This window comes from Vipera berus, assembly GCF_964194415.1.
Source record: "Vipera berus genome assembly, chromosome: 3".
Lineage (NCBI taxonomy): Eukaryota > Metazoa > Chordata > Lepidosauria > Squamata > Viperidae > Vipera > Vipera berus.
The window spans coordinates 159,203,737-159,275,825 of NC_138204.1; positions in this window are offsets into that span (position 1 = coordinate 159,203,737).

Genomic DNA, 72,089 nt, shown 5'->3' on the forward strand with positions numbered 1-72,089 from the left:
AAGAACTCTATAATAGAAGCAAAGGTATTAGAAAATGAAAATATAAGGGATAAAATGGACGGAGAATTGAGCCTTGTTCAGTATCATCAGATGCAGTATGCTATTAGAATCAGGGGTTTAAAGGAGAATTGTAAAGAAGATTTAAAGCAGCTGATTTCTGAGGCTCTGGAAGGGGTATTGGGCCAGCCAGCATCTGAAATTGAGGGAAATATGGATAAAATTTTTCGTGTAAATTCATGGATTGCAAGACAGAGGAAGTTACCCAGAGATGTGGTGGTCTATTTTACAAAGAGAGTAATTAGAGATGAAGTCATTCAAGCTGCTTATGATACTAAATTGGTAGTGGCTGAGCAAGAAGTCTTGGTTTTAAAAGAGATTCCTCCGAAGATTTTAAGGAGAAGGAAAGATTTTGCATTTCTTGTACAGGAATTTAAGAAACGTGATATTAAGTTTAGATGGGAGATTCCAGTTGGACTGGTGGTGACGCATGAAGGTAAAAGACATCGTCTGGTTACTGTGGCCCAGGCACGTGATTTTTATAGCAATGTGTTAAAAGCAACCCCCCTATCATTTTTGGAAGCTGTAAAGGGATACGGCGAGGGAAAGCTTCAAGATGTTGCAGACAGACAGATAGAGGACAATGGTGTTGGAGGGGATCAAGATACAGTTTCATCGGATGTTGCAGGAGGCCAGAGGATGACGCGTGCCGCCCTAAGAAGAGCGAGACGAGAGCAAGAGCAAGACCAGCAGAAAGTTATGGAATCTCCAAAGTGTACTTACAGTGAAGCTGTGGGAGGGGCGCGGTCCAAAGAAGTTTTGGGGGTCATGACAGACGTGCTCCAAAAGCTTTGGGGCGTTAAGATTGCTGATTAAATTTTTAAATTAGAATGTTAATGGATTAAATTTATCATAGAGGAGAAAGAAAGTTTTTTTAATATTTTACACAATTTAAGATTGATGTTATTTGCTTGTTAGAAAAGTATATTAGGGTTATGGACCAAAAGTATGTGTTGAACTAAGAATGGGTATGTAAGCTCCTAATTAACAACAAGTTGTCTTACAGACTGCTTAAACCTTTTTTTTTACTCTTTTTATTTGAACTCAAGGATGATTTGAAACTGCGAGACATTTGGCGTGATACATGCAAGAATTATTTTTGATTATGGTTTAGTTTGGTTGGAGATTATTAAGGTTAATGGAGATAGGCGCTTTTGGCGCGTAACTGAGAATTTGTTTAGAAATTAGAGAAAGGTTGGAGAATGTAAATAGTAGGTGAAAGTTTTTTTCTTTTCTTTTTTTTTAAATTAATATGAATAAGGACTGGGATTAAGAAAATCTATTCTGAGTAAAGCTCTTTTTCTGTTTTCCTCTTTTTCTTTTTTACTTTATTTGTAATATTAATATTGTTTGTATTCATTTTATATGAGCTAGAGGAAGATATAATTAATAGTTTATTGCTGATAACATAGGGGTGCTTATGTTTGTTTTTTGATTTTATACCCTGTATTTAGCTCTGGGAAGTCGGGGGGGGGAGGAGGGAATGGGGGAAAGGATAGGGAGGGTTGGGTGGGGGTGGGGGAGGGGGGGATTAAAGTCAAAATGTATTGTAAAACTTTTTAAATAAAAAAAAAATATCTCTCTTTTGGATTTTCTAAGTGTAAAGTCTTTAGCTTAAAATACCAATATGGAAGAAGACCAGGAACTAAATTTATTTATGAATGAAGATCAACAAACTCTCGCTATTTTGAAGGCACTAGCCATCATTCTTGTAAAACTGTTTTTTCAAAGATATTAGAAATGCTATTTTACTTGATATCTTGGTTAGGAGCATTTTCAGAAGATAATAAGATCTGCAAGTTCTAGAATCTAGGTGAACTAATATCAACCAATCTAATGCAGTAAATCAAATAGAAATATTGTTGATATAGATAGGCAATATCTATAATCAGACTGTCTAGCATTGAAGCTTGTTGATATACCAACCTGTCAATTGTTTTTTAATCTAATTACTTTCCAGGGGTACAATAAGGACAATAGAAAATCTGGAAGAACTTGTAAAGTCAGAAAGTAGAATGGGAAAGGAAGAAAGGGAAAGTACATGAGAGCAGAGTATATAATGTTGGAATTCTCCTACAACCTACAGATTTCCAGCTTTGCAACAAAATACCTTCTACATCTGAATGGTTTCAGGGTTGTTGGAAAATTGAAAACACTAATCTAATAGATCCCAGAAATTAATGTCCTAGGCCTTTGACAGAACTTACCTTGCAGATTGCAATATACTGGAAATGTACACCTTTTCAAAAGGAGTTTATATGTATGTATGTATGTATGTATGTATGTATGTATGTATGTATGTATATATATATATATATATATATATATATATATATATATATATATATATATATATATATATATATATATATATATATATATATGTCAAATGTTAACTATTTAGATTACCTTGCTAGGCCCCAAACATGGGGCAAATCTTTATTTCCTGTTTTCAGCCTATCTTGAAGGCCATCGAACAGGCAGTAGTCACACCGGACAGCTCATATATTTGTGTAAATTACTAACAAAGAATTAATTCTTTGTTAGTAATTTACACACACACACACACACACACACACACACACACACACACACACACACATATATATATATATATATATATATATATATATATATATATATATATATATATATATGGATATTTGGTTATTCGGGTTTTTCCCCGCGTAGAACTAAAGGTGTAGGCGCAACGTTTCGACGGAATCCCATCCGTCATCATCAGGCTGGTGGCTTTAGCTTCCTTCTTCTGGGAGAAGCATGTGGCTGTTTGTTACTCTTTTTTAAACTGCCAGAGGGGGTGTGTTCTGTGGGTGGAGGTGTGCTCTGATTGGGTGGGGGACCAAGTGTGTTCTGATTGGGTGGGAGTGTGTTTTGAATGGTGGGTGTGTTCTGATTGAAGGGTGTGTTCTGACTTTGAAGCCACGGGACATGAAATTGATTTAAAAAAAAAACAAATCTATCACCAAAATTGAACATTTTAACAACAGAATAATCAGAGAAGCCATTGAGATGAATTGTCCGGTGTGACTACTGCCTGTTTGATAGCCTTCAAGATAGGCTGAAAACAGGAAATAAAGATTTGCCCCATGTTTGGGGCCTAGCAAGGTAATCTAAATAGTTAACATTTGAAACACACACACACACACACACACACACACACACACACACACACACACACACACACACATATATATATATATATATATATATATATATATATATATATATATATATATATATATATATATATGGATATTTGGTTATTCGGGTTTTTCCCCGCGTAGAACTAAAGGTGTAGGTGCAACGTTTCGACGGAATCCCATCCGTCATCATCAGGCTGGTGGCTTTAGCTTCCTTCTTCTGGGAGAAGCATGTGGCTGTTTGTTCCTCTTTTTTAAACTGCCAGAGGGGGTGTGTTCTGTGGGTGGAGGTGTGCTCTGATTGGGTGGGGGACCAAGTGTGTTCTGATTGGGTGGGAGTGTGTTTTGAATGGTGGGTGTGTTCTGATTGGGTGGGGGTGTGTTCTGAGTGGATGGGCTGGTCTCAGCTGCCAGCTCCAGACCTGAGCTGGTGAGTTGTGCTGCTTTTGTTCGGCTTCGTGTTTGTGGTGGTGCCATGTTTTTATAGTGGGTGTCAGTTTGCTTATTGTGTGGTTTGGAGGGGTTTAAAGTGGCTGATGTTGCAGCTGTAGTTAGGTTTCTGTTTTGTGGTTGTGCCTCGTTATCATTGTGGGTTCGGATTTGCTTTTTGAATGGTTGTGTGGTGGTGATGTCATGTGATGTTATCATGAGTTTGGATCTGGTATCATTCTTGGTGGTTGGGCCTCGTCTGTCAATCAAGGCGGGTTTCCAAATGGCTGGTAGGCGAGAGGTATCATCTCGTTTATTCATGCTGTGGGGGCCTAGCAAGGTAATCTAAATAGTTAACATTTGAAACATATCTTCCCTTGCAGAAAAAAGCTAACAGAGCGAGAGGGACCTTGTGGCTTAGAGGCAAATAACACTGCCTTGTATGCAATCAGCCCAGGTTCGAATCTCAGAAGGGTATAGCTGACTGAGGATGACTAAGGAGTCAGAAATGCATCTCAGTTTCCCTTTAATTCTTTGTTAGTAATTTACACAAATATATGAATTGTCCGGTGTGACTACTGCCTGTTTGATAGCCTTCAAGATAGGCTGAAAACAGGAAATAAAGATTTGCCCCATGTTTGGGGCCTAGCAAGGTAATCTAAATAGTTAACATTTGAAACATATCTTCCCTTGCAGAAAAAAGCTAACAGAGCGAGAGGGACCTTGTGGCTTAGAGGCAAATAACACTGCCTTGTATGCAATCAGCCCAGGTTCGAATCTCAGAAGGGTATAGCTGACTGAGGACGACTAAGGAGTCAGAAATGCATCTCAGTTTCCCTTTAATTCTTTGTTAGTAATTTACACAAATATATGAATTGTCCGGTGTGACTACTGCCTGTTTGATAGCCTTCAAGATAGGCTGAAAACAGGAAATAAAGATTTGCCCCATGTTTGGGGCCTAGCAAGGTAATCTAGGGGGACGTGGTGGCTCAGTGGGTTAGGACGCTGAGCTTGTCGATCAGAAGGTCGGCAGTTTGGCGGGTCAAATCCCGAGTGCCGCGTAACAGAGTGAGCGCCTGTTACTCGTCCCAGCTTCTGCCAACCTAGCAGTTCGAAAGCACGTAAAAATGCAAGTAGAAAAATAGGGACCACTCCGGTGGGAAGGTAACAGCGTTCCGTGCGCCTTTGGCGTGTAGTCATGCCGGCCACATGACCACGGAGACGTCCTCGGACAAACGCTGGCTCTTCGGCTTTGAAACGGAGATGAGCACCGGCCCCTAGAGTCGGAAACGACTAGCACGCATGTGCGGGGGAACCTTTACCTTTACCTTTAAGGTAATCTAAATAGTTAACATTTGAAACATATCTTCCCTTGCAGAAAAAAGCTAACAGAGCGAGAGGGACCTTGTGGCTTAGAGGCAAATAACACTGCCTTGTATGCAATCAGCCCAGGTTCGAATCTCAGAAGGGTATAGCTGACTGAGGACGACTAAGGAGTCAGAAATGCATCTCAGTTTCCCTTTAATTCTTTGTTAGTAATTTACACAAATATATATATATATATATATATATATATATATATATATATATATATATATTAGTATACAATTGAATATCAAAATCTTTGTTACATTTTTCTAATAATATCAATAATGTCAGTTTAAGATATCTTTTCTAACCAAAACATATCTTAATTGCATTTACACTTAGCATCCATATGTTCAGTCAGTATCCTGTTTTCGCTTTTTATTTAATTTTAATTTCCCATCAGTGTTCAAAATGTCTCTATTGTTTATAATTCCAAAGTAAGTTATATTTGGGTAACCAAAGGCTTCCCTTATTCAAACTTCTTAGCATTTTCCTGTTTCCCTTCTCATACCAAAATCTAATATTCTAATTGCAAATCTTATCTTTCTAGTTATAATAATATTTCTATTTCTAGCAATTATCTATTCTCCACCATATTCAAACATTTAATTAATAGTATAATATCCCATCTAATAAGTCAAAACCTGTATTTTCTTCAGTCTTACTCTAGCTTTCTTCTTTTTCTAACTAACTTTTCCAAGGAGTTTTGAAGGATTATTAGAAATTTGGGGAAATATGTTTTAGAGAAAAGAGATAAACATTTTCATGACTTTTTCTGATAATTGTCTCTTACTGCCATAGCCACTTTCAAGTTCCAGACTGTGAATACTCCTAGATTCCAATTCTTTCCCCTATTTTCTGAAAACACACTCACACATCATTTCAAAGGACAGTAAGTGTTGTCTGAGTACTGATTTGACTTAGTGATGACAGACATTGTCACAAAGCATTACAAAAGAAGCCCACAGAAGATGAACCTTGCTATTAAAATTGAGCTTATGAGGGAAAATGCCAATGGGTACAAGGAACTATAACTGTAATCACCATTAAGCAATGAGATTTCTTCAGAGGCTTTCTGCATTCCATAAAGCAAATGTCCTTCAAACTTTATATCCTTTGAAAATTTAAGGGGGAGAAATCTTTGTTCAGGGAAAAATTGCTGGAGGAACATTTCAGCATGAAAAAAAGAATAATGTTATAACTAGTAGCTCTTTTTCTAGTTTCCTGTCCTGGAAAAGTAAAATATCTGGTGTCTGACTTGTTATGTATATAGGAGACGTTACACAGATATAAGCCACTGACACCACCAGGTGGCAGGGTGCCCTGTCCAGATTGGCAGGGTAGTCTTTGGCGGGAAATCCAGATAATGGGATTGGTTCCAAGTATACCTGGCTAGGTATATACTGTAAGCGGGGCAGTTGCCCCTTTGTTTGCTCAGTCTGTGAGACATCAATAAAGAGTTGGAATGCTGAACCCTGGTGTCCTGAGTCATCCATCTTGGCCATGTGGTCCAGAGCCCACTATCTAACATGACTTGTTTAAAATATTTTTAAATGGTCTTCTGCAAAAACAGCTATATGCATTTAATTTAATTAAATTCTTAGTTGAAGGCATGGAAGAGATGGGAAGTCAATCCACTAGAGCAAGCATAGGGAATTTAGAAACATCCTTAAGTTGCTGAACAACAGCCTCCAGTGGTCCTAGATGACCAGTGCAGGGGGGAATATAAGGCAACCATGTTCCATTCCTGCTTTAGAGTGTTTGTACTGGTAAGATATCATTAATTCTGATCTGCTTGTGATCTAGAAACTATTTGATTTGAAAAAAAACATCAATGAAAAATGAAAATCAATATTTTAGAACCTTGGCATACATATAATCTTTTCTCAGTTTTGTGTTTCTAGTATTATTCAACCTTAAGGTAAAGGTAAAGTTTCCCCCGCACGTATGTGCTAGTCGTTTCCAACTCTAGGGGCTGGTGCTCATCTCCGTTTCAAGCCGAAGAGCCAGCGCTTGTCCGAGGACGTCTCCGTGGTCATGTGGCCAGCATGACTAGATGCCAAAGGCGCACGGAACACTGTTACCTTCCCACCGTAGTGGTCCCTACTTTTCTACTTGCGTTTTTACGTGCTTTCGAACTGCTAGGTTGGCAGAAGCTGGGACGAGTAACAGGCGCTCACTCTGTTACGTGGCACTCGGGATTCGACCCGCCAAACTGCCGACCTTCTGATCGACAAGCTCAGCATCCTAACCCACTGAGCCACCGCATCCCTTATTATTCAACCTTACTGGAAGTAAATAACTATTTTTAGTCATTTTTTCGATAAAACCGTTGTAAAATATATACAGAACCTGTAAATCCTTCTTATTAGCTGAGTGAATAAAAATAAAAACAATAGTCCATCACAAACCAGTCTCTCACAGTCCATATTGCTTGTACTATACAATCTTTAACTAAATTCTAGCTCTTTATTATTAAAAAAATGCTGTTTCAGTTAGAGATTCAGTCAGGTCTAAGGCATTCAGTCAGACCTTGGGCCTCTAACAGGAAGTAATTATCTACCTTCTTGCCCTTTATGTTATTCTGCTTAATTTGGTGGACAGGTGTGAGATTTGGGATTTGCCAACATTCACCACCAGGAGATATACATGAAATGGGTAATTGTGTCTTGTGGACCATTATGGAATAATTATTCACAGGCTACTTAAGGCCCATTCTTACTTAGAGGGTGAATTATCTCTTTACTCACTAATTGTTTTATGACCAAATGTCAGATCGTCCACATGGTCTACATTCTTGGGCCTATTGCATTATTTTTTCCCCCAAGGTGATGGTGGGATTTGTTAGAATGTGTCCGTTTCAACATGAGAAAAAGTAATTTCTGATGCGGATCAGAAGTTGAATAGTAAATAGTTACTAAAGCAATAAACAAAGGAGACAAACTTCTTCCCCCTTTGTAACTAAAAAGGCATTCCACCTTCCATTGCCTATCCACAGTATAGGTTTCTTCTTTGGATGAAGAATACTCACTGGAATTTGTGTGTTGCAATGTCAAATTCTGTTCTAATTAATATTACTAATAACCCTTGTCCTTTGAATAACTGTTTTCATTCCAGACTGTAAGCAAGAAAGTCCGACAATACAGATGGGGAAATAGAAAAATAAGCTGTCCCTTGCTTCATTATTGCATTCAGAGTAAGAATTCCCTCTCTATCAACATTCTAATTAATTTAATAAAAAAGGTGTAGCTATATGCAGTATAATAATATTCTCCCCAAGCTGGAAGGAATTAGAACTGCTGTTTGGAATATGTAAGAAGACTTCAGGAAAAAAAAGTAATGAGTAGGATATGAATAAAGGTTGGACAGACAATGACTCCAAGACATGACATCTCTTTCAAAGCTTAAAATTAAAGGTCATTCTGGGAAAAGGATTTGGGAAGGGAAAAAATATAGAAAAAAAAGTAGAACAAGATATTTTAAAGAGTTCAGAGGAACATAAGACTTTGGGACTCTTGTCTTTCCTTCTTCATTTGTCCAATGCTATTTTGTGAGCAGGCTGCACATACCGGTACCTTTGACCTATAATACATTCCAGTTTTAACATTGACACAAACACAGTATGACCCATTAGCAATTCATTCTGGATCGACTTCTAATATTTATTGTGATTCAGATCGCAGTTGAGGCTGCTTCAAATTTTATTTATCTATTTAGAGTTCAGTTAGTCCTAAAGGAAAAAAAAAAAACTTCAATACACTTGCACTTTTCTAGAATTGCACCGAACTTTGCTCAGTTACAACTAACAGATTTATATTGCCATTTCAGAATACTCAGGTGTTATTGAGATGTTTTGAGCCCACATACTTTTTCAATCACTATTAATTTTCCTTCTTTTCTATTTCTGATAGAACTATTAACGTAGTTTTAGTTCTCTCTCTCTCTCCCACACACAGACACACAGACACACAGACACACACACAGACACACACAGAGAGAGACAGAGAGAGGAGGGAGGGAGGGAGGGAGGGAGGAGAGAGAGAGAGAGAGAGAGAGAGAGAGAGAGAGAGAGAGAGAGAGAGAGAGAGAGAGAGAGAGAGAGAGAGAGAGAGAGAGAGAGAGAGTATGATTTCTGATCCCATACATCATATTTCAATTGCTCAGGATTTCATGGATGCTCAAGGGAAGATTTTCAAATTTGTTTAGTGTAGTTTTTCAGTATTACCCTTAAGGGATATATATTCAGGCCTTCAATGACAAATCAGTCTTTAGGCAAATGTATATTTAGTAATACTCATGTTTAGAGGGAATATATTGCAATTTAGCTAAGAGGCAACTAGCAAAGTCTCTTTCTAATATAGTATCCATCAGATGTGTTTTTAATAAGTTTATGAAAAAAGTTATAGGAAATGAGATGAATCATGCTGCCTTGTTATATCATTTCCAAAGGAATAAAGAAAACAAATGTATTTAAAAATAAACAAATGTTGAAAAATTGCTTTATTTGTAATGTTGATTACAGTGGAATGGAAACAAAAATTGGGCTTTATATTACTTTAACACATAATGTTATTAATATAAATCCATGCTATCATTGTAACAACAATAAGAAGAAGAAATCACTGTTTTATCTAATCCAATCAAGGCCAGAATTTAAAAATCATCAAATGATTTAAGGTGCAGATTGTACAAAGAAGTAGAAGAAACAGTTGATCATATATTCAGCTCATGCAAGAAGATTGCACAAACTGATTATAAACAATGACATAACACAGTTACCAAAATGATTCACTGGAATATGTATAAAAATTACCGGTATGTGCCAATAATGAAAATTTGTGAGAATCTAGAGTTGAAAAGTAGTTGAAATTAGACAAGTTAAAATATTGTGTGATTTCCAATACAAACAAATAAAGTCTTGTGTTCACAACATGCTAGATTTAAATGTGGTTAAAAAGAAGAAAGTGTGTATAATTGATGTAACAATAGCAGAGGATAATAGAATAGAATATGTATAGTATTCTAGTTAGTGGACATTGCAATACAAGGAGACAGCAGAATAGAAAAGAAAGAACTGAAGAAAATCACAAAATATAAAAACCTGCAAATAGTACAACTGATGCAAAAGAAAGCAAAGTTAGTATCAATATAATAGACCTTGCATGCAATCCCAAAACATCTGGAACACCACTTGAATACTATCAGCATGGCCAAAAATCATCATCAGTCAATAGTAAAAGGGAGCTTTATCTACGTAGAATAACCGGTGACATGATACTTTTGACCCCATCAAACAACATTTGTCTAACTACTAGGTCCTTGAGAAGAACTCAATAGTTAAATTTAAAAAAATTGCAAATTCAATATAAACATTTGTGCAACCAACCATAATAATATGAAAACAAGAGCAGTAAAGTTCCAAACATCCATTCAAAGGAGCCTTAGTGTTTGCCACAAATTGTGTTTGATTGATAGATAATAAATAAATAAATATCAAAGTTTGCTTGTAGCTATTCAGATCATCAGCCAAGCTAGGAAATGTATTATGCTCTTGCTATTTTAGACTTCACTTCCCAGTAGCTGTAGACATCCTTGGCTAATACTGAGTGTTTCTGGTAGTCTTCATTTCAAACCCTGATCTAGAGCATGGCTGGCTGATGAATTCTGGGAGTTGAAATCCACAAGTCTTAAAGTTGCCAAGTTTGGAGACCCCAATCTAGAGTAATCTCACTCTCTTTTGCACTCTTTCTCTCTCTGGTTTTTTTCCTTTAATATTTCTAAATATATTTGTTGCTCTGGCTCCACATCTGTTCCATTTCAAAATCTACTTTCCATGTAACTGCTGCCATGGTTACTGCTGTGTGGTGAAAGGAGAAACTTGTTTCCTTGTGCTTCTCCTTCTTTGTGGCTGATGTTTGATAAGCCCAAGTGAAGCTGATCGGTGGCTGTGGAGTAACTGGGAAACAAGATGATCTAATAATGAAAATGCTCTCTTTGGATGCAAATGTTCAAGGATGGTCCTTGGGTCATGACATTATGATGCCTTTGGGCAGAATCATAATTCTAAAAAACTCCTATGGTGAAGATATGACTTCTTCCTGCTTCCATGTAGCTGGGAAGAAAAATAAGCTCTTTATTTTTATTTTCTCCTATTTCTGGCTTGTCACTTTTTAAAAGAAACTTTGCTTAGGTGCTAAACATGTCTGCAGCATTCCAGTTTTTTTATTTTATTTTACAATTTTGAATTAATTTTAAGTAATGATAAAACTTGGCTCCCTCGTTTGCTTCATTATTTGTTGTTTGTTCATTTCTACTAACTGCAAGTACCCAGAAAATGTTAAACATTAATAATAATCCCCATATCTGATTCACAGATAGAGAGAATTAAAATTTAAGCCTCAGTTTCAGGAAGATTTGGGCACGTGCTGTGACTTTCTGATTTAACCTTATGTGCCAGTTAGACATTGGCCTCTTCCACCTCTCCTTTGTGGCCACTACAGACATCTGCAGCAAGCCAGAGTAGTGGTCACATGCTCATAGTGACATCATCATGTAAATTACAACCTTAGATACTTCATCTCAATAAATTGTGGTATTTGTATTGAAAAGTCAAAATGTCGATTTCATCAGCAGCCCCCTCCATGTCCTCCATGCAGAAACCTATGTGGCATTGATAATGCAATTCCTTTGTGGCTCTTGTAATGTTTTCCAAGCATTTGCAGAACACAGTTTGTGTTTTACAAACCCTTATAGATCACAGAAAGCAGTACACCATTCATTAGGTTGAATATAACTCTTTAACTATATTTTGTCCCATCCTCTAGTGCAGGGGTGTCAAACTTGCAACATCACGTGACGTGTCATGACATATCACAACTTTTTTGCCATTGCCAGCAAGGAGGTGGGAGCAGTTTTGCTATGATGCATCCCGCCCATGGGCCGGCAGTTTGACACCCCTGCTCTAGTGGTATAGAGCTATACAGGTAGTCCTTGATTTACAACCATTTGTTTAGTGACCAAAGTTACAACTGCACTGCAAAAAAGTGACTTATGACCATTTTTCACACTTATGACAGTTGCAGCATCCCCATGGTCACATGATCAAAATTTGGACTCTTGGCAACTGTCATATATTTAGGACTATTGGAGTGTCCCAGGGTCACATAGTCATAATCTGAGACTCTCTGACAAGCAAAGTCAACGGGGACGCCAGATTCACTTAACAATCATGTTACTAACTTAACAACTGCGGTGATTCACTTAACAACTGTGGCAAGAAAGTTTGTAAAATGGGGCAAAACTCACTTAGCAACTGTCTTGCTTAGCAAAAGAAATTCTGGGCTCAGTAGTGGTCGTAAGTCGAGGATCATCTATATAAGCTTGCTTAATAAATAATTAACTTTTCACCAGTCTTCAAACAGCCACTCTTCTTCTGCCATTAACCTTACAGTTTGTCCCATTCCTTTTTGGAAACCAAAAATGCTTCATCTCCCCATTTCAATATCTTCGAAGGCCTTTCTCCATTACTGGGAATTAGTGCTATTCCATCTATCCTTAAGTCAGCAGAAAACTTCTACTGGCAAGACATTGGCTGCCCTCCAGTACCAACCATTGCTGCATCTGGTCTGAGTCACTGCCAAATGGCTTGTCCATGTGATAGGCAAAACGATGGATTGACAGCATCAGATTTGCTAGTCTCCTCTTCATCTTGTCATCAGCCACTGGAATGAATGCACAAGTCATAGAGCTCAGCAAAAATGGGGCATAAATGCTGCCAGGCTCTGCCTATTAGGTTTCTTCCTGTGTTTCTCATGTTACGTTGTATTCTGCTGAAACCTGAGTTGAAGAAAGTTTAAACATAGCAATCAAACAAATAGACTGGATATATGAAGGAAGCTCAGTCACAGGCAGCACTTTTATTTAACGTGTCTCTTCCCCTCCCACCTATACATTTTATATGCCCAATAAATGTCAACTTCCAGATGTGTTCACATAGTATTAGAAATGATAGTCTTGGTATTTCTGGCTTAAGCTACTTCAGCCAGTTACATTATTTTTCTATGAGATAATTTAATAGTGAACTTACTCCTAACTAATTCACTATCCCCTTTTCTGATGTTTCATCAGAAACAACACTGAGTGGGCCATTGAGTGATTTAAATTAGTAGTCTGTTTTATTTTGTTTTTTTCCTACTTTTTTTGGAGTGTGCTATTTATTTTTAAATATGGATTATTAAAAAAAAACCTGCCAGGTTTTTTGTAATTGTGATGGATTATTGGCATAGCATTGCTGTACCCAATTTTTTTGGGGGAGAGAATTGCAGAATGGAAGTAGAGAAGACTGGCCAAGCACCTCAAGGTGGGTGGGGTACCTGCATCACCCTGAAAGGGCTAATATGTTTTAGTAAGAATTTATCTAGGATTGGTAATCCCCCAGGGTTTTCCAGTTGCTGTATGGGACAGGAATGAAATATCCATGCCAACATCGTTATACAAATATCTGATTTAATACTTGTATCAGATATCAAGACACAGGAAACAGTAAAATGGGATAACATTTGTGGATAAGTCAATAACTTGGCATTGTCACAGTTTGCTCTAGGTACCATTGATAATCTGACATTGCCTTAAATTTAATCCTTTATGAAGCATTACAGATGCATACCTCATAGCTCCATTGGATGCTACCAAATTTAAGGGGAAGAAGCTATTTTAATACAAGTGCATGCTAAGCATGCCTTAAGCCCTGTCTCACTCATGGTCGAAAAAGAGATGGAGATGGATACCATTGGTCTGATATATCTTAGTGGGATGTCCATTGAGCAGAGCTGAACTAGATAAGGTCTAAACTTTCTTTCAAACCTGTTATTCTATGAAGATGACACCATTGGGTGATATCATGCATCTGTTCAGAAAAAGATGTTTCCAGAAGTAATACAAAAGAAAACTCTTGTATTTGGACTGTTGGAATTAGTTAATAGGCCATAAAGTCAATATACAGGGCAACCATTTTTCTTCCTTTGTAATATATTTGTGCAGGCATGGCTCCATAAAGTATATAGTATAAATAAAGTATATTTATGTTTTTGTGTGTTTCCCAAAATAATGGAAGTTTTGACTTTGTATGACTGTTTTACCTGCATGCGCTAATTATCCCATTTTCTACGTGCAAGTATTATTTATTTTGAACTTCAAGCCATGCATCTTGTATTTGTTACTTGTTCATCATCTCTTAGGTAAAAAATCTTTGTCCTAACAAGTACCTGTATCTCTACATATGTACTGAAAAGCATTGGATGGGGGGGAGGGGAAGGGTTGTATCTTTGATTTGGAAATAAATTAGAAATAGATAAAAGAGTACAAAATAAAAAAGTATATTGAAAAATAAAACTGCAAAAATAAAATAGAAGCACTTCAGCTCTAAAAAAGATGCAGATTATTGCAAAATATTGTTTGTTCTGTCAAATTTATGCGTACTTTTCCAATTCCTTCATTTAAAAGACAATTTAATCCAAGTCTGATTTAAAAATAAAGAATCATTAAGAAAAAAAATCAGGGGTCTTGAGTGTGCTCATATTTATTGACAGTTGGTACCTATAAATATAAAACAATGTATGCAAATACTGTATAAATCTGAAAACTGTAATGTCTCCTTTTGGAGTAATGCAGGGTTTTTTTCTGGTTATATTGAAGTGGCCATCTTATACGCTTAGCTTACATATTTAAACCTGATGTTCATTCAAACAAGCAACATTGGCAAGTAATTATCAATACTTTATTGAAGAGAATCATGAGCCAGCTCTTTTAAACTCAGTTTTAATCTGGTTTTGAAACAGCCATGTTGTGAGATTCAAGTTTGCTGTTTGACATATCATATTTGCAAAAGGGTGGGAAAACTATATGAGTTTCCTAATTCAAAGCATCAATCATAAAAAATGAACAGAACCTAATGTCACTGCTGAATCAGGCCATCAATTTATTGTTTTGTAAAAGCAATCAGCAAGCTATCAAGCAATAAAATGTATGAGATAAGTGCTTCTTTCGAGACAGCTTAGCTATTGACAATGATATACTGATGCACAAGCCTAACTATTTTCCAGCCTGGTGTTCCTATTATTTGTTAGAACCGGAGTGTCGTGGAACAGATGTGAAATATGTTTCTTATTATTATGGAGCAATTTAGTATGTTTAATAGCCTTGTATGCCACTTAGGCTTGCTGTCTTATTTAATAAGGTTATATTTCTACTTTTTTGTTGTTGTTTTCTTTTTCTTGTTCCTGCTTCGATTTGCTTGGAGGGAGTGCAACTAGTTTTTCACTCAATTTTCCAAGACACGTTGAGCACCTGGGCACTTTTTTTTTAACTTGTTTGTTTTCAGCTGCTTATTAGGGAAGTGCAGGATGTCTCCGTGAAATTGCAGAGCCAGTGATATATTGTCACTTCCTGCTATGAGAGCAGATATTTTACAGCATGTTAACAAGGTACACTGGCTACACTATTGGAATGTAATAGGCAAGGCCTTTTCCTCCCCTTGCTTGTTCTGATAATAAAAAAGGCATACTAACACGTATACATACAGTACACATAAAAAGCCATTGAATCAGGTGAGTTAATTGTGTCTATGGATGAATTCAAGACCTACACCCTACTTTACAAGTTCTTAACTCTCTTCTCATATTCATGTAATTTTGGGCCAGCAAGTCTCACATAGCCTCAGGAACAATGGATAAGTATAAGTCAAATTTCCATTTTTAGTGAAGCAGCCCAGCTTTTGACAGAAACCCAAAACACCTTTAACAAAATCATTATAGCTTTTATTCTGTGCTAATACTTCTTTGTTGACTATCTGCCTTAAAAAGAGCCCTCTATTAAAATGTGTTTATTTACTTACAAATACATGCATAAAAAATTCAAAGTGTTCAGGACAGTTGAACACCCCAATCACAATAATGAAAATCACCAATCAACATCAATGTAATAATCAGTTAGAAAATTATGAACTAGAGCAAGGCCTGTTAGAACAAAATAGTCTTAATAGTGTTCTGAAAACCCTGCAAACTCAGGTATGAAGCCATGAAGAGCTTTAAAGTTAAAATATACATCCTGAATTTGACCCGAAGACAATTGCTGACCTCAGCAAAAAGGTACCATCACACCTTCTTTCCATTAGTAATAAAGTATTGCATTTTGGACCAAATGTATATTCTGAGTGTGTAAAGCTCATGGGGTTCTGCAGGCATCCAGGTTGGTGAGGGTGTATATCATAATTATAAGGTCTTTCCATTTCAACCTCTCACCTAAAAAGAAAATCTCACCAAAAATGGGGCTGAATGTGCATTTGGAATGAGGAGGAATCTTGGCTGGAGGACCATGGTTTCCTAGGGAGGAGGCAATACATTCCAGAGAGAAACCCCAAATAGGAGGTGGTGCACTCAAATTGGATGGGAAAGAAGAAGAGGCTAAATCAGACCCAAGACCCAAGACAACACAATGAATTCCAATCATGCCCAATTCTTTATTTGCTTATGCTTAAAAAACAGAATTATGCCAGACTAAAGCTATAACCTTCTACCTTAACTGATATACTCTGAGAGGAGTATAGTATAGTATTCTAGACTGAATCTATCCAGAACCTCTTCCTCCTTCCCTCATCCAATTTAGGGTTGCACAGTCTCTTATTTGGGGCTTCTCTCTGGAAAGTACTGCCTCCTACCTGGGAAATGAAGGTACCCCTACCAAGATTCCCTCAGTCCCTCAGTCCTCCACATTCCATCACACAAAAAAAAAAACAAATAAACAAACAAACAGCCTAACAAGTATCAGCTGAGGCATGGGGAAAAGTCTTCCTAGTTATTGAGCTTCTCTTTTGCTTTTTTTTTTTTTTGCTTCCAGGCAGTTTCCTGCAAACATGAGTCTGCTTTTTGGATCAATTGAGTATTGATCCATTGGTTGCAACAAGAATTGACTGATTGTCTTGTCACCCAAGCTTGAGGTCATGAAATAAGAGAGAGCAACTGGCTCAAAGTCACCCAGCCAGCTTTCATACCTAAGGTAGGATTAGAATTGGTTTCCAATGGTCCAGGTCCTCTGGAATTTCCCTAGCCTGCCTGAGGTAGTGCAAAATTCAATTTCATATTTCATGCCAAAACAATGGATAAGCTCTTCTGGCAGTTTCATCTGATGATGTGAATAGCATGCAGAAAGAACTATGATCAGGCGCCGTTCTTTTCCACCCCAACACCTATCAATACTGACAGGAAACATTCAGGAAGAAGTAGAAACACTGTAAAACAGGACTTTCCATTCTCAAGTTAAACAGAAGGTTCACAAGGATACAATAATTGATTATATTAAATGTGGACAGTATCAAGTGCTCTCTATCCAGCTACTAGGTTATAAAAATCATCAACCAAAGCAACCATCTCATGCTTAATTTCTAGGATCCTGTTCTATGCCCAGGCTATCCCATATCCATTTTCCCTAGGATTTTCTATAAATGCAGTGTCACCTCTTTCTCCAAAATCTTCCCCACAAAGGGAATATGAAGATTGGGCAGATGTTGTCTGTGAGAAATAACCATTTCAGGAAGGGGAGGTAATGCCACAGATTCCTTCAAGACAGATAATACCACCCTCTCCTTCAATGAGGAATTAATCACCAGCATGGGTCCATCTTGCAAGTCATGAAACACATGTCACAGAAAACCTCCTTGTTTCCACAAGCACAAATGAATCACAGATATTCTTATAAGAATAGGACTTTGCAGGATTCATCTAGTTTGCTTCTAAGTATGAATGAATATCACTGATTTAATCTGTATTGATTTATTCTGCAAAGAGTCCCTTGAGCACCAGGAAAACCTTTTACTTTACTACTCAGTATGTGGGTGACTAAGCAGGACCAGTGAATCCAAATCTGTGGACGCAAATCATCAGAGAGAGAAAATGCTTTCTGCCACTTTTATCACAATAGAATACTCCCAAAGATAGGCATCCAATCATATTTGGTCATACTTACTGTTTCCTGCTTGCATAAAGGATCTCTACAGTGCTTCATTTCCTGAAGCTGCTAAGGAAGTAAAAGAAATCCAGGATCTATGATCAAAAGAAGAGGTAATCTCAACTAATGCTGATTTTACTTCTAAATTCCAGGATTACCTAATCTCTGCCAAAATCCTCATGAGACTTCAGGGAATGTGACTCCACTTGAAACCTAGGGTGAACCATTTTAGCTCATGGCCATCTCTATAGAGATCAACTGAGGTGCCAATGTGAAACTGATCAAAAAACAATCCAGTCATTGGAGAAAAGTGATGATAGTGTTGTCTATCTTTAGATCTAACCTATACCTACTCATATGTGTTGGGTCATACTTGACCTTGGAAAGTTCATGGTCTCAATGTTAATACTAAAATATCGAATAACAGAAACTACAGCCAAAATCAGAAGTATCTTCCACATGCATATGCTATCCCACTAAAAGTACTTACATGGACTAATGGAGGAATTTTTCTTCAGGATTATCTCTTAAAAACAGACTGTTTCACATGTTACCATGTGACTGTTGCCATGCCTAAAATGATGGAGTGGTAGGGAGTTTTACCTGAATTTTACAGAAAATAAGGAAAGTTCAGATCGTTACCAATCTGCTCTAAGGGAGGTTGATGTCAGATCTTTTCCCTAGGACATTTTCAAGACAATATTGTAGAAACAGATGTTTCTAAGCAGCATTTCTGACCCCAGAAACCTCAGACTGATATGGAACCAATCAAGTGGCTGGTGTGACTGTGTTTGTTGCTGCCATCTGGGGGTGGGGGGAGTTGGCGCTTTGAGTTCTGTGCTGTGAATTTATAATGTTGCAAGCTTCCTTGAGTTAATATGTGTGAGTTGGGCAGGCATATAAATTTGTTTAATAAATAAATTTCTAAAAAACAAAAGCTTCCATGAATTTATATTTTTTTAAAACCCAAACATTAAATGTCTGGAGTGATAAACCTCCTATTTGATTTTTAGAACTTGAATTACTTCTGCACCTTTTAAAAGCAGATTTAAAAAGAAATCTGATTTTCATGATTAAATACTTGTTTATCCCTCCTTCTAGGACAGAAAGAAAATAGACCTCAGGTGGAAATATTGGTGTGCAATTAGACTTCATTTATATAATGGTTCAGGAAGCACAATTGTGGTAAATTTATATTAAAATTTGTAGCAAACCATTTTTACTTTATCTGTACAAAACATCAATAAATATGTAATGACAACAAAAATAACATTTCAGTTTTAAATCTGAAATGGGACAAAATATTTCATACACCTTTTAACAGAATGTTTAGAAATAATATTTTCTGCAAATCAACTTGTCTAAAGCAAAAGTGTTTCTTCCATGATATTGGTTGAGAAAAAATTTAAATGACAGTGAATTAATGAATGACTTTAAATCACACACTCAGTTGACTAGGAAATGTTTCTTAATCCCTTAAAACAGTGCAAATTCGATCAACAAGAAAGATATTTGCTGTAAACTTCCACAAGATCTTTAAAGCCAGATGAAACTTAAGGAGAAAAAAATGTTGTGCAGATTTGAATGGCTATTTAATATGACTAAATTAAATACAGATCAACATCCTGAGAACATCAACTCTTCTAAACTGATTGCTTTCTGTATTAATCAACAGTAGGGTTCTTAAAGGTTGTGGTTCAATATGCATCAAGTGCTCTTTTCATCTTAATGCTAATCATCATCTTCAAAACTCATTATAGTGAAACATGATTCCTTTGTTTCATTTATTCAAGAAATTCAGATATTTTCTTTTAAACTATGTGTTACTATAAATATGTGTGTTATATTGTGAGTTCATCTTCACATTCCACTATCAATAGTCTACAATCAGAATTCCTTTAAAAGTACATGTTCGCACAGTGTTACGGATGGGAAATTTCCCTCATTCCCTGTCTTCCTTGGAAGCTGCATACATTTGTAGTTAGCTGATCCAGTTGGAAGTTTGCCACAGCCAACATGCCACAGCCAAATCTCCATGGGACAACACAGCACAGCCAACTTGCCACAGGATAACTTGCTGCAGGACAAGAGTTACACTAATATCAAAGAAATGGTGAATTAGAATAATTAAATAAAGGATGCAAAAGAGGGTCAGAATGAAAAGGAATGACAAAAATTAAAATATTTTTAAATTTATTTTATATAATTAAATGAAATTGTTAAATTGTCCCTCAGTGGTTGTTCTGGAGTGGGTTGTCCCACAGCAAGTTGGCCATGGTGAGTTGGACACAATGAGTTGGCTGCAGCGAGGTGTCCCATTCCACATTCTTGAAGTTTAATGTATTTCCTCCAGTCATTGATCATTCTGTGCCACAGCCCATTAAAATTACTTAAGATCTTGTTGCTTTATGAAATGATTCTTAAAAACAACAACAAAAAGAACAGTGTTTTGCAAAATTATTGCTAAAGAAATTGGAGTGAAGTCAAAGATAATTTAACAGTAATTCCTTCTAGACTACTCGTAACAATTTGTTTCTTTTTCTAGAAGATTTCTAGTAAAATCTAGAATAAACTCAATTAATATCCAACACGTAATAGAGTCATGGTAGAAATTCTGTACACATAAACTAAAGCTGAACTTTAGATGGAAACTGGGCTTCAGAAAATGGAACTATTTATATATTAAATAATATTTGTAATAGTAATTTTAAAAGGTTTGGATTAAGATAAAAGTTTAAAATAAAATTTCTACTTGAGCTTAAAATCAAATAAAATTACAGGTTAAGTTAAAAACTAGAATAATTTATAGCAGAAATTCATACTTTTGTATTACTATGGTTTTACAGTTTAGGATACTTGCACCCAAAATTTGCTTCTGTTCAGCTCAATATTAACTAAGTACAATGATTTATAATGAAATGAATTTTATTATTGTTTGTTGCTTTGGGTGTTCTTTTGTATAAAAGCAAATTTTAAATGTAACAAATAAATAAATGTGCATGATGAAGAATTTTTTAACTTTAATGGTTTGACACAATAATTCTGGTGCTATTGCTTACAATATGAGAAGGACTTGCTGTGGGACAACTTGGCCTGGGCTAATTTGAATTTCTGTTTTAACAATTCTTATACTGGCATCAAAGGAATTTATAATATTTAAAACAGCCTTTTACATAGGCGAATTGTCATCCCTAATTATTGTCCCTTAAATAAAACCAGAAGAACACTGAACTAAAATGCTGACAGACTCTTACACAAGCAAATAACTATTATATCACTTTTATTTTTATTTTATTTTTATTTATTTATTTGTTTTTATATACCGCCCTTCTCCCGAGGGACTCGGGGCGGTGTACAGAGTAAGGTAGGTATACAGTTAAACAATAGTAAAAACAATAGTAAAAAACAAATGAAACCCCAAGAGCTATCAGGCCAGGCCAGACTGCTGGAACAGGTAAGTTTTTAAGTCGCGCCGGAAGGTGCGAAGGTCGGGGGCCATCCGGATTTCAGTAGGCAAGCAGTTCCAGAGGGTTGGTGCACCCACTGAGAATGCCCTCCCCCTGGGGGCCACCAGCCTGCATTCTTTGAGCGGTGGCACCCTGAGGAGGCCCTCTCTGTGGGAGCGTACAGGACGGAGGGGTGTTGACGTTGGCAGAAGGTGCTCCCGTAGGTAATCCGGACCCATGCTATGTAGGGCTTTGTATGTCATTGTTAGCACCTTGAATTTCACTCGGAAGGCAACCGGAAGCCAGTGCAGCTCACGGAGGAGAGGTGTGATATGGGAGTATCGGGAGGCCCCCAAAAGTGTTCGTGCAGCTGCACTCTGCACCAGTTGAAGCTTCCAAGTGGCTCTCAAGGGCAGCCCCATGTAGAGAGCGTTACAGTAGTCAAGGCGGGAGGTCACAAGTGCATGGGTGACTGTACGTAAGGCATCCAGGTCCAGATAAGGTCGTAGTTGGCGCACCAGTTGAACCCGAGTGAAGGCCCCCTTGGTCACAGCTCCTATGTGATCTTCCAAGGATAGCTGTGAGTCTAGGAGGACACCCAGGTTGCGGGCCCTATTTACAGGGGGTAATAACTCATCCCCGATGTTAAGGGATGGAATGTTCTGAGTATCCTGGCATGCCGGTATGTACAGCCATTCAGTCTTGTCCGGGTTGAGTTGAAGCCTGTTCCTCCCCATCCATTCCCGGACCGCTTCCAGGCAACGGGACATCACGTCGAGGGCATCACTGATGCTGTTTGGAGTTGAGATGAAAAGCTGGGTGTCATCAGCATACTGATGGTACCCTACTCCAAAACCACGAATGATCTCACCTAGCGGTTTCATGTAGATGTTGAACAGGAGAGGCGAGAGAACCGACCCCTGAGGGACTCCACAAACGAGAGGCCTCAGAGTCGACCTCTGTCCTCCTGCCAACACCGACTGCGAGCGTCCCAGGAGAAAGGAGGAGAACCACCGCAGAACCGTGCCTCCCACTCCCAATCCCCTGAGGCGTCGCAGCAAGATACCATGGTCGATGGTATCGAAAGCCGCCGAAAGGTCTAATAAGACTAGGACAGAGGAATGGCCCCTGTCCCGGGCCCTCCAGAGATCATTCATCAGAGCGACCAATGCCGTCTCCGTGCTGTAGCCCGGCCTGAAGCCCGATTGGCACGGGTCTAGATAATCACTTGCTGGGATTATGCTATCTGAGGCTGAACTGTCTCCCACTGCTGTTGGGAGGCAGTTGTTTTGCTATTGTTTTGTAAATATGAATATTATTTTCTAATTTTTCATGTTTTCCACAAATGGGTGTGGTCAATCTACATAAGATGGGTGCCATAACACTTTTACTCAGTGTAAAATTATTTACAAATAGGGTTAGAAGTAGGAACTGGATATACTCATTTCTGATGGTGGGAGGGAATTATTCACTGTCCTTTCTTCTGACCCTGAAATATCCTAGTAATTCCTTTAACTTAAAACCCACCAGCATATTTCTAAGCTGGCAAATTAGAAGGGACAATAAGGTTAGGAACCAAACTTTCACTTTATTTTCACATTAAGGAGAATGTAAGTGATGGAAAGAGCAATAAGATCCTAGGAATAGAACAAAGCTGGGTAAATTACTTCAGTGACAGAAACAGAGTGAAACAGGAGTGATGAGGTGCTTAAAAATGGAAAAGAGTATTAGAAACATTAGAAACACAGATTCATTTCTCCCATTGTCACCTCTCAACAATCCATGTGTTTCTCTCCCACTTATATTTGTGACATACATGTTTTAGATGCCAGGAAGTATGAGAACAACTATATTAGAAAGAATAAATAGCAGAGTTGCTTTGTAGAGAATGATTCACCAGTCTGGAATATTATTGCATTGATATTCCATTTATTTACTTCTTGAAAGGGCTACTCGCTCCACTTCTTATGTGATGACACAGTGCATACTGGCATTTAATAGTTTTTAGAGACAGCATTTGAAAGCAGGTTATTGTAAATTGATTTTATTGTGTTCTCACTTTTGTTATGTCTTCTTTGGGACTTTTTATAAGTAAAAAGAAAATACAAGTGACTGAAAACATTAGGCTAAAAATCATACACAAAAATCATACAATAATTTTGCAAATGCTTAACCTACTTTAATTCTATTCTATTCACATTATGATGTGAATTTTGAATTTCTCTTGCTTTCCTTCCTCCTGATTTGCAACAGTGCACCCATCAATCTGGCTTCAGATGTAGCCAACTTTTTAGGGTGGAAATAATAATAATAATAATAATAATAATAATAATAATAATAATAATAATAATAATAATAATAATAATAATAATAATAATAATAATAATAATAATAATAATAATAATAATAATAAAGTTGGAAGGGACCTTGGAGGTCATCTAGTCCAACCCCCTGCTCAGGCAGGAAACCTTATACCATTTCAGGCAAATGGCTGTCCAGTCTCTTCTTAAAAACCTCCAGTGTTGGAGCATTCACCACCTCTGGAGGCAGGTTGTTCCACTGGTTAATTGTTCTAACTGTCAGGAAGTTTCTCCTTAGTTCTAGGTTGCTTCTCTCCTTGACTACTTTCCATCCGTTGCTTCTTGTCCTGCTTTCAGGTGCTTTGGAGAATAGCTTGACTCCCTCTTCTTTGTGGTAGCCCCTGAGATATTGGAACACTGCTATCATGTCACCCCTCACCCTTCTCTTCATTAAACTACACATACCCAATTCCAGCAACCGTTCCCTATATGTTTTAGCCTCCAGTCCCCCAATCAGCTTTGTTATGGAAGTAAGTGGCAAGGGGATTCAGTTTTGCTAGCAGATGGCCACCCTCAATTTAAACTATGGACCTCACTGAATTTTACTCTTTAATGGTCTAACAGAGACTTGCACTCCAGACCAAGGGAATATATTGGTTTACATATTTATTAAAACTATAAATGAGTCCTAAAATGTTCTTTGTGAAATCTTCTGGTGCTGTAACAACTCTGTAGACTTAATAAGGTTAAAACAATGCCTTCTGTCAGTAAACATGTAGGACACAAAATGCACAAAGAATGTGACTGGCAAATATAAATCTATAATGTTTTCAAAGCTGTTTTTTCCATGTGGCAGAAGTATCAAGGGTGTTGTATATGTCAGGAGATGTAAAGAAAATAAAATGTCAGAAATAAATCTTCAAATCATTAACTTGTGGACATTTTCATTCTACCAAATCTGTTCTACCCACATCTGGTATGGCCAGGAAAAAGATGAAAAAATTACTTTTTACGAATATAGGAATGCTTTATTTATTGTGTTAAAATTTCAATAGATGCAGAAAGACAGCTTGATTCCTGAAACAAATTCTTCCACTTTAAACACACAGACATTTATGCTGGAGAAGCTAGGTTAAAAATAATACAAAACAGGTATACTATTATTTATTATATCATTTATTCCCACTGCTGTTATGAAGAGCAAGACAGAATGAGTATTTTTTAACCCAGTCTAACCTCACAATAATCGGTTACTGAGTTTCATGGCTGTATCCTAATCCTCATATAATATGCTATCCCACACAGCACAACATCAGCAAAAGGCAAGATCTATTGATGGATGGTCACTGAGCTTATTAGTCACAACACAAGAGTTCAGCCAAGTATTGTAATAAGGTAACAAGGAAGCATCCCTGGAAATAGATAGTTATGTTTGTTTTATCTTTCACAACTTATCCTTCACAATTTAGGTTAAGAAATCAGTGAATAATGTGAGATAGTTTTGAGTTTAAATGCTTGAAGATTTATAACTGCATGTGTTTATAAAAGGTTCATTTTTTGCGGGACTTCCGGCGGCGCGGCGCCGGAGACAGCCGTTTTCGGGCTGCCCGCTGCTCAGCTGTGTTTTTTCACCCGAAACAGCGCCGATCAGCTGTTCGGGTGGATTTGAAGCCCACTCCTCGGGAGAAGAGGAGGGGGTGAGGCCCCAGGTAGGGGTTGAGTTCTCCGGGGCCGCCTGAGCTTGAAGCTTGGGCGGCTGAAGGATTGAACTCCCCCGCAGCCTGGGTTGCTCCCAGCTGTTCAACGTCTCTGCTCCGGGATTTTTGGAGCAGAGCCAGGCGTTTGCGACCACCCCTGCCAGAAGGAAAGACCCTGGAATAAAAAGGAGCAGGCAGAGCGGTGCAGGAAGCTAAGGTGAAGAGGACTTTTATTTTTACTCTCTAGCTCAATGGACTTTATAAACCTAAAGTGAAAGTGCGTAACAAGTGAAAGTGAAAAGATGGCGGCTAAACCTCCCTCAAAAACTCTTCGGAGTGCTGGAACTTCCCCGGTGCAACAGACATCGTTGCAAGCTTTGCTTCCTCCTGCTGCATTGACATCGAAGGATTTAGAAGATGCTTTGGAAAAACAATCCCAGGTAATATCAGAAATACTGGGTGACAAGTTGGCAAAGGTGGAGGAGAAATTGGAGGAGAAATTGGAGAAATTGGAGGAGAGGATGGAAGAGAAGTTTAGTGCGATGAGGGTAGACATCTTGTCCACAGTGCAAAGCGTGGCTGAATGTGTGCAAAGTTTGGATGAAAAAGTGGAGGATCTGAGTCAAAAGAATGCTATATTAGAAGTAAAGGTACTGGAGAATGAAGATTTAAGGGATAGAATGGACGGAGAATTGAGTCTTGTTCAGTATTACCAGATGCAGTATGCTATCAGAATAAGAGGTTTAAAAGAGAATTCTAAAGAAGATCTAAAGCAGCTGATTTCTGAGGCTCTGGAAGCAGTATTGGATCAGTCAGCATCTGAAATAAAGGGATGCATGGATAAAGTTTTTCGTGTTAACTCATGGATTGCCAGACAGAGAAAGCTACCTAGAGATGTGGTGGTTTATTTCACAAAGAGAGAAACCAGAGATGAAGTTATACAAGCTGCTTATGATACTAAAGTTGTGATTGCTGACCAAGAAGTTTTGGTTTTAAAAGAAATTCCTCCAAAGATTTTAAGAAGAAGGAAGGATTTTGCATTTCTTGTGCAAGAACTTAAGCAACGTGAAATAAAGTTTAGATGGGAGATCCCTGTCGGATTGGTGGTGATGCATGAAGGTAAAAGATACCGTCTGGTTACTGTGACACAGGCGCGTGATTTCTACAATAATGTTTTAAAAGCGACCCCACTATCACTTTTGGAAGCTGCAAAGGGATTTGGAGAAGCGAAATCTCAAGAGGCTGAAGGTGGACAGAAAGAGGAGAATGGTGCTGGAGGGGATCAAATTATAACCTCGTCGGCTGTTGCTGGAGAGCAGAGGGTGACACGTGCCGCTTTAAAACGAGCAAAACAATTAAAAGAGCAAGATCAACAGAAGTTTATGGAATTCTCAAAGCGTACATACAGCGAGGCAGTGGGAGGAGCAAGGCCCAAAGAAGACAGAGGGGCTATTAAAGATCTGCTCCAACAGCTTCGAGATGCCACGCATGGCGACTAAATTTCTAACTTGGAATGTTAATGGACTAAATTCACCACAGAAGAGAAAGAAAGTTTTTCAATATTTAAAACAATTCAAGATTGATGTTATATGTTTGCAAGAAACGCATATTAGGACTATGGACCAAAAGTATTTATCCAACTCAAGATTGGGTACGCAATTTGTTGCTTCTGCGATGAATAAGAAAAATGGAGTGGTTGTTTATGTTAAAAGCGCTTTATCAGCGGAACTAATTGAAGCAGACAAGCATGGTAGATATGTTATGATAGATTTGCTGCTAGAAGGTAAAAAAACGCTTTTAGTTGGACTATATGCTCCTAATCAACAGCAAGCTGATTTTTTTAGCTTACTTCATACAAAGCTTACTCAATTGGATTACAAATCATTTATTTTTATGGGGGATTGGAATGGTGTTTTGGATGTACAGATGGATAAGGCTGGTTTTTTTAAGCGCTCTCCGAGTCATGCCAGATTGCCTAAATCTTTTTTTGAAATGAAGGATGATTTGGAACTGCGAGATATTTGGCGTGACACTCACCTGCATGAAAAGGATTATACTTTTTTTTCTGATAGACATCAATCTTTTTCCAGGATTGACTTTATTTTGCTGACTAATGACTTTTTTTCTAGGGTTAAGAAGGTAAAGATTTGTGCAAGAGCTATCTCTGACCATAGTCCAGTTTGGTTAGAGATCAATAAGGACAATAGAGATAGGCGCTCGTGGCGCGTAAATGAGAACTTGTTTAGAAATCAGAGAAATGTGGAAGAATGTAAACAGCGGATGAAGGATTTTTTTGAAATTAATATGAATAAGGATACTTCTATGGACATGGTTTGGGATGCTAGCAAGGCCTACATGAGAGGGGTGTTGATTTATATGAATAATAAACATAGACGTACTTTGGAAGTCAGAAGGAAAGAATTGGACAATGAAATTAGGCAAAAAGAAAAGGCCTTGATTTTGAACCCATTGGATGTGAAGACTAAGGAGGTTATTAAGCTATTAAGAGGACAATTTGATAAATTAATGGCTGATCAAGTGGCAACCAATTTGCGGTTTGCTAGGCATAACACTTTTTGCAACGCCAATAAACCAGGTAGATGGCTAGCCTACAGACTAAGGAAGAAGCAAAGGGCTTCTAATATAGATAAAATTGAACATAAGGGAAAGGTTGTGTTTCAACAGGATTTTATCAAGGAAGCCTTTTTGGACTTTTATTCTAAATTATATGCTAAGGAGAAGATTAATGAAAAAGATATTGATGTATATTTGGAGAATGCTAGCATCCCGGTTCTTACGCAGGTACAAAAAGAGGAGATTAACCAATTGATAACAGAAGAAGAAATTCTTACAGCAATTAAGGAATTGAAGTTGGATAAAGCGCCAGGTACAGATGGTCTGACTGCGGTCTACTACAAAAAATTACAAATGGAGTTGATAAAGCCGTTAAAGGAACTGTTTCAGATAATTCAGAGAGGGGGAAAGGTGCCTCCATCTTGGAGAACTGCTTTTATCTCTTTGATTCCGAAGGAAGATCAAGATGCTACTCAAGTAAAAAATTATAGACCGATATCGCTTTTAAATACAGATTACAAGATATTTGCTAAGGTGTTGGCTAATAGACTGATGAGGGTTCTGCAACAGGTGATTCATGGGGATCAAACTGGGTTTATTAGTGGCAGGCAAATGAAGAATAATGTGAGGCATATAGTTGATGTGTTAGAGTTTTTGGAAAGGAACAACCAGATCCCTGCGGCGCTAATCTTTTTAGATGCTGAAAAAGCCTTTGATCAATTGAATTGGCAATTTTTGATGAAAGTTTTAGATAAAATGAACTTTGGGGATAACTTTGTGCAACCAATTAGGGCATTATATCAAAAACAAACTGCCCGAATAATAGTTAACAATAGTTTGACTGAAGCTTGTAATATTGAGAAGGGCACAAGGCAAGGGTGTCCGTTATCGCCTTTGTTATTTGTGTTAACATTGGAGATATTATTGATAAAAATACGGAATTCGGAAAGAATTAAGGGTATACAAATTAGAGATCAGGATTATAGATTGAGAGCGTTCGCAGATGATCTGGTTGTTACGTCGACCCAGCCGGAGAACTCTGTTGTGGACCTGATGGAGATAATAATGCAATATGGGAAGGTTTCTGGATTTAAAGTTAATGCACAAAAAACTAAAATTTTAGCCAAAAATATGACAGTATCGCAAAAGGCCCTTTTAGAAGAATTAACTGGATTTGAGACTGTTAAAAGGGTCAAATATTTGGGGGTGTTTTTGTCACCCTCTAATACAAAGTTGTATAAAAATAACTATGAAAGATTATGGGGAAAAATTCAAAAAGAAATGGAAAGTTGGGAAAAATTGCAATTGTCTTTGTTGGGGCGAATCGCAGCAGTGAAAATGAATGTCCTGCCTAAATTTTTATTTTTATTCCAAATGATACCGGTTCTTAAGAAAGACTCTAATCTGGAGGAATGGCAACGAGGTATCAATAAATTTGTCTGGGCCATGAAAAGGCCGCGAGTTAAACTTAAGATTATGCAGGATACTCGTGAAAGAGGTGGTCTTAAAATGCCCAATCTTAAATTATATTACGAAGCTGCTGCGTTAGCAGGAATAAGTGATTGGATTAATTTGACACAAGAGAGATTATTAAATCTTGAGGGCCACGACTTGTTGTTTGGTTGGCATGCATATTTGTTGTATGATAAGAAGGTAGATAATGTGTTTAAAGTGCATATTTTAAGACAGGCATTGTTGAGAGTCTGGAAGAAGTATAGACATAAGTTAGACTGTAAGATACCATTGTGGGCAATCCCAAAACACGCAATAGAAAATATAAATGTTGGTTTTAAACATGATGTGACTACGTATAAAGAGATTTTAAGTTTGGAAAGAAATGTTTGGTGTCTGAAACCGTACAGCCTCTTGCGAGATGAGAAGATTATTCAAACTTGGTTTCAATATATCCAGCTACGGGCCAGGTGGAAAGAAGATCAGAAAACTGGCTTTACAATGACTGATGAAAATCTGATAAAGCAAATTAGAAATCAGGGTCCGGCACATATCAAACGGATATATCTTGCATTGATAGAAATTGACTCAGAAACAGAGCTTGTTAAAGATTGTATGATAAAATGGGCCCAAAATATTCAAGAAGTTATTACAATGGACACGTGGGAAAAGATTTGGGTGAGGAATGTAAAATTTACACAAGCTCAAAGTTTAAGAGAGAACTTTTATAAAATGTTTTATAGATGGCATTTAGATCCTAAAAAGCTGGCAAGTATGTACCCGAATTATCAGCCCAAATGTTGGAGGTGCGGTGATGAAGATGCAACATATTTTCATATATGGTGGACTTGTAAAAAGGTTAAGGCTTTTTGGATAAAAATTTGGTGGAACATGCAGAAGATCTTTAAGCAAAAGATAAAGTTTTGTCCGCAATTCTTTTTGTTGGGTATAACTACAGAAGCTACTGTTGTGGACACTAAGTTGATGTTGAATTTAATTACAGCAGCAAGACTTCTAATAGGTCAGTATTGGAAGAAGGAGGAATTGCCGACCATAGAGGAATGGACTTTAAAGGTTTCTGACCTGGCAGGAATGGCAAAGATCTCGTCTTATTTGAAAGATCACTCGCAAGAACGCTATATTATGGAGTGGAAAAAATGGATTGAATATATCCAGAAAAAATATGGGACTAAAAAGTTTCACTTAGCATTTGAATGAATCTTCCTTTCTTTTCTTTTTTTTTTCTCTTTTTCTTTCTTTTAATATGTAATATTAATATTGTTTGTAGTTATCTTATATGAGTTAGAGGGCGATAGATTTAAGAGTTTATTGTTGTTAGCATATGGATGTTTATGATTGTTTTCTGTTTTTATACCTTGTACTTAGCTCTGGGAAGTCTGGGGGGGGAGAGGGGGGATGGGTAGGGAGGGATAGGTAGGGGAGGGGGAGGGGGGATTGTTAAAGATAAAATGTATTTTAAAACTTTTCAATAAAAAAAAGGTTCATTTTTTGCTTGTTCTTTACCTGTAACTTTCAGCCATGGGTATAGTTCTCAGGGAGGAGGATATAGAATAGAATAGAATAGAATAGAATAGAATAGAATAGAATAGAATAGAATAGAATAGAATAGAATAGAATAGAATAGAATAGAATAGAATAGAATAGAATAGAATAGAATAGAATACTAACTTTATTGTCACTTTAAATGTACACTAATTGAAATACATTAAAATGAAATTTCATTGCATTCATCTTTCAAAGGGTCACCACCTCCAATATACAATACATAAATATGTCAAAAATAAATAAATACAGAATTATGCATATACCCATATATATTATATGACACCGAGAAGCAACAGTTTAGTTCGGGTTACCTATACATGTGCATGGTGAGGAAAACGAATATTGCACATTTACCAGACAGGTGGCATAGGGAACAAAGCTATTACCGAAATGGGTAGTCCTGCTATAATACTTCAAGACCTCTCCCAGAGGGAACCAACAGAAACAGACTGTAAAGTAGATGTGTGGGGTCTCTAACAATGCTTTGAGCTATAAGCACATAGCGCTTATAAGCACTAGACACAAATTATTATGAATATAAGGAAATAGTGTAAATCAGGACTGGAATACAAGCACATCCTTGCAATACAATACTTTGAAGATGGCAGGAACTGCATTTTCAGCCTGCTTGAGAATTGTGTTTGTTTTCTGGAAATGGGTATATTTATATTATCATTATGAAAATGGGAAGAAAATAATAGAACCTACATCTTGGTAGTAATTGTTGACAGACCTTCCATGACTGCAGGAAAACCATCAAGAGTCAGCTTCTCCTTATTTGTGAAATTAGTCATTAGGATGGCAAAACAACAATACAAACAAAAGGTGGAGAACCATTTAGCGAACAACGATCTGAGGCAATTATGGCAGGGACTGCAGCACTAAACCAACTATAAGGGCAGCACGAGGAGCATGACAAACACCGATGCCTCATTGGCTGAGGAGCTGAATATCTTCTTTGCCCGCTACAAGGTTAAAAGACCAGACCCCGTAGCCTTTGCTGGCCGGCCTTCTTACTCTCAGCCACTCACCCTGTGTGAACACCAAGTGAGAGCTGTATTGAAGGCTGTGAATCCCAGCAAAGCCGCAGGCCCAGATGGGGTGCTGGGGATAGTGGTCAGGAATTGTGCCGATCAATTAGCAGGGGTCCTGACAAGGATTTTTAACATCTCCTTGCAAATGGCATGTGTACCATCATGCTAGAAAGCAGCTACCATTGTCCCAGTCCCCAAGAAAACTGCAGTTGAGTGCCTGAATGACTACAGACCTATTGCATTAACGTCTGTAGTCATGAAATGCTTCGAGATTGGTTCTCCAACATCTTAGGACATGCCTCCCACTGGACTTTGATAAACATCAATTTGCCTACAGGGGAAATAGGTCGACAGACGATGCCATAGATACTGCTTTACACTCTGTAGCAAGTCATCTCGAGAAACCTGGAAGTTATGTCAGGATGCTTTTTGTTGACTACAGCTCGGCTTTCAACACCATTTTGCCGAGCATTCTCATCGAGAAGCTGACTGACTTGAAATTCTTCCCCGCCATCTGCGATTGGATTCAAGACTTTCTTAGGGATCGGTTACAAACAGTGAGGGTCGGCTCTGCTTTGTCCACCCCCGTGAAGCTTTGCACCGGCATGCCACAGGGCTGTATGCTTAGCCCCTACCTGTACTCTTTATACACTTATGATTGTGTATCATCTGACCCATCCACTGCGATAATCAAGTTCGCAGATGATACAACTGTGGTGGGTCTTATTACAGGTGTGGATGAGACAGCATATAGGGCAGAGGTACAAAAACTATCCATATGGTGTAGTAACAACAACTTGCACCTAAACATCGGCAAGACGAAAGAGATGGTGTTAGACTTCCGGAGAAAAAAGGAGGAACCTGCCCCACTTTACATCGGAGAGAACTGTGTAGAGAGAGTTTCCTCCTTTAAATTTCTGGGAGTCTACCTCTGTGAAGATCTGACCCGGAAAGTTAACACAACTCAGGTGGCTAGAAAGGCCCAACAGAGGCTTCACTTTCTTAGGGTCTTGCGGAAGAACAGGGTAGAACAACAGCTAATGACCCTCTTTTACTGGTCTACCATAGAGAGTGTCCTCTCGTATGGTATTGTGGTTTGGTATGCTGGTCTGACAGCCGCGGGTAGGAAAGCATTACAGAGGGTGGTGAGCACAGCACAAGACATTGTGGGCTGTTCCCTGACACCACTGGATGACATCGCCAGGGCTCGTTGCCTTGGAAGAGTGAGGAAGATTCTCAGGGATGACTCACACCTTGAACGGTATCTCTTTACTCTCCTACCATCCGGTAGGAGATATAGGAATATAGCCAGCCATACCAACAGGCTGAAAAATAGCTTTTATCCGTGGGCTGTTAGGCTTTTAAATGGGACATAATCTTATGCAGAATTGACTTGGGAGGCCGGTGTGTGGTGTAGTTGGTTCACATAGTGTGGTGGGATGGAGGGTTTGTTGTCACTGTGTGTTGGGGGGAGAGAGCACGGGGGGAGGCTCAGCTAATCTCATTGTACACATGTTGTACTTTGACAATAAAGGTTTATTATTATTAATTAGTCACTAAATAGAGCAAAACCAGTGTGGAACAAGGGAACAGAACTAAGGAGGGAAGAGGAACAACGATTTATGATGGCTGTCAGCTGTAAAAGCCCCTTCCCTCATTTTTTTATTTATTTTTTATTTTTATTTTAATCCCATTTATATCCCGCCCTTCTCCGAAGACTCAGGGCAGCTTACAATTTAAGCACAAACCAATGTGCTTAGCAATAGCCTTCATTCTATGTATATGCCTGCTTATTAGGGCTTTCGCCCCCCCCCCAAGCGGCATTATTACAAAGTCAGCTTATTGCCCCCAACAATCTGGGTCCTCATTTTACCTACCTCGGAAGGATGGAAGGCTGAGTCAACCTTGAGCCTGGTGGGATGCGAACCTGCACTAATTGCAGGCAGCTGGTGTTACTTAAGGAGGCATTAGCCCACTGCTCCACCAAGGCTCCTCATCACTAATTATTGTTAGCCTAAGGCTGACAAAAAAGTAGAATATTATTTATATTGCACAAGTCTTGCATTCTCAGGTGTGGCACTGAAAGTCAAATCACAGAAAAATATGACTTCTTTAGCCTTCCAGATAGTGGTTTCAGAGATAATTACATTTTCTTGCCTTTTTATATAATCCATAATCTGCCTAGCAACTCATGGGCATTTTGAGTATAGTGATACATAAAGAATTAAAAGGTTTTTCTCTTACATGATTATAGATGCAAGCAATCTGAATCATACACTGTCACACATAATGCCCCAGCTGTTACTTTTGCAGACAATTAATGCTGTGTGCAAGAAATGGATGTTACTATATTTAAAGGCAACTAATGATGCACTTGGAGAATGACCTGTAAACAGTTCTTCTATGGCACAAAGAAAGAAACCAGGTTTCTAAGCATGCAATTAAAATTTCATAATGCCATGGTTGCTTGATATCCAAAGGATTGTATTTATTTTTCTTCAAAAAAAATCATTGAAAACCTTCGAACTGATTTTTTCTTCTGCCCTAATAGAACATTATTGCATCTTATTTAGACATGTTAAAAAATCTGATAGATAAAGTTAAGGAATATTGACTGAATGTATATAAGGTAGCATTATTGTCTCACTATTGTTTTCAAGCCCAACTTAGGAGATGCTGCCATGGCCTTTGATTCAGAAGAACTAATTGTATGTTTTAATATTAATGATTAATACTACAGATGCAAGGGACAGTAAAAAATCTCACCTTAAATGTGCTCCTTATAGTCACATTTACTCTGCTCATTCTTTTTTTTCCAGGAAGCAATCAAAAATTTATTCAAGAAATGAATAAGAGAGTTGTATTGGTGCAAACATGAAAAGTGACACTGTAGGATAATTTTATTTGACTAAGCAACATAACGCCCAAACCAATTATCTGATTTCAGCTAACAGAAACGTGGATTAAAACTACAAAATACTAAATGTTCTAAATGCTTGAAATATAATTTAACTTTCCATCTAAAGGCTTTATTGGGAGCCTGAAGAAGAAGAATTCAGAGCTTTGCCAGTGTACATGGATGGAGAATCATAACATATCTGAAGTAATTACTTTTCTAAAAATAGTGTGTGTGGGGGGGGCGGTTTAGCTGAAACTGGCATTATTGTTAAGTTCTTCCATCATTAACATAAGGCAATTTATTCTTCATGGATTCCTTACCTATTCATCAGATTGATCCTTCAGGCCAGACTGCATAAGTGTTTCACTCAGGGGATCTGAAAGTTCATTAAGTGCTGCTTGAAGAATAAGCTAAGGCTTGGTCTGGATGGATGGCTTGTTAAAGAGGAAATATTCAGACAGAAGGCAACACTGAAGAAATGAGCAAAGAGGAGAAAGATGACATTGCTAGCCATTCACATTTTTCATATTGCAATTCTGTAACATTAAGGCTTTAATTACACAGTAAGTAAAGGTAAAGGTAAAGGTTCCCCCACACATGCATGCTAGTCGTTTCCGACACTAGGGGCCGGTGCTCATCTCTGTTTCAAAGTCAAAGAGCCAGCGCTTGTCCGAGGATGTCTCCATGGTCATGTGGTCAATTACACAGTACTCACTTACAAACCCCCATTCCCTTCTAGCACTGATGATGTTACCAAATTGAGTAATGAAATATCTGCAAGAAAACAACCAAACACAGAGAGCACAAAGGACCCCACAGTTCAAGCCTTGGTGGAGCAGTGGGCTAATGTCTCCTTAAGTAACACCAGCTGCCTGCAATTAGTGCAGGTTCGCATCCCACCAGGCTCAAGGCTGACTCAGCCTTCCATCCTTCCGAGGTAGGTAAAATGAGGACCCAGATTGTTGGGGGCAATTAAGCTGACTTTGTAATAATGCCGCTTGGGGTGTGTGTGAAAGCCCTAATAAGCAGGCATATACATAGAATGAAGGCTACTGCTAAGCTTGTAAGCTGCCCTGAGTCTTCGGAGAAGGGCGGGATATAAATGGAATTTTAAAAAATAAAAAAAAAATCTTGAGTTGCAAATATTTTCTTCTATTGATTGTGAGTTTTAGCTTTTCTCTCTTAATTTTTATAGCTCTGAAATATTTTCAAGATATTCAACATCATTGGATGAAGCATGTGGCACAGAAAGAGTTCTTACACCAGAAGTTTTGCCATATATTTATGAAAATCTATGTAGTCTGAGTTGCTCCACATTTAGTGTTGCTTTCTGAGTCTGTTTGATACTAGTTCAAATGCTCTTCACCAATTGTGTTTTGCTCTCTAGTTTTAAAAACAACTGAAACTGTATTTAATGGGTAAACAAAAATAAGGAGAAAAAGGTTCATAAAACACTCAAACTAAAAAGGAACAAAAGAACAAAAAGAAAAACAGGAAAAAAGAGAAAAAATATATGAAAACTATAAAGGAAGAAAAGGCAGTTTACTTACACAAAATTAAATCTTGACCACATATACTAATATTGAATGGACTGTTATTGATTTTGATATAAAGCTAATAAGTATATTGAGCATATAACAATTAATTGAATAACCCAATAATTCACCAAAGTGTTATATCATGTGCATACATTTCAGTAAAGCATACTCAAAGAGATATAAAACATTATCAACATATAACAATTATTTACATTCTACTCTGGCTTCTTTAATACCCCAAATGCCCTTAAATTGTCTAATAAAACAAACTATTGGTTGTAATACAAAATTAAGCATAAGATGAGAAAGTGATATTTGTGAAATATCCTTGAAATATCATATTTTGATCCAATTAACAAAGTTGGGAAGGGCAACTTATGTTTAACCAAGACATTCTCTGAAAATATAAGTTGCAACATATAAAAAGTTTCTCTGCAGCCAGCAAATAACAACAGCTAAATCCAATTTATTTGGTAAAGAATCAATGATATCCCCTAAAGTTTAATATCTGAGACTTTATACTTCTTGACCTTTGGATTAAGATCAAGTCTAGTATTTTAAGAAAGTCAGGTTTTTACTTCACATGCCTGTGGAAGTATTTGATGGAGTAACATAACATTTAACATTAAGGATATGATCAGGTTGCTGAATGTATTATTTTGTTTATCCTTGTGGGTGCACTAGAAATAAATTATAATTACTAGATATTATTTTCAAGGATTAAAATGTACATTATTGATTTAAATTATTTTGCTATCTTATCTAAACAAAGAAGTATAGGGTCCTACACCAAAAATAAAATAATACAATTGTAAATGCAATCAAGATTGAGTTGGCAAATGGTAGATTCTGGTATACTTCCTTAAATATAGTGTCTTCTTAAACATCTAGACTATTTGCATGTATAGCATTAGGAACAGCACTTCATATGTTTCATAGGTTTGATGACAAAATGTAACAGCAAAAATTACCAATAATAAAGTTATTGTGGTTTTGTGTTTTTCAGGCCAGAGCAGAGATAAATATTTGCTTCTTTAGCAACCAATACAATATCTCAATGACATCTTGGAAGAGAAAGGAAAAGGAGAACTTTCTTAACATTGATGAAATATTTTGAAAGCATAATTTCTTTTGATTTTTTTTAACAAAGTTTTGCTTTGAAGTGGGTTCCTCAAAAATGATGAAATTAAGGACATTTTGGGATATTAAAATGGCCACAGTGAAACCTAAATTATTGTTTTATAATTTTTTAATATTTATAAAATAATACTTTATAATTATTGTTTTATAAATATTTTATATCTTTTTGGAAACTATGAGCACTGTTTAGGAAATTGCCTTTTTATTGATGCTATGAAAAGTCCATTCAATATTACTGCATATAGTCAAGGTTTCATTTGTAGTCTTCTTTTTCAAAAACAGACTCTTCAAAATCTAGATGTTTTGAGACTACACTTTAGATATAGATTAATTTAACAAAATATTAAAATAATCTTGGATTTAGGTTATATTTGGAGTAGAAACAAGAAATGAACAATCAAACTAAATGATAATGGGTGTACTATTAGCAGAGAATTAATTATTTTAAATAACTATTTGATTACACATAAATTCAAATGCAGTTCTCACTGAGCATTTCTTTAGGATGCAATAAGCCATCATCAAAATGGTGTGGTAGAAAGAATATCAAGTGAAATTAGTAAAATATTATGTTGTTGTTAGCTGCAAAGTCGTGTCTGACTCATCGCGACCCTATGGACAATGTTCCTCCAGGCCTTCTGGTCCTTTACCATCTTCTGGAGTCCATTTAAGCTCACGCCTTCTGCTTCAGTCACTCCATCCAGCCACCTCATTCTCTGTTGTCCCCTTCTTCTATTGCCCTCAATCTTTCCCAGCATTAGGCTCTTCTCCAGTGAGTCCTTCCTTCTCATTAGGTGGCCAAAGTATTTGAGTTTTAGCTTCAGGATCTGGCCTTCTAAAGAGCAGTCAGGGTTGATCTCCTCTAGGACTGACCGGTTTGATTGCCTTGCAGTCCAAGGGACTCGCAGGAGTCTTCTCCAGCACCATAGTTAAAAAGCCTCAATTCTTTGGCGCTCAGCCTTTTTTTATGGTCCAGCTTTCACAGCCATACATTGCAACTGGAAAGACCATAGCCTTGACTATACGCACCTTTGTTGACAGGGTGATGTCTCTGCTTTTTAGTGTGCTGTCTAGATTTGCCATTGCTTTCTTCTCCAGGAGCAAGCGTCTTTTAATTTCTTGGCTACAGTCCCCATCTGCAGTGATCTTGGAGCCCAGGAAAACAAAATCTGTCACTACCTCCATTTCTTCCCCATCTATTTGCCAGGAATTGAGAGGGCCGGATGCCATGATCTTGGTTTTCTTAATGTTAAGTTTCAACCCAAGTTTTTTTTTTTAATCCCATTTATATCCCACCCTTCTCCGAAGACTCAGGGCGGCTTACAATCTAAAGCACAAATCAATGTGCTTCGCAATAGCCATCATTCTATGTATATGCCTGCTTATTAGGGCCTTCACCCCCCCCAAGCGGCATTATTACAAAGTCAGCTTATTGCCCCCAACAATCTGGGTCCTCATTTTACCTACCTCGGTAGGATGGAAGGCTGAGTCAACCTTGAGCTGGTGGGACTTGAACCTGCACTAATTGCAGGCAGCTGGTGTTACTTAAGGAGGCATTAGCCCACTGCTCTACCAAGGCATAGCAAACACTCTTTTCCAACAACTATGCTAAAGCCTTTGATTGTGTGGATCATAACAAACTGTGGCAAGTTCTTAAAGAGGTGGGTATACCAAACCATCTTATTATTCTCTTGACAAAATTCTATCAGCCTGTGCCCTGCTTCATTTTGTACAAGGACAAACTTGCCTGTTATTCTGGTTATCTTTTGTCTTCCTACTTTAGCATTTCAATCCCCCATGATAATAATGACATCATTTTGGGGTGTTAGTTCTATAAGGTGCTGTAGGGCTTCATAGAACTGGTCAATTTCATCCTCTTCAGCACTGGTGGTTGGGGCATAGACTTGGACTACTGTGATATTGAATGGTTTGCCTTGGATTCGAACTGAGATCATTCTATCATTTTGAGGATTGTATCCCAGTATTGCTTTTCCTACTCTTTTATTGACTATGAAGTAAAATATTATTGTGATACGCTAATAGTTTTGGACTGTAGACTGACGTCTACAAAGAAGGTGATGTCCTATCACATACATGTGTGGTTTGTTTTGGAAGGGAGGAGATTAATCATTATATGCCTATATACTCTGAGCATCAAACTGTTATCTATTTCAGCTAAACATGGTGGAACATGATTTTAAAAATCCAGACCCAAGAGTTTTCCAAGGGCCACAATGTTGGAATTAATTCCACAAATTGTACCATCCTGTTTTAAGCAACTTAAGCCTATCCAGATCTCCCCCAGAAGTAATTTTACTTATGGTGCACAAATTGTATGAGACAGTCATGTAAAGCAATGGCTAAACTACATTATATTAGAATACCTAAAATGAATTCAAGATCTTATATGTATTTGTTCACAAATATAAAATTAGAGAATCACAGCATCAGTCTAGGTATCAATGTAATATTTAGGGTTAGGTTTTAGGGTTAGGGTTTTCGGTACCCTCCAGTTCAAGTATTATATCAAATAGCATGTGTTGAGCGTTCCTAGAAAAGACTTAACTGTGCTCTGTCTAGCCTATTTGCTGCATGAACACAAAGAATCCATTAAAATATCTATTCACAGTTGAATGAATATATCATTGTACTGTGTTTTATCTCCCATGAGATTATTGATGTCACCCAAGTGAGGAATTTCCTAAATATTATTACATTATAATGAAGTGTTGGACTTAAGCCCTGATCTGTGTGCTATTATGGATAGAACTGTGGGAGATGAAAACATAGCCCCCTCCTCTATAACAAGATGAGGCTGGAGCAAACCTGTGATACGCCCCACAGTAGTGATTAAAACAAAGCTTTGACTTGAACTTTATACTATTTCACAATACGAACGTACTATTTGTAATATGCTGAGCTTTGTGCAATATGAAATTGCAAAGTAGATAGGTCTATGTATATTTAGAACATGAGTATTATAACTGTGGGAGAAATAGGGAACCGAAAGTAGCTGATGGATGTGGGCTACAATGTACACGGGTATATGTGGAAAGTTATTTTCAGCAGAAAGTATATGTGGAAAGTAATTCAGCAGGGGGTCAGTAAGAGGTCAGCAAAAGTCAGCAGAAGTCAGCAAAAGTCAGCACAACATCTGACTACAGTCTTAGAACAAGAAAGGGTATAAAAGGTTGGGACTGGACCTGATTGATTGGCCATTGGCCTAGAGCTGTCCTATTAGAATTTGCTATAACCATTTGGTCCTTATTGCAATGGATTATTAATGTACGTGATGATGTGTTATTATGCTTGCTATGTTCCAAATTATTAGAAAAATAAACCTCTGAATCTTAAAGTAAGAATTATTGGTTTGTGTTGCTGTCTCTTGTGTTTTCCATTGGGTTTTTCCCCATGACAGAACCAAGGAAATGAAAAGAGCATAATAAAAACAGTGACTGGATAATAAATAGCATGCAAACCTAGATAACAGAATGATTGGATGTCAAGACTTTCAAGGCAATGCATTCACAGAGTATAAGTAATGTTCAGAATAGTACATAAAGCTGTCTCACAGGAGTTAGAAGAATTTTCTATTTTTTGGGTTGTTGCTATCTTATAATGACACCAGCTGTTCAAAGCTGCCTAGAGTCTACGCCAAGGTGACATCATTTTAAATTTTCTTTTTGTTTCCTTTTTTAGCTTTTTTTATTTTCATTTTTGAATAGTATGTAAATATGCATTTATCTCTGTGTGCTTGTTGGTAATTTCTCTGAATGCCAACCTACCCAGAATTCTATAGCACTTTTAGATTTAGTTTGGGTTAGGATACAGTCTATAGAGTCAGTAAAAACAAGACCAGGAGCTGACTGTGGCTCAGACCATGAGCTTCTTGTTGCAAAGTTTAGGCTTAAATTAAAGAAAGTAGGGAAAAGCGCTAGGCCAGTCAGGTATGAATTAAATCATATCCCTGTTGAATATACAGTAGAGGTGACAAATAGATTTAAGGAATTAGATCTGATAGACAGAGTGCCTGAAGAACTATGGACAGAGGTTCGCAACATTGTACAACAGGTAGCAACCAAAACCATCCCAAAGAAAAAGAAATGCAAGAAAGCAAAATGGCTGTCTGAGGAAGCTTTGCAAATAGCTGAGGAAAGGAGGGAAGTGAAAGGCAAGGGATAAAAAGAAAGATATGCCCAATTAAATGCAGAATTCCAAAGAATAGCTAGAAGAGATAAGAATGCCTTCTTAAATGAACAATGCAAAGAAATAGAAGAAAACAATAGAATAGGGAGGACCAGAGATCTTTTCAAGAAAATTGGAGAGATGAAAGGAACGTTTCATGCAAAAATGGGCATGATAAAGGACCAAAATGGCAGGGACCTAACAGAGGCAGAAGAGATTAAGAAGAGGTGGCAAAATTACACAGAAGAACTATACAAAAATGAGCTTAACATCCCTGATAATCACAATGAGGTGGTCACTGACCTCGAGCCAGACATCCTAGAATGTGAAGTGAAGTGGGCCTTAGAAAAGCTGAGCAACAACAAAGCTAGTGGAGGTGACAGTATTCCAGCTGAGCTATTCAAAATCTTAAAAGACGATGCAGTAAAAGTGCTATACTCAATTTGCCAGCAAATTTGGAAAACTCAACAGTGGCCACAGGATTGGAAAAGATCAGTTTACATTCCAATTCCAAAGAAAGGCAGTGCCAAAGAATGTTCAAACTATCGCACCATTGCACTCATTTCTCATGCTAGTAAAGTTATGCTTAAAATTCTACAAGCTAGACTCCAGTAGTATGTGGATCGAGAACTACCAGAAGTACAGGCAGGATTTCGAAGAGGCAGAGGAACTAGAGATCAAATTGCTAAGATACGCTGGATCATGGAGAAAGCTAGAGAGTTCCAGAAAAACATCTACTTCTGCTTCATTGACTATGCTAAAGCCTTTGATTGTGTGGATCATAACAAACTCTGGCAAGTCCTTAAAGAGATGGGCATACCAGACCATCTTATTTGTCTCTTGAGAAATCTATATGCGGGCCAAGAAGCAACAGTGAGAACTGGACACAGAACCACTGATTGGTTCAAAATTGGGAAAGGAGTCCAGCAAGGCTGTATACTGTCGCCTTGCCTATTTAACTTATATGCAGAGCACATCATGAGAAAGGCAGGGCTAGATGAATCAAAAGTTGGAATTAAGATTGCCGGAAGAAACATCAACAACCTAAGATATGCAGATGATACCACTCTAATGGCAGAAAGTGAAGAAGAACTAAAGAGCCTCTTGTTGCGGGTGAAGAAGAAGAGTGCAAAAGTTGGGTTGAAACTAAACATTAAGAAAACCAAGATCATGGCATCCGGCCCTCTCAATTCCTGGCAAATAGATGGGGAAGAAATGGAGGTAGTGACAGATTTTATTTTCCTGGGCTCCAAGATCACTGCAGATGGGGACTGTAGCCAAGAAATTAAAAGACGCTTGCTTCTTGGGAGGAAAGCCATGGCAAATCTAGACAGCACACTAAAAAGCAGAGACATCACCCTGTCAACAAAAGTGCATATAGTCAAGGCTATGGTCTTCCCAGTTGCAATGTATGGCAGTGAAAGCTGGACCATAAGAAAGGCTGAGCGCCAAAGAATTGAAGCCTTTGAACTATGGTGCTGGAGAAGACTCCTGCGAGTTCCTTGGACTGCAAGGCGATCAAACCGGTCAGTCCTAGAGGATATCAACCCTGACTGCTCTTTAGAAGGCCAGATCCTGAAGCTAAAACTCAAATACTTTGGCCACCTAATGAGAAGGAAGGACTCACTGGAGAAGAGCCTAATGCTGGGAAAGATTGACGGCAATAGAAGAAGGGTGACAACAGAGAATGAGGTGGCTGGATGGAGTCACTGAAGCAGTAGGCATGAGCCTAGATGGACTCCAGAAGATGGTAGAGGACAGGAAGGCCTGGAGGAACATTGTCCATAGGGTCGCGATGGGTCGGAGACGACTTCGCAACTAACAACAACAACAAGGATGCTCACAGTTTCCTACTTGAAAATATGGCTAAGTCTGTCTATGTATTATGAAGTTAAGGAGTTTCATCTTGTGTTCTGATTGTTAGTTGATACATATGGATGTGCTCTGCTGTGCTTCACATAGTGGCTGTTACAGTCCTTACCTTCTATGTTGAATATGCTCTATTTTTTCTTACTGGGTTACTGGATCTTTTGTTATTTAAAATGTTTTGGAGAGCTTTAGTGGTTTGTATGCTACAATGATGCCTTATAATTGTAATAGTTTGTAAGAGATTCCTTCTTCTTCATAGTTTGTGCTGTGGTGAGTTGAGTGGTCAGGAACCTTTTGTTAAAGTTGTGTGGGTATCCATTTTGTTGGAAGCTTTTGTATAGGTGGTCTGTTTCCTTTTTCTGGTGTTATTGGTTGCTGCAGTGTGTTTGTGTTCATTTGAATAATGTTGTTCCTTTTGTGAGAGTTTGGTTGTGGAGCACTTGATTAGTGTAGATAGTATACTGCTGCCATGGATTCTTTCATTAATTATGGGTTCATGGAGGTAAAATATGTGGTGATATTGAATGAAACCATAATCTCATCTCCTTCTATTATTAGATTTTATGGAGTCACTGTGGTAGGAGGTTGATAGAATAGCCACTCCAATCTGTGAAATAGCCAAGGTTATTTTTTTGTCCAAACCTATTACCTACCTAGTCAAAAGCTGTTCTCCCAGCTTTGCCTTATGATATAAACTTACCTTTCTTTTTTACAGAAGTAGTCTGGGACCCAGGTTTAGAGATATCAAAGTAGCAAGTATCTATTGGAAAGAGCTCATAATTCAGAATTAATAAATCTAAACGCTATGTGTTCTGGGTAGAAGCAATGTGGTGGTGACTTAATAAAGTGAAGTACATCTCTATTATGCTCTATGGTTTGGTTGCACATCCTATTCAGTGAAACTGTATGTGAGCATAAGAAAGAGGGTGGATTGCATGATTTCAATCAAGGATTTATTAGATTATTAGATAATAGATTTATTGCCTTGGAAGAAATAGCAAAAAAAGAGATTAGAGGTTTAAGCAAAGTTTTGAAATGTAAATAATGAATTTTGTGGTTTTGGCCAGGTTTGTGGCCACAAGGTGAAAGATTTCCAGCACTGATTTTTTTTTTAGAATTGCCAAGTTTACTTAATAATCCTATTTTGCCTCCCTTTGTTCAGGAGTTGGAGGCACTTGCTGTGAAAAGCAACTTATTCCTTTTCTCAGAAAGAGCAATCCTATTTCCTGGCCATTTGTCAATTGCCTTCCAGACCAGGGAGTAACAGCTACCAAGTATCACTCCAAAGCTTTGTGATTTGTTCTTAGATGATGGTTATTTTCCTCCTTGATTTGTTATCTTGAACTTACTTTCAACACTTTAACAGCAGTGAACAAAACCTCACAGTTCAATACAGCAATCACAGTAGGTAGCATAGCATACCAAGGAAATACTGTATACGAGGTCAGTGTGACCTGTTTTATTCTGATCTATGGATTTCTTCCTTCCCCACAACACTGATGGTGTTCAAACTCAATCTAACCATTATCCATTCCAGTTCTTCAAAACCCTATGCTTTTCACCCAAATGGTTTACACCTTAACAAAGACTGTGATAAAGTAACTTGTCTGTGTAAATCAGATGCCACAGAAGAGGCAGATGTAATCATTCTCTAACTTACCTTAAATCCATTGAAGCAAATTGAGAATTGAAATGAAGAAAAAATCACTCAATAAAGAGCTTTTTAATGGAGCTTTTATAAATAGCCGAATAGAGTGAGCAACTTGCAAAAGCAGTGTTTTGCATTGTTTTATTTATTTATATGTAGATACAGGCATAGAACATTTCAAGTCTGCCCTACCCCTCAAGTAACCAGAGCAAAACCTCTTTATATGAGTTTAAAGAGACAAGTTAATTGATTGATAGATAGATTTAATTTCATTTCATTTATCTCCACCATGACTGAAGATACTCTCATGGTCTAAAACATACATTCATGGAAAATAATAAAACCTAAACATATAAAGCAAAGTAACCTAAATATAACCTAACCTTTCTAGTGCATAGCTGTGTTAACTATATGTCAAAGGCTTTCTGAGCAAAAATATTGCAATCTTAATATTACGTTGATAAGCTCATAAAATGATATTTTGCTTGGGACATTTATGTGTAATATCATAGCATATATATGTATCCAGAGCAACTATCTGCAGAATTGTTGACTTTGGTACAATAATATAATAACATCAGTCCAAACCATAAGGCTATAATGTAATGGTTTCCCATCTTCTTTCTACTTTATTTCAGAAAATACTAGATTTCCAAATTGCTCTTGGATATTGTTTTACTAGTGCCAAAGTCAGAAAAGGGGAAATATTATTCTTATTATTCTTATCTGAATTCTGATGATGGCAGGGGCTTGGCTCAGCTCTTGTCATTTTTCTATAATGTTTTCTGCATTAAAGGCTGCAAAGCATGATTGAAAAGTGCTGGGTTGGAGAAACAATTGTGACCCTTATTCACAACAAATTGACCCTCCAGAATAATACCAGTTTGAAAATGGCCGATAAATGATTTTTAGAAGTCATGGGTCATTTATGATATTGTTGGGTTTGGGGTGTTTTCTGAACTTGGCTGTTTTTCTGCAGACATTTCATGATCTTGGTAGGCAAGATCCTCAGTGCATTTGAAATTAGAACTTACAGGTTTAAATAGCATAGTTTCTTCCTCCAGTCTTGGTGGGATGTGGCTTCTTCTTTGATGGTTTAGCACTACAAAGCAAAGTATTTCACAGCTGTGGAATTCTTTTAGCTATTTTTTTCTTTCTAAGCAATTCCCCTAATAGATTTTTATCTCTCGTGATAAAAAAGATGAATATCACATACAATTTCCTAGTCAGGAAAACTTTAACTTGTGAGCAAGGCCAAGTTTCCCCCTGATTCCAGTACGCGTACTAATTGTAATTGCTTCCTTTCAGTTCTAGTGGGTCTCCCTTGCCAAATAAAAGAATGGCTATTTTTCAAAATCCAACGAAAACCTATATTGTAAAAGCAGAGATGGGGACCATCTCTATAAAATACAAGATAAAAATAAGATCTAACAATTTTGACATTCCTGGAAACAGTCAGGAAAATCTCTCATTCTGATGTAATGTTGAACTCTAACACTCTTTAGCTTATTTTTCAATTCAAGAGGACTTTTTGGAAAAGTACTTTTGCTTGCATCTCATTTGCTTTGCTTTTCTGAAGCAATATTAACATTTCACCCATTTTTTGCTGCAATTCTTCAATCAAAAATGCATATACATATATTTAACAAAAATATACTCTAAATACTTATGTTAATGGCAGCTGAAATATTAATGGGATGTAGATTTGATTATGAACAAAGTTAATTTTAATTAAGACCATAAAAGTATAAATTTGCTTAAAACTCAAGGCAAAGAAAACAGTCTAAACTCAGTTGAGCCCTGAGTAGGAACAAAATCAGTCCTTATATACACAGGAGGTAACACATCTGCTATACTATAGTTGTGTATGTCTCCAGTGAACAGATATTTCTCACCCAAATTTACTGGATCAAAGCCTTTCCTTAGATTCTTGTAGAATACAATTTGATTTATCATCTATTTCAGCAGACAGCAGACCTTGGTACTAAAGAATAACAGAGATGGAAGAGACATTAGAGGTCTTCTAGTCCAACTCCCTGCTCTCACAGGAAACCCTATAACATTTCAGACACATGATTGCCCTATCTCTTCTTAAAAACTTCCAATGTTGGAGCATTCATAACTTCTGGAGGCAAGTTGTTCCACTGATTAATTGTTCCAACTGTCAGGAAATTTTTCCTTAGTTCTAGGTTGCTTGTCCCCTTGATTAGTTTCCATCCATTGCTTCTTGTCCTGCCTTCAGGACTGAGTCCATCTTCTTTGTGGCAACCCCTTAGATATTGGAACACTGCTATCATGTCATCCCTAGTCCTTCTTTTCATTAAACTAGACATATATCTAATTCCAGCAACCAAGACACAATTGCCTTGAATCACACAAGCTTAGAGTTGGAAGGAGGACTTCTAATACACCTCTACTCAGTGCAGGATATACTAGAAAAATTCTGAAAGATGATTATCTAGCCTCTGTTAGAAGACTAATCCTATGAAGTATAAGTCACAATAAGGCACCCCATCCACATGTACAATCAGAAATGTCCTTCTGAAATCTACCTTCAGTTATTTGCTTGTAGAATCCACTGGTTCTAGTCAGTGGCATCTAGGGGGTAGCAAGGGGAGGGGATAGAAAGACAAAGTAGTGTCATGGTGTCACAACACAAGCTTTGTCCCTTTTGTGAGGATTGTGAAGTTATATCTATATAAAAACTTGTGTTGCAACACTGCTTTAATCATCCTGATGAAAATCATCCTGTTAACATGCATGGTTCTTGTCTGGCTCTCTCGGACAGAATAATTTTACACCTTCTTTTGTGTGAGAGGCTTTAGATGTTTTCATTGTCTTGCATTAAATGTTGTCTAGGACATGTTCTGTAAGATACCTTTATGACTGTTTCATATGCTAGATATCACACTTTTAATTGTATTCACCCATTTCTTTTTGTTATTACAGAATTTCAGAGAAAGCTTCTAACCACATTTGATTTTAAGATGATATTCCCTAGCCTTTATTCGTACTTGCTTTGCATTTTTAAGAATATTCTTTATTCATACATTCTTTACATATTTAATAATATCTTCAAATAATTTCTAAATATCTTTATATCTAAACAGACAACCAAATGCAGCTGCTATTTATGAAACAAAATTCTAGGGAAACCATCATATTTTTCCTTTGCTTTCCATTAGACCCAGCAGGAATGCTACAAAATTGGCAAAGCATTGACCTGTAGTCACACCAAAGGTGATGTGACTTCAAGGTTTGCAATTCTTATCTGACATTTTCATGTCTTTCTTCAGGGCACAGACAAAATATATTAGAGATAAAGACAGATAAGACAAAGCTTGAGATTTGCTTATGGGCTCAGGGGTTAGAAAGAAAATGATGTTAGATTTCTTAATGTAGCAAGTACATAAAAAACAAGAAGCAAAAGGGAAAAAGTACTCGGTTAAGAGATGGGTTCTATATAGTCAGGGCACGCTAAATACAAACAAGAGGGACATGTTCCAATGAGCGATAGATGGATTGGTATGTTACTAATCTCTGTCACATTCTACATATTCAGGTATGCCTTGATTTACAACCACAATTTAGACCAAAATTTCTGTTACTAAGTGAGACATTTGTTGTGACTTTTGCCCCATTTTATGACCTTTCTTGCCACAGTTGTTAAGTGAATCACTCCTGTTGTTAACTTATTAACATGGTAAGTGTTAATATTTAGTATTATTTTTAGAATTAGTATTTAGTATTATTTTTGCATTTTTTGCATTTGCTTTCTACATAAAACATTTAGGACAGATTTTATCTAAAAATGGATGTTTCCTAAAACAATTTTTTTCTCCGATCCAAGAAAATTTGACTTTTTTGTATTTGTCTACAATCAGAGCAGCTCTGTCCAAACTGTTGCCTTCCAGATGTGCTAGATTTCAAGTCCCTAATTTTTAGCATGAGCACTGCCAAAGGAGCCTGAAACCTTTGTTATACTTTCTTATGGAGATGACTAATAAAACACTTATCTCCAATTAAATATAGATCCAAGTGGACTATACAACATATATCTGTATGCAATAGATTATATGGAGATTAGTATTGTTTGGCAAGTGAAGCTGGAACCCACCACATTTGATTTGCCATCAGATTATTATCCAACAGATCTATCAAGCCCTTGATAACTATTCTTTTCTTTTGCAATCCCAGATAGGAAGAAGAAACAGAACTTAGATTAAGCCACTGTGCAACATAGATACATGGGCAACGTGTTGCTCAGGGAATAGTGACTTCAATATTAGCATCACTGCTTGCAACAAATCTTCCTCTGTTTCCATCCTCATAGCTTTAAGATACAAAAAGCAAACAATGCTGAACATGGATGGGAAATTAATCTCTGCACATGTGACTGATTTTAGCCCCACCTGGAGAGGAAACTTTCTCAGATGCCCCTCAGCCAAATGTCCTTCTTCAGCATGGTTATTTGATATCTTTAAGATATCAATTGATTTTTAAATTGTAAGCCATTTATTTGGTCCATTGAGCCCCATGACACTATAGGAGGCACATTTCAATATGGCTTATGATATTAACTCAGTATATCAATATGGGCAGCATTAAGAAAGAACGGCCTCAGAGAATATCATGAATCAGATTAAGAGGCAAGAAAAATGGGAGGTGAGAATCCGTAAACCAAATACATAAATAGGGATGGCAAAACAAAAGTTCCTTTCTTATGCTGAGGGAGACATAAAGGAAAAGTGCATTGTCTACATATTATTCAACTTTGTATATGGATATAACAAATTAAAACTTCTTTTCTGCCTAGACCTGAAAAATAAAAAAAAATTATGGACTATTGGAAAACATTGCAAGAGCGAAACCTGAGATATTATTGGCTAGGTCTGCATAACTTATGACTAAAAAGAGTAGCACAGGTCCACCAGCTAATATATGCTCTTCTATTTTGCTCAATGAAAAAAAACAAAAAAACAACAACCCTGATCTTCAAGACCAGAGATGGAAAAGAAGAATGTAAAGATGGGGGAGCCCCAGGCATTCTGACATTGCAAATGGAGTAATTTATCACAGCAAAAATAAGTGTGAGATTTACAATATGTGCCGCATAAAATATCTCTTATTCAACGTTAAAACAATTGGTGACCCATTATAGCCTGGAACTACTTCAGTCTGGGTCTATCCCTTTCATCAGGCCTTCTTGTTTCAGAAAAAAAATCTTCTCCATCCTTCCCCCTATATCCTATGTTTAAAGTTAAAGAGAAAAAGTTAAAAATAATGTGGAACATGTGTAGTTTTCCCCTTTTTTTAAAAAAAAAAGTTTAGCATCTTCATCTCTGTTTATGATAACCTCAGCATGCACATGTGGTGATTCTAATCGTCATATATTTATACTAGGGTGAATAAAAAAGAAATAGAGATGAATGAAATATCTTTTATCTTGGAGATGTTCCTGATAGAGTGAGTACATGGAGACTGATTCATTCTCTCTCTCTCTCTCTCTCTCTCTCTCTCTCTCTCTCTCTCTCTCTCTCTCTCTCTCTCTCTCTCTCTCTCTCTCTCTCTCTCTCTCTCTCTCTCTCTCTCTCCCTCCCTCCCTCCCTCCCTCTCTCTTTCTTTCTCTCTCTTTCTCTCCCTCCTCCTCTGATGAAATCATGGGGAAAATAGATAGAGGAATATTGTAGCAAGCAGTGTACTTTAGGGCCTTAAATTCTATATTTGAAACTACCTATGCTTATTTTATTTGAATTGCTCTTTTCTTATACATCATAGGGATGAATAATTTCTATTGTCATAGAGGTTGTCCCTGTGTATTTATATTTAGCCTGTGGCAATTTACAGGACTAATCACTAACAGTTTTCTTGGCAAGATTGTGGAAATGGTTTGCCAATGATTCCTTCCTAGGACTGAGAAAGAGTGATTGGCCCAAGGTCACCTAGTTGGCTTTGTCCCTATGGCAGGACTAGAACTCATGGACTCTCAGTTTCTGTTCTGATGCTTTAACAATTACATGGGAACAACCTTTATGACCCAATACCAGCAATTGAGGATCCCCACTGAAAAATAAAATTCACACAGTGCATCATTATTAAACTACAGAGTTCACCAAATGAGAAGTGTTAACCATCACCAATTTTTATAGATTTGGAGAAGATTATTAATTCATTCTCCCTTAATTGTAATAGCTATACAGTGACAAGACCTTCTTGCCCTCCCTTTTGTCTCTCCAAATGTTTGTTGTAAGAAAAAAAATCTATAAGACAGTTTGCATTTCCAATGACTTCATCCACTTATTTTATTCTACAAAAGCCTTCTCTGGTTGTCTCGAATAAAATTGGACCAAAGGAAAAACTTCCAGCTGTTCCCCACGTGGGGATGTCACATACACCTTATAAACCTTTGCAGCCGTCCTAAAAGAAATAGTAAATAGTCCAATCCTCAGTTGTAAAAAAGATGATCCACTTTACTCTGCTCCAGCTACATATATAGGAAGACAGGTAATGTGTCTTTGAATGCCAGTTAAAAGGAAACTTTTTTCTAGTCATCTGCTTAGCCACTGAGGGAAGCAACTGTTAGAAGGGATATTTCTTTAGGTTATTTCTGATAGGTCGCTAATGGGCATTGTTGGTAATCTAAATAATGTAGCTTATACAGAATAGGAAGAATACTAGAACCATATAAATCAGAGAAGATATGAGATTAACAGTACCTAGCCCAAGCTCCTACTCAGTATAAGAATCTTCTAAACCAACCATGAAATGTGACCATCAGTCCTGATGACTGATCAACTAGACCAGGGGTAGGCAACCTTGGCTCTTTTATGACTCATGGATTTCAACTCCCAGAATTCCTGAGCCAGCATGGCTGGCATGGCTGGCTCCGGAATTCTGGGAGTTGAAGTCCATGAGTCATAAAAGAGCCGAGGTTGCCTACCCCTGAAATAGACCAACCTCTGTAGAGAAGTCCACCACTATTCCAGGTAAATAGTTTCACTGCTCTTATCAGTTCTGGTCCTCAATAAATTCTTCCTGATTTTTGGCTAGATCTTAAATTTCAAATCATAAATTGTGGTAGAAAGCAGGTAAAGTGCTTCCTGCACATGGTTAAAGGAGTGCCTGCAGATTTTACTCCGCTAGTCGTTGTTGACTATAGGTGGTGGTGCTTATCTCCATTTCAAGGCCATAGAGACAATACTGTCCAAAGACATTTCTGTGGTTCATGTGGCCAGCGTGACATCATGGATTGCTGTTACCTTCCCATCGAAGGCATTTTTACATGCTTTCGAACTGCTAGATTGAGAGGAGTTGGAGCAAGTAGTTCACCCTATCGAGTGGTGCTCAGATTTAAAAATCTGGGCTGCTGGCTTTCCAGCCAATAAGCCCAGCCTTTTAACTGCTGAGCTGCCCCTTCTTGCCCATGGCAGCCTTTTAAATATCTTTGGAGTATTATTCATAAAGTATTTGGTGCTATCTAACGAAATGAAATTTAATGGTGAAAAGGGTAAGGTTCTACAGATGCACAGCTACAATAAAGGGGGTACCTCACTCAATAGTAGTAACTATGAGAGGGATCTTGGAGTCCTAGTGGACAATCACTTAAATATGAGTCAGCAGTATATTGCAATTGCCAAAAAAGCCAACACAGTTCTATACTGTATTAACAGAGAGATAGAATCAAAATCATGTGAAGTGTTAATACCATTTTATAATGCCTTGGTAAGGCCACACCTGGAATACTGTATCCAGTTTGGTCACCACAATGTAAAAAAGATGTTGAGACTCTAGAAAAAATGAAAAGAAGAGCAACAAAAATAATCAGGGGACTGGAGGCTAAAACATATAAGGAACAGTTGCTGGAATTGGGTATGTCTGATTTAATGAAAAGGACTAGGGGTTACATGGTAGCAGTGTTCCAATATCTCAGGGGCTGCCACAAAGAAGAGGGAGTCAAGTTATTCTCCAAAGCACCTAAGGGCAGGACAAGAAGCAATGGATGGAAACTTATCAAGGAGAGAAACAACCTAGAACTAAGAAGAAATTTCCTGACAGTTAGAACAGTTAATCAGTGGAACAACTTACCTCCAGAAGTTGTGAATGCTTCAATACTGGAAGTTTTTAAAAAGAGACTGGACAACCATTTGTCTGAAATGATATAGGGCAGGGGTCTTCAAACTTGGCCCTTTTATGACTTGTAGACTTCAACTCCCAGAATTCCTCATCCAGCTTGGTCTTCAAGTTTGAAGACCCCCTGGTATAGGATTTCCTGTTTGAGCAGGGGATTTGATGAGAAGACCTACAAGGTCCCTTCCAACTCTGTTATTCTAATTCTAATCATGCCTCTAACTCACCTTGTGCTGCCTAAATGTAGTGTTTGAAAGTTATTCTTTGGAAGGGTGAAAGAAGCATCCTCAGATGTATACTAGGAGTATATACTTTCAGGATGACAAAGTGTGAAGATTAAACCAGTTGCCCAGCTGAAGTTCACAAACATAACACAATGCCTGCAATTTGACAATAGGCCAGGTTTATGTTTGTATGCTGAAACTGAATTTTGCCAACAAATAGCTGGCTCAGGATCATAGAATTGTTAAATAGCTGTTTCACAATGGCAACTTATTTCATTTTTGTAGCCATTTTCTAGTGGAATTTAATAAAAATCATTCAAAAAAGAAAGCAATAAAAATCTGTTTACATGCTTATAAAAATAATTGGCATGGAATTGGTCTCTAAACTTCACCAGAGGGCTTTCTTCCCTCATCTCACCAATTTGATTACTAAATGAAATAATAAATAACAACACCTCCTCTTACCTAGAATCAATTACTACTGTATATTCAAGTTGCCTCTGTAGCTCTAGTGTACATACAGTCTGGGTTTTTCCTGGGTAATCAAAAGTGGCAATCTTCCCTACAAAGGAATATCAATCTGGCTCTTATTTAATGCAATATTTATAGATGATAATGACTTGTATTATTAGAGTGCCTGTCATCAGACATTTGCATCTAATAGACTTTTTCATAATTACAAGAAGGCAGATTGGAATTTGTATGACAGGAGGGGATGTGCCTATCCACGGAATCTGGGTGAATCCCTGTCATTTTCCACTGTAAAGTGATAAGATTTTGCTGACTTTCTGAAAATGTATTTCTCTGCTAATTGCCCCCTCAGGAGCAATATGTCAGCAGTATTCTCCTCCAAGTCTTGTATAATGATTAAAAATGGAGAAAGCTGAAGAAAAGGTCAGTGTATAATTTCCACTTATTGTAACAAATAGAGGTGATAGAAATGCTCCATCTTTTGTACATATCTTGGAAACACTACTCATCCTCCCACTCCCATAAAATGGGGGGGGGGAGAGAGAGGGAGGGGAGAGATATTTCAGTTTCATTGGAATGTTTAATGTTCTGTTAAGAGCTATCAGCCATTGATGCTAATGAAGTGTGATTCTCTTTCTTATGCCATTTTCCATCAAGAAATTAACTTTTAAGCAAAGTTTAATTATCCCTTTATTTATAAATGACAGGAGAATATTTTTCACTGCCAATGGAGAAACGGCTGAAGAATTCATTGCTGCTCAGATACGAGGCTTTTGACATCCACCATATCATATGGATTGCTACCTTATGATGATGTATATTCATATTTATCTAGCTGGAACTAAAATGCACCATTTGCCAGCTTATATTTCGGGGGTTGGGGTAGGTGGGTGGCTTACGCAAGGTCACACATAAGTGCTATCAGTTAAGCAGAAGAAAAACCATTGCTATTGCTCTTTTTTCATTGTTTCATTATTCACTGCACAATTAAACCTTGTTAAGTGTATGGATTCTCAGTGTTGTATAAAATGCACAGCTGCTTTTCAGTATAAATCAATAAATTATTTTCTAAAAGTAACAACATCTGAGAATATTTTAATGCTCTGAACAGGTGTTTTTTGTCAGCTGGGAGGCAATAAATCTTGGCTAGAGGGACACTTGGTAGAGTCATGGAGAATTTTCAGATTTTTGTCTAGAATATCTTATTCCAATGGGTTTTGTTTTGAGGCAGAAATCAATGAAATAAAATAAGCAGCTTCTGATTCAAGATCCATTTCATATTATGGAATATCTGTGTTAACTTGTGTGCATACTGTAACCTACAACAAATCAGGACAATTCTTATAAATTCTCCAATATGTAAAATACATACCTTAAAAAGTTAGTAATTCAATCTAAAGTTGATCCCCTATGGATTTGGCTCTGAATGACAAGTTTATAAAAGCAACTTCTCAGAAGTACAATTTAGGATTCAAAGTAAACAGAACTGTAATTAGAAATAACTTATATACATACATATGAATAATCAACATATATGTACATATACTTTCCAATATTTAGCTAACTTAATAGCTTGTAATTTAAACTTTGCTTTGGTTGCAAAGTTTAAACAATTTATGTAGATGAATTCTGTGCAATAAATATTCCCTTCCTGATTTTGCAGCCATTATTCTAGTGGCCAATGCTAATGTTGGGTATAAACTATTATATGCATTTCTTTTTAGTTCAATGTATTTAGCCACCTCCAACCTGGTGTATTACAGATGCATTCCAGATTGCACGTGTTGATTGGGAATTCTGAGTTCCAATCCCAAATAATCTGAAGGATACATACAGCAAAGAGTTGATCTAACGTTCAAATCTCATAAGTTGAATATGAAATAATATATGCCTTTTAGATAGAATACCTGGAACTGATTTTCCTTATGAAATTCCTCATTGATATGGCTGGTTATACTTTCTGTTAAGTTCTTTATTAAAACACAAATGTCGCAATAGTAACCGTAGCTCAATGATACATCTCTAACCATTCATTGATATGTCCCCCAAATGGTGAGTCCATCTAACTTTGTTTAGCTAATTTATTTATTTATTTATTTTATTTAGTTATATTTATATACCGCCCTATTCCCTGAGGACTCAGGGCGGTTTACAGGGAATTAAAAATCCAAAATACAAAAATTAAGAACCAAATTAAAAGATATTAAATTAACCCTGTAGTCAGTTAAAAAGAACCCCAAATTAAATTAATTTGAGGTTTAAGAGGTGTTTTATATCTTCTCCCCAAAATACCTCTTGGTATGTGCATGATTTTTGACACTTTGGAAGCAGCTGTGATGACAACGAGGTCAAGGATTGGAATATTCTCAATTTCTATTGGCTACATTTGGCTGCATCGTACAAGCCTCTTCCCTGTGCTCTTTTACCACTGTCTTCTGTGACTGTTTAGTTTGTGTTGCTGGATTGACAAGATGGCTGGTTTCTGCAAACAACTCCCTGCAAAATACTTTGCTGAGTCATTCTAAAGTATACATCAGGGTTGTGTAGGTTTCTTATTAATCAATGTTCACCAGTCTTGTAAAGTAGTGCTAAACCTCTTTCAAAACATTTGTTCAAGGGTTTTGAAAGGGTTTGGTCTTGTAGAAAGTACCTTATCTCTCCTTTTAAAAAGATCTCTTACAAAACAAGAATGGAAGACGAACAACAGCAATTTTCCTATGAAGACTGATCTCAAGATTGCTATGAAGATTATTCTCCATACCGGTTGTGTAGAGTAAGAGCAGAATGGACACAGATCTTTTCCTACCTTCATATAGGAGGGAAAGAAAGCCACCAATAATATCCTAAGGATGCTGATAATTGAAAATGGTCTTGTCCAGAGGTAGCAGAGGAAATAGTTATAATTAAAGTTATATTTGAATTATTACAGCTGCCTGAAGAAATGTTCCTTAATTACAGGTACATTGTGTTCTTTGCATTCTGAATTAAAAGAACTATTTTTTAAAAAAATATTCATTTCCTTTTCATTCCTTAGAAATGTTATTAAATATTTTAAAAAACATTATCAAGACAGAAAAGTGGGGAAAGCACAGAGTAGAATAAACATGTTAACTTATCTAATATCAGCTTAAAGTTTCAGATCATTATTAAAATCAAGACAAAATGCAGTAAGAACAGCCTTATAGAGTAAATGTTAAATGTGGATAAAACACTATTATTTATTTCTAGTATAAAAATTCTGTACTATGTAGGGGTTCAAGAAGGAACAGTTGTCAGTTGCATTCTAAGTGGACATTGCTATGTCACGAGACACATTTCCTTTAATCCTCAGAGGCTATTTTTTTTAAAGAAGTGCAGACTTGTTGGCAAGATTATCTATTCTTGCCATATGGTTTATTTGAACATAAAATGCCACATCTGTATTCCCTAATGGAAAAAAAGCATATTTCAAATTTCCATTGTCAAAAGGGCCCTGCAGACTTGGATCTCAGTGACTACAAAAAATGTAATAAAATCAATCTGTGGATGGTACTGTATGAAGATTTCCTTTTGCTGTTCTCAACTTAGAGGAAGCCTTAATAATAATAATTTTCTTGTCCTGGGCCAATTTATTTATAAATTTTACCTTACCTAAAAAGTGCCATATAGATGCAGAACAGTTTTACTTTATGATCAATGAGATTTGGCTCCGAAGTGTCTTTAAGGGACAACATACCATTAAAAAAGGTTCCTTTTTAATGCCTTAAAAATTATGATAAAAGACACTAGCAGAGCAGATAAAGTCTTTCTCATCCCTTTTATAATATCTGCAGCAAAACACAGTGGAAGATTTTAGTCTGAAGGTGACTGACATGAGGTCTTCAGTTCATTGTTACTTTTATAAATACCTTGTGCTTTTCATGTTCCAAGGAATGCATTTCTTTTAGAAGAAAAAAATGTATCATTTTTTCCTAAGCTTACTGTGTGATGGATTCTTATTCAAAGGATGGTTATTTTCTCTTCTAAGTATAAAATGTCTATAAACATATTAAATGTACTCAAATGTCAAATCAAATTGTCATCATTTAAGGATATATTGGTAGGAAAAAGTCTAATGTAAAATAAAATACCCTTTAAGAACACCTCAGTATGAAGCAAGACCACTTTTTCAATATAATTTTACACCTTTTATTGTTCCTCTATTTTTTTTATAGGTGTTAAGTATACAACTCAGTTTTTCAAATGCTAGACTATGGCTTGCATTGGTCATCCAAAAATAATTGTCAGTCTATATATGGCTCAGGGTTTGTACCAAGTCAGAATTGATACAATTTTATTTGCATATATTATGCCTCTCTATGTCTCTATCATACTTTCACCATGCACATATACACATCCGTCCCCATCAAATTGATTAGGCCAAAATACTACTACTACTACTACTACTACTACTACTACTACTACTACTACTACTAATAATAATAATAATAATAATAATAATAATAAAAATTGCACAGAGGTGGAAAAAGAAGACTTTTAGGCAACTTAAAACTGGCAGCAATTTTTTTGATCAAACAAAGATTTTTTTTATTTGAAGCCATTATTGAATATAATTTCAAACTTCCATAATGTGGCAACTTATCAAAGCTCCATAAATGTTGCCTTGTTTATTAAAACAAAATGTGCCATTTTGTTAGTATGCATACATCTCCTCCGGCTGAAGTCACAGAGATGTTTTGATCTTCTTTCAGTTTTCATTGATGTCACTCTGTAAACCTCAGCAAACTCTTATATGTGTCCAATAAGTGTTAAGAAACAATGCTTTTAGGAATTGGAGAAAGATGTGGTAACGTAGACATCCATTCCTAGAAGCTTGTCAAGAAAGTGCCCATCTGTAAAATATATCTTATCATCTCCAAAGTGCAGTAATATGGATCTATTGCTCTTGTTCATCCTTCCCCAAAGATGAGTATAGTAAAATAATATAAGAAGTGATTCAAAATATTACTTTAAATGCTGCTGTTCAAAAATTTGATAGCTTCCTTGTGACACATTCCACTTCTTGGTGATTTAGGAGGCACTCTAATAAATTATTTTATCTAAGATCAACTCATCAGATTTTGACTGAAAGTCATAGACCAACATTCTGTGTAAAATACCAACATATGTAATAAACAAAAATATTAAAAGAGTAAACCATAGTTTCTTATGAAATGGAACAAACTATAAGCAATCATGATTGAACACATTGTTTCTACTTTTATCAGCTATTTTAATCAGCCTACGAGGGAAAAAAGCATTTTCTTCCAAGATGCAACTGGGACAATTTACAAGGAGGTGTGACAACAATTCACTGTCATGGATGATACAAAGGAAAACGTGGCAGAATAGGTGGTATTGATTTGATAATACCCTCTACATAAGGACTGATTCAGTTCTGTAAGGGTAATTGTCAATGCTGCAAACATTGACATGTTTTGCACTGACAATATAAGAGGCAGCCTTTTGTTTAAACTGCTTTGCTTTGAATCACAGAAGGGAGGAAAATGTCAAATGGCTATTTCGAGAAGATAAGAAATAGCTGCACACAGAAAGGGAAGTGAAACTTCATATGTAAAACTAATTGGACAATGTGATTAATGACATGTAAACAAGGGTGGGAATTGCGTATGATACGATGGGCTAGGAGAGGAGATCTCAGATTCTGGCATCCCTCCATGAGTGCCGATGTTTCGTTTCATTATTAAGACTTTTTAGATAAACAATGCCTGAATTTTGTTTGAACTGTCTCATTAATCGGAACCACGACAGTAATAGCACTAATATCTCCCTCAATTTATCAGATTTGCTTTGAATCTTATAAACCTAAAGTTAGTAAACAGAACAGTGGTGGGATTCAGCCAGCTCGCACCAGTTTGGCAGAACTGGTAGCTAATTTTTTGTTGCCCAGGCCCAGAATGGACTTCCAGAAGTGGCATCCACACAGAGAACCGGTTGTTCACATATTTGAATCCCAACACTGAAACAGAATGGAGAGTAAGGCAACATGAAAAAGGTCTTTCAGTAAAGAAATCTCTAAAGTGTTCCCAAAATACTCAGTCCTATATGCTGATAGTCTAAAAGGCAGTTACCAATGGGAAACAAACATACCAAAGCAGGGGTGTCAAACTCAATTTCACTGAGGGCCGCATCAGCATTGTGGTTGCCCTCAGGGGGCCGGGTGGGTGTGGCCAGGGTGGGCGTGGCCTACTGGGTGGGCGTGGCTAGAGTGCGTATGGCCTACTGGGTGGGCGTGGCCAGCTCTACATCGTTTGCATCAAGGGTGCCTATGGGCAGGAGTGAGACAGATCTGAGGGTCTCTGGCAGAAGGAGTGTCTCTGGGCCAGGGCCAAGGCAGTGGGGGCCGTTCCCTCACTGTTTCCAGGATGGCTTCGCAGGCCACATGAAACCACTTTGCGGGCCGGATCCGGCCCCCGGGCCTTGTGTTTGACATGTCTGTACCAAAGGGAAAACAAACTATCAAAAGTACTACAGGAATCTTTCCACATAAGTTATATTAATTTTAATCCCAACATCACTCAGTTAATTTGTAGAAGCAGACGTGTGTAAGGCATCTTAAAAATCTACTACTTTGTCTTCTTAAGCTGACCAGCTGTCATTTGGGAATCACTTAACTTCCATCCGCAGTTCTGACAAAAAGAATCTTCAGGTAATTTTTCATACTCAACTTTGTTGCAGAAGTATGAAAAGAAAACATCTGGCTCATCTCCAAATGAGTTTAATACTGACCAGCTCATGGTTGACTTAAACCTCCATCCTTCTAAGGTTGATAAAATGAGGACCCAAATTGTTGGGGGCAATATGCTGACATTGTAAACCACTCAGAGAGTGGTGTAAACCAGGGCTCCCCAACTCACAAGCTGTGGAATGGCACCAATCTGCAGCATGCCAGAAACCAGGTCATTTAAACAAACGAAGCCCCATCCCCATCTTTTCTCCACCAAACTGGTCCCTGGCACCGAAAAGGTTGGGAGCCACTGCTATAAAGCACTATGGAGCAGTATATAAGTCTAAGTGCTATTGCTATTACTATCTCCCCTCCTTTCCTCTTGCTTCTGAATGACCTCACCTGCTTACAGCAATGGGTTGTGTAACTCTCTCTCTCTCTCTCTCTCTCTCTCTCTCTCTCTCTCTCTCTGTGTGTGTGTGTGTGTGTGTAAAATTGAAACCTTTACTATGCTATACGTACATAACAAAGAGACATGAGAGAGGTGTTAGACTTTTACTATTGTTTAGAGTTGTGTACAGTGAGGAAAATGAAAGAAATGTTTCACTTTATCATGACAGCTGAAAAAAATTTTTTTCCCCCTTTAAACTAAGGAGCTAGAAGCTAAAAGCCAAATGCGAACATCACATGTCTAAGCATGCCTAACATTCCAGGAACTGAAACAAGTAAAAATGAAGCAGTTTGAAAGTCCAGCAGGAGTTGAAGAAGCCAAGACCAGGGATAGCCCAGTGACTACTGACCTTTGAAAAGGTTTATTGATGTTCTTTCTGGGGAAAGCCAAAAGTTATTCAGTAGGTAGGATTAACAAGGCAATCTGCAGCTGAAAATAGTGCAGGAGTTGAGGATGATAACAAAGCTCAGGGGAAGACTGTGGAGAGTTTGTGTCCTACCAAAATGCCCCAGTGAGGGAGTCTGCTGAAGAGGCCACAGCAATAGGTGATCCATGAAAGAGGTCCACAAGGGGAGAGTGATTGCTAGCTGCTAAACAATGTGACAGTGACTGGAGGCACTATGCGTTTTTTCTTTCTTCTTCTTCTTCAATCGTCAGGTTTGCCATGCTAGCCTTATAAAAGTTCCCCTGGAAGATATTTTCTGAGCTTGTTTTAATCGAGCCTAGGTTTCTAGACCTGGGCATCCAAAAATTATTTTTTCTTTAGAATCATAAAGCAGCAAATGAGAACGGATGTTTGTTTCCTTATGTTGTTCTGATTTTGGGAGGCAGGGGAACTAAAAAGAACAGCAGTACCAACAATAAATCACTGCAAAAATATTTAATTGCGTCCATTTCCCATTGCTTTTAGGCAACGTTAACAGTGGTGCATGGATTTTTACATTCCATCTATTGTTCCTTTCCATGTGATTTAGATGCTTGGGTCATCCAGTAGCACAGATTTTGTAAAATAAAGATGAGAGAGAAGAGTGAGCGAAGTCCCATTGCATAGAATATTGGCTGCAGCCCATGGGCATGTTTTAAAGGTCACATCAGCAAGGTATTTCTTAACAGGTGTCTCAAGAATTGACAGAGTAGCTAATCACTGCTTTGAAAGAAGGGCATTCCACAATTTGGGAAAGATATTTTCGGAAATAGTATAAAAATATTTATAATAAAGATAAGGAAGGTTTGCTGAACTGGACTAAAGGCTCAACTCACATTATTTTGTTTATTTTACAAATAAAAAGCAGTTGGAATTCCTGCCTCTAGTTCTATCTCCCTGCCCCTGAACCAGGAAATGATGCTTAGCCATCATGACTAATAGCTACTGATAGCCTTAAGCTCTGTGATTTGTCAGATCCTCTTTTAATGCCACTAAGCTAGAGGCTGTCAAAACAACAAACAGTTTCCAAAAGGAACTGATAGGAACTCACACACCAGTTATTTGATTCATTTTGATGCCCAAAACAAATCTTAAAAGTTTGTTTCAATACAATGACCTCACTTCTATTTTTCTCCTCAGTTGTGTCAAGCCTACCAGGATGTTTACCTGCATTCAGGGTTAACAATACCTATCACCACTCCTTTTAAAGTTCAAACATGTAATAAACTTGGCTTCGTTACTTACTCTGAAAGAACAAGACAGGCATCACAACTGAATATGTATATATGCTATAATTGCAGAAGAATCCTAAAAAATTCCCATTGAGCACTCCATTCACCTGAGTGATCCAAGGTGTTCTGCATATACTTTTCCTTTGGTGAACAATCAAGCAATGCAAAAAAGGTAGGGCCTTTGGGTAGGCAAAATTGCATTTGCTTATAGATTTTCACGCAAAGATAAATATAAAACTAAATTTTAGCCATTAATTGCAATCAGTTATTCATCAGAAGTCACTTAACTACTGCCTCTTTTGAAAAGGGAGTGACTATCTTGCTATCTTTGCCTGAAATAATTGATTCTAATTCTCTGGTAATTAGCTTACTGCCTGATAATGTGTTTGTGGTGTAACTAGCTTCCTATTCATGTTCATTCCACCAAAGACACTAAATATTTATACATGCAAGCTGTCTCTCTTAGAGAAATATTGATAAACAGTTTCAAAGTCAGGCCTTTGTTCGTTCTGTCAGTGAATCATACAGGAGAAACAACATATTTTTAGATACAAGCTGTCTCTGTCAGGGAAATGCCTTTCCTGTCGTGCTCAGTATCTTGCTTTCATCAAGGGACTGGATGTGGGGAGTAGAGCTGGGGGAATTTTTCACAACCAGCCCAGCCACTACTTTCCCTCTCTTAATTTGCAATATTGTTGCTAAGCAGCAGAGTTCCTGTTTGACCACACCTTCAAGCTGATGGAAGAGAGACAGAAGTTATTCCTGCCTGAAGCATCTCTTGAATTTGTTGCTTAGCGCAGTCAGGCTGAGGTAAATTAGGAACAATTCCACAATCCTGCTAGGAGTTGTTTGTTGGAACTCTATTACCTATACAAGAAAAATAACTGTACCCATGTTCACTTTTAACAGGGTTTAACAGCCAGGGCTTTTTTCCTCATAGAACGCTCAGAACGGAGTTCCGGCACCTTTTTTGGATGGAACCTTGTAGGGTAGGCAAGGCAGGTTGTATGACATGTGTGAGTTCCGGCACCTTTTCCTTTTACAAAAAAAGCACTGTTAACAGCAATAGCAATAGCACTTATTTACCGCTTCACAATGCTCTACAGCCCTCTATAAAGTGGTATACAGTCAGCATATTGCCCCCAACAATCTGGGTCCTCGTTTTATTGACCTCAGAAGGATAGAAGGCTGAGTCAACCTTGAGCCGGTGAAAATCAAACTGCTGGCAGTCAGCAGTGAGTTAGCCTGCAGTACTGCATTCTAAGCACTGCGCCACCATGGCTGTTTAACTTGCCTCCTTAAAATTGTTTTATAACTGTTTACATTTTTAATTCTAAAATTTTAACTCTAACATTTTAATTTTTTATGTACTGCTTTTTATATTTTGTATTTTATATTTTGAAGTTTTACCCTATACCACCCAGAGTCCCTCTTTGAGGAAGATGAATGGTTCAGAAATGTGAAATATAAATAAATAAGATGTCCTAAAATCATGTTGCCTTGTTCCTATAATCATTCGTGTTCTGTTTCCCACTTACCACTCCTAAGAAGTAAATTTTGCATTTCTTGGAGTGAATAATAGCACAAAACAGGGAAGAGGATCAGCTACACATCTTGACATTTCCACAACATGAACCTCAGCCAAGCTATTCTCCTCTCTCCACTGACATTTGTCTATGAATAGAAAATATGCTCAGAATCCCCAGTGCCTCAGCTTAATATTGAACAGATGCTTAAAGAACCACCTAGAGGATGTATAATAAGAATGTTCCCAATATCGATAGGTCAGTTTGAATGTTTTCTGTGATAATTGTCCAATCTGAATAGAAATGCACATGTTGTGAAACTGCCTTCTGTCATTAAGCTGCTGGTAAAGAGAAAAAACCTTGCCCAAAAATCTTGAAGGCATCTCTGCAAGCATAGGTAAAGTCCTGATACACTTGATTTGGCTAATTTTAGGCTTCATTTTAAAATGTTTCTAGAGTTTCATTGCTAGGCTGCACCTTCAATTGAACCTGGAAGGAAACTAGGAGCCAGTGCTGTTTGCACAACAGAGGTGTAACATGGCCAAACTTAGAATCCTTTGGCACTAGGTGCTATTGCATTCTGGGCCACTTGTACCAATAGGTACCTTACAGTTTGCTCACTTACAGAATTGGAAAGTTAAATACCTGGTAGTTACAGAATCTGAAGAATAATAACAACCCCGAAAGATATGACTGAAGCAGTTAGTTGTTTTTCAAGAGCCATAAACAGGTTTGATAGATCAAACAGGTTTGATAGATCAAAATCAGTTTGTATATTTTGGAGAACATATTCATGAGAACAAATATGTTCTCCTAAAACAGGAGGATAATAAGAACATTGAACAATATTTCCAGTGTTGGGCTTGAGTTGAAATAGTGTTTGAATTTCATGGCTCCACTCACAGACTTATAAATGTAAACCTCTATAGAAGATCATACATTTTTTTCTTCCTCTTTTTATTGTCTCTCATAGCTCTTTGGCCATTTTTTGACTCCCCATCCTGGTCAGATTATGAGTATTAGCAAATTCAGCTCAATGCACATTTTGTTATGAAACAAGTAAAGTTAGCCATCTTTTTTTACCCCTACACAACCTGGAATCAAACTTACTTTGGTTTATTTTATTTTTTATTTTTTATTTTAATCCCATTTATATCCCGCCCTTCTCCGAAGACTCAGGGCGGCTTACAAGCTTAGCAGGTTTCTATATTTCTTGACATATTATGCAATTCTACAATTAAAAAACACAAAAATAGTGTAGAAAAAGCCATGTATTGAAGAAAATAGCCTCATAGCTTGACTACTGCAACATTTTCTACATGGGCTGCCTTTGAAGACCACCCAGAAGCTTCAGTTGGTCCAGAATGCAGTACTGTCGAAAGAAATGCTTATGCTTCACAGACTGCACTCGTTGACAGTTTGTTTTCAGGTGCAATTCAGGTTGCTGGTTATCACCCATAAAGCCCTACGTACCATAAGATCTGATTACTTGAGGAGCCACCTATCTCTCATTGAATCTCTCTTATTGGTTTGATCTGCTAGGTTTGATGTGCTTCAGGTTCCATTGATTAAACCTTGCCTTCTGCCTGGACCCCAGAAGTGTGTCTTCTCTGTAGCAGTGCCTTTCAAACAGCCCCTATTTTACTGATATTTCAAAGGGCACTAAAAAACTAGTTCTTCACTCAGTTCTTGGTAACAATGTCCAACCTCACTTTTTTTCCCTTTTTGTTCCCCTGAAAACAACATTTTGCCATTGTTGTTCTTCTGCCTTGTGCTGTTTCTGAGGGGGTTTTTTTGCATTGTTTTTACATGTTTTTAACAATTGTAAAATGCCCATTCCAAAACTACATCAAGATTGTGTATCACTGGCATTATTATTCTGGTTAATCACACCCAGATGTTTAGACTGGATTTAGCATTTTTCCCACCTCTCCAATCCATCCCAAGGACTTCAGATGAGCAGATGTTCCTTTTTGATGGTGTTAAAAGTATTGTTGCAGGATGTACGCTGTTCCAACTTAAGTTTTAACTGTTTCATTTTCTATTACTTTGTCTATTTTGTCATCCTATAAGTTTTTATTTGCAAGCAAATGGTATTTCTTGCATATTTTGTACTTTGTCATGAAGTTATTTGTACTCAGTCTCCATGATTTTCTTGTAGTGGCTACTGTAGCTAGGTGGTTCACTGTTTTCCAGCTTTTATTATTATTATGGTTTATATTCATTGACATCTTGTGCAATATGTATGCCAAGAAAAGTAACACTCAAAAATGTTCATTATCTATAAACATGAGCATGGCGTTTTCTCAAACTGTATAGATTATGATGGGGAAAAAATACTTTTTGGGCTTATAAAAACAAGTGACAACACTGTAGAAAGTGTAATGATTTTCTCTCTCCCTAAACCAAAGAATGGGGATAGAGTTACAGCATTTGCCAATTTTTGGACTTAAGGGACTTCTACAGTATGTTGTTACTTTTCTGGTTTATTTCTTAGAGCATTTTCAACACAAATATTAATTTAAAAACAACATTTATGTCATTATCACGTCTGACTGGGATGTCGCCCAGTTGAACTGTTAATAACAATAATTATAAATTTCCCACTTAGAGAACAAAGTGTAGCGTTGTCTCAGAATAATGATGTGGTGGATTTTTCTCAAGAATCTTTTAATCTGCAATTTAGTGGATGAATGGGTTTTTGCATACATAAGAGCTGAAGTTGATCTCAGGCCTTACCAATTGCAGAATTTTAAATAGGTCTGGGATAAATTGTTTCTGCCTGGAAGTATTGAGAGTTGATGGCACTCAGTAATGGGTCTTAACATAACACTGATTTGAGATTTTACAATTAGGAAGCTCTGGGACTTAAAATCCAATTCAACAATCAAAGGTTTATTTAAAGGAAAAAAGAAAGGCAGAGATTGACAAAGCCATAAATCCAGGGCAGAATCAAAAGATTTATAACTGTTTTTTGCTTACCTGAGACTTAATCCATCATCTTCCAAGTCAAGAGCTGCCATCTGATTCTCTTGCTTCATACATTTGTGTGGTAGCCATCAGAAAAGAAAAGGGGGAAAAATCATATTTGAAAGATCAGGTTTTGTTGAGGTGGGAAATGAAGAACTGTGGCTTGCCTCAACTTATGCAATCAGGTACTATTTGCTATCCTAACTCCAATATTTTTGGAAGGAAAGGGTGGCTTCTTGAAAATATCATCATTAATCAGACATTCAGACACATGTGTGATTATTATTTAGAAGTATATTAGATAATAAGATTATTGCATCAGTTGGAATATAATATACATTTGGAGTGTATTTCCAGTTGGATTCAATGTTTGAAGAAAAGAAAAAATAAGGTTTCGTTTATTGCACAAATTCTCTTAAATATTTTGGAATTATTCCTAAGAACATATTGTTGAGCATATTTAGAATAATAATTGATTTTAAGATAAATATATGTAACAGATTAATTCACATTAAAAAAAATTAAGGGACACTGAGAATGTTTTTATGAGCCCAATCCTCCCACCCCCAAGTTTTCTTATTTAAATTATAACTTTGCTATGAGCAATGATAGCCATTTCCTTCATTTTCAGTTACATTACTCTGTGTATATTTGACTGTGCTATTTTTTTATTTTAGGGGGGGGTGTTTGGAATTAAATTACATTTTTCAATAGTTACTGTTTGCCCCCTTATTATCTTGCCAGGTCTGTGTGCCTCTTTAATTCAAGTTGTGATTGCCTTTCCAGTATTAAAGGCTGTTAGATACATTTGGAACATTTTGAGGTGGAAGTTTATACTTCATCTGTGTACATATGAAAAAATGTGTTAATACCTTAACCCAGTTTATGACCAATCATTCTTTCAAGACATTCAGTGTATTGCAAGAAGAATAAATTCAATTATGTTCAAACATATTTTATTGCTCAGTTTGACCTGGTTTGTTTCAAAAAATCAAATGGCCTGGTGTTTTAAAAACACTAATTATGAATCAAGATCTTAAGGGGAGACAAATTCATCAACATATTTTTATATTTATTGGATAACTCAGCATAGATCAGAAGGGTGGGATATTAATACTTTTATGATGGAAATATAATGTATTTTGGATTACTTTGGCATGCCGAATCAGAGCAAGGAGAAGATGATTAAAAAAATATTTCCCCTTCCTAGCAGTCTTGATCAAGCCCATCAGTCTTAAAATTTTACAGCTGTCCTAATTATAAAAGTAAAGAATAATTTGCTCCTCACTACTAAACTGTGTTCTGCTACTCAACATTGGCTGAGATTGGTGCATGTGTCCCAAAATCATATAGCTTAGTTTTGGGGGCAAACCAAACTATACCAGACATAAATGTGTTCTAAGTTCTACCGTATTAGTAGTTGAACATTAGGAGTGTTCAGTGTTTCAACTTGAAAGATAAAAAGAGTTTTGGGATATATAAGAGCACTCATGTAGATGCTGTCTGCAGCTTCTTGAAATTGCTATGACTTCTTAGGATCACACTGAATATCTGCCCTTCATAGCTCAATATAATCCTAGAAAAAAACACACATTTGGCTTAAATAGACAAATGCCACATGTATGCTGATCTTTCCTTCATCAATTCCAACTGCATGCATGCATTTCATTCATACATAGTTAAGGACACACAGTAGATAACATTTCTTAGCTATTGAAGTTTATTTTTTTCCTAATTGGAGAGAAATACTTTTCACTTGAAAAGTTTATAAATCATGTTTATAGCCCTGACAGTAACTACTGAAGGCAAAAAGCAAAAATAACACATGCTTAGTCATAATGGGTTATATACTGTAGGATTATAATTTATTGTTGGCTTCTTCAGTAAAGTTGGAGTAAAGTGAGACAGGACTTTAATTGCTCTCCTAGTGTGATCCAATCATATAAACTCTACCTTCAGTCTGAGGGCATCTACCAAGCTCTGCACTAACAGGGACTATGACGTTCTATTCCAGGTGAGCAGCAAGTCTTGTTTACCTCCAAAAATGGAGATAAGAAACAACAATAATAAAACCACTGCTGTGGGAAAAGAAAAATGCACATGTGCAAGTGGATACAATTCCTTCCAGTGCTATAGTGAATAACCAAATTTAAGCAGCATGGGACAGAGAAGCAATGCTCATAGTGCTCTTATCCATGTAGAGATGCTGAATATATACATACAAAGGACTGACCAGTGAAGTATTTTCTCAGGCCTTTCATCAAGGAACTAAAATACTCCTGTAGAACTATTTTTTTGTGTTTGTGTTTGTGTGTGGTGTGTATACAAGTCCTTGTTGACTCCTGTTGACTACCTGGACAAGTCCCTGCAGTTTTCTTGGCTTATTTTTTGGAAATAGTTTGCCATTACTTTCTTCTTAGATCTGAGAGAGTGACTGGCCCAAAATCAATTAGCTGGCTTTGTGCCTAAGATGGTTTCTAGCCTGCTGCCTTAACCAGCATTCTGGCTTTTCTAATTTAGCCACATAATCAGTTGAACTGCTAGCTATATGGGAAATAGTAAAGATTCACAAAAAATACACAAGGGAGAAAAGAACGTTCTGTAGCATATCCATTACTTCAGTTAGATTGAAAGCTGGAGAAGGGAGGCAGAGCAAAGCATCAGCTAATACTAGGACAATTTAGTCATACTACCAAACTAAATTTACTGAGCAGTTTGTAAAAAAGTACCAGAGAAATATGGTACTTAATTTAATAGGCAAAAACAGTTATTTAGCAGACCATGGTTGTACTTTGATTAGGTTTCATTTAGCCATTTTATTTTTTGAAATTGAAGTCTTAATAAAGGAAGTATAAATAGTCCTCAACTTACAACAGTTAATTTAGTGACTGTTCAAAGTTACAACATCACTGAAAAAAGTGACTTATGAGCATTTTTTACACCTATGACCATTGCAGCACACACACACCCATGGTCACGTGATCAAAATTCAGTTGGCAACTGACTCATATTTATGACAATTGCAGTGTCCCGGGATCATGTGATCACCTTTTGCAAACTTCTGACAAGAAAAGTCAATGAGGAAGCGTGGTTCACTTAACAACCATGTTACTAACTTAACAGCTGCAGTAATTCACTTAACAACAGCAGCAAGCAAAGTCATAAAATGGGGCAAAACTCACTTAACAAATGTCTTGCTTAGCAACAGAAACCGTGGACTCAGTTGTGTCATAAGTCGAGGGTTACCTGTAATAGATTTGGTTTTTGTTTCTCATTACGACTTGCCAAATTCAGCATTGTGAAGTTCTCAGTGCTTTTTGAGATTTGGTGTTTGTTTGCAGATGTTTCTTTACTCAACCTGGTAATATCATGGGTGCCACTCTGTGCAGTGTTTGCTCCCTATTTATCTACAGTAGCTTGTCTTGTCAGAGTTGGCAGGAGTATGATGTTTCTCATGGTAGTTCTTTGATTATTATTTTCTGCTTATTTAGCTGGTGTCAATCCTTGCTCATCTGGGTGTTGGTTGCTAGAATGTTCAAGTTTTTTTATTTCCTTCTTAGCTCTTTTTATTTTCACTCCTGAATGGTCTGTAAATATTAGTTCAGTCCAGGGTACTCACATTTTCCCAGTTAAAGTTATGACTGAGCTTGTCCGAGATAGTGTGATATTAAGAAATGTTCATCATTTCTTCCAACTTCTAGTTAAAGTTCATGGAGTTGCTCTGCTGGTTTTCTACCTGACTGCCCTACAGAATGGCTGCTACAGTCCTTACACTGTATGTTGTAGATCAGGGGTGTCAAACTGCCAGCCCGCGGGCTGGATGCATCATGCTGAAACCGCGCCCACCCCATTGCCGGCAATGGGAAAAAAGTCACGTCACGTGACGTTGTGAGTTTGACATCCCTGTTGTAGATGACTCCTGTGTTTTTTTTCTTCTTGGGATACTGGTTTTTTTTGGTTTATTTAAGATTCTTTGGAGGGTTTTAATTGGTTTGTATGTTACGATGATGCTGTATGGTTGTAATATTCTGTTGATTGTTTTTGACCTGTTTCTGATGTAAGGCAACACTATCCTTTTCTTAGCTTGTATTATGGTAGGTTGAGTAGCCACACATTTTTTGATTAAATTGAGTGGGTATTCATTTTGTTGGTTACTTTTTCTGGTGTTCTGAGTTGCTGCAGTTTGCATATGCTCGTCTGAATAATGTTCTAACACAGCTCCCTTCTGGGAGGTTAGGTTACTTTGGTAATGGAGTAATTGGTTGATGTGGGTTGGTTTTTTTTTTGATGGACTTGTGTTTCTTATTTACCATCAATACCTCTGCTGATGAGGATATCCAGAAAGGGTAGTGTATTCTTGTTTTCTTCTTCCCTTGTGAATTTTATTCCTTTAAAGATGTCATTGATTGTTTCATGTGCCTGATTGTTTTATGTGTCAATTTAGCCAAACTGGCCAAATACAAAGCACTGTTATGTTATCTAATCCAATATTTAATTTGTCATTGTCTGAAATTATTGAAGGAGAAAAGAGAAAGCTACTAAAAAGCGACTGAAGCATTAGAGAAAAGGGAAAAGTGAGACATGAATAAAAATATA